The sequence below is a fragment of the Eschrichtius robustus genome, chromosome 18 (genome assembly GCF_028021215.1).
Source record: "Eschrichtius robustus isolate mEscRob2 chromosome 18, mEscRob2.pri, whole genome shotgun sequence".
Classification (NCBI taxonomy): domain Eukaryota; kingdom Metazoa; phylum Chordata; class Mammalia; order Artiodactyla; family Eschrichtiidae; genus Eschrichtius; species Eschrichtius robustus.
In genome coordinates this window covers 30,178,701-30,250,789 of record NC_090841.1, presented here as the reverse complement: position 1 = coordinate 30,250,789, position 72,089 = coordinate 30,178,701, and positions in this window count along the sequence as shown.

The following is a 72,089-nucleotide window of genomic DNA, read 5'->3' as shown; positions in this document are numbered from 1 at the left end:
GTTTAATGTCCATTGCTCTCTTGATAGCTGCCTGTTGGTTGGGATAACATGCTAAATTGCATGAGTCAAACCAAAGGTAGGCACAGATTTGCATATGAATATTCTCAGCTCCTTACAAATGAGTACACAAGAATATGTGTTGAAATCTGAGCATTTCCAAGAAATGCTCATCCAAATTCAAAGGCTCATCTAAATTCAACTGGTGTGGGTAATTCTCATGATTTTGTACAAACTCAACATGGACACATTAATGAAAATATTACAAATGTCTGCAAAACTTTAAAAAAATGTTCAAAGGCTTTTAATTTTTATTTTTTTAACCACTCTTCCTTTTCTTTCTTGATTAATTTGTTCTCATATCCTCCAAAGGTGAAGGTTTTCTAATTTCAGGTAATCAGTCTTCTCCTCGTCTGAGGTTCTCAACTCGGGGGGACAACATTCATTTTCATTTTTTTAACCTGGATGAATACAACTCTGTGATGGTGAATTTTATCTGTCAACTTGACTGTGCCATAGGGTGCCCGGATTAAACCTTATTTCCGTGTCTGTCTGTGAAAGTGTTTTTAGATGAGATTAGTAGTTGAATTGGTAGAATCAGTAAAGTAGATTTAGATTGCAGTCTTCTCCTGCCCTTAGAGTGGGATTTATACCACTGTGTCTCCTGATTTTTCAGGTCTGTAGACTCAGACTGGTAGTACACCACCAGCTTTCTTGGGTCTCCAGTTTGCAGACGGCAGATGATGGGACTTCTCAGCCTGTATAATCATGAGGGCCAGTTCCACTTACACATGTATCATTGGTTGTCTTTCTCTGGCAAAACTTGACTAATACAAACTCTTAACTGTTTGATTACTCTCTGCTACATGGTTTGAAAGGATCCTCAAACTTAACCTAACATTTGACATCATTTACACAAGAAAACATTCTTTCTGATTTCATATCAGTGTTAATACAATTTTTACAGGAGGAATACAGACCTCAAATCTTGAAACATAATATCTACATCTCTTTTCCCATAAATCCAATTAGTTATCATTTCTTCATGTATAAAGTTTTATTAATATCTCTTTTTTCTTTCCTAGTGTCAATATTCTAATGAAATATTTTTCATTTTACTACAAACCATTAAAAATCAAATTACATGATGGTTGACTGGTGGGAAATGTCTTTAAACTTACTACATCTGGAATACTACTTGGGCCTTATAAACAGTTTGTATATCTCAAAGGACAAGAGCTAAAATTAGTCTACAGGGAGAAGTATGTATTTGTATATATATGCATGCATACATTTAGGTATGTATGTATGCATGAATGTATCTATTTATTTTAAATCTTTTTGATGAGTCTTGTTATTTTGTCAAGTAAATGGATAAAAGCAATTTTTTTGTATTTTGAGAAAACTTACTGCAGCTATTAGTCAAACTGCGTTAATAAAGAGATTTAGCAATTTTTTTGCTATGTTTGTTCATTTTTCTCTAAATCTATATTTTAGATTTTCAGTGCTTCCAAATTATTTCAGTGTCTTAGAATCTTTGTGTTGTTTTCCAGAAAGTCAGGAGACTATGCAATGTAATATTTTTAATTATGAGCTAATCTCAAACTTAGCCTTGAGGGAAGAGTATGAAAATAACTGTACTCAGAAAAGTATTCTGGAGTAATTTTTTGCATATGTTATATTTTATTTAAGACTCATCAAGCCAAACTCTATAAACATTTAATATTTGAGTGTTTTAATTACCTTATCAATACTTTGGATACATTGTCCTGTGTATAGGTATTTCCCCTGGAAAAAAAATTTGTTTTCTTCAAATACTAGTATAATTACATGCCAAGAGTAACAAACAAACATATTATAGTAGATTGTTCTGTAAATTCAATGTAAAACAAAAAGAAAATAGTAGCATATGATAGGTGAATTGGTTATTATTATAATAACTACTTAGACAGAACCATAGAACTATGAAAAGTGAACCTTCTCTGGAATTTCATTTCCAGTGTTTATAATATGAATTCTTTTAGATTTATTTTGTTTGATGAACATAGTGTAAATTTGACTATATTATGTGGTATAAGGTAGTATTGATTAGTAAGAAAACAAGTAAATAAGTAGTAAGTAAGGCAGATGAGCTTTGATCCAAACCAGACATGAGTTTGAAACTCTATCTTTTATTAATTAATATTATACTGGTAATTCATTTTATATCTGTAAGCCTAATTCAATTTTTAAGCGGTGATATATATGATGAAACTAGTACAGTAGCAAAAGGTGGAGCACAAAGTGGCAGGTATTATCATTATTACAATCATATTCATTCTTTACCTATGGAGTTATGGTTTGCCAAATATAATTTTTAAAATGAGGTATATGTGCCTTTAATGGTATAAGCTGTACAAGTTGAATTGACCTTTATTTATTACTTTTAATTATAAAACAAAATATCATAGAATGCATTAAAGTGCCAAGATAAAAGCAGAAAATGCAATTAAAGGCAAATAAGATATTTTTAGATATGTGTCTAGAAAGAACCCTTTCATTAAAAATAAAGTTTCAGTGATAGATAAAAAGAGTTAAATTAACCCAAAGAGACAGGTAGAACTATTATATATGTGCAATTAGAAAGATTCCAGGATGACAGCCTTGCATCAGGCCTAGAATGATGAGGAAGATAGGAGACATTTGGAAATATGCAGGAAATGATGGGTTTGTGAAAACTCTTCAGTTATAGAAGATTTTAGTAAAATATAAATGAATAAAGTGTGCTTTTTGTATACATCTATGTGAATTTCAAATTTCAGTAAAAAAGAGTTATATCTGACTGACCAAATATGATGTGTATGAAAAAAGAAAAATGGAACTTTAATATTTTTAGATCATAGGTAAGCACATGTTAACCTATATTCCTTAAAAGTCTCCAAGAAAATACATGATAGATTATATAAATTATTCCCATGCTCAAAAATTTTAAATAAAATAAAACAAACGAACAAAGAAAATGTTTCTTGGATACAATATTATGAGAAATTCCAGATTGGAAAGTCCAGAGAGGATTGTATGGCACTATGCACATTAGACATCTCAAATATGAAAAGCATCCTAACTAGTACTGCTAAGGTGTCATATTGTTTCAGCTACAATAACACTAAACTTAAGAAATTTATGGTGGTGTATCATTAAAAGTACTGAGGGAGGGTAATAAATATGGAATCTATCTGATAGCTATATTATTATTTGAGATTTAAGTGATCTAAATATAATTTCAGACAAGCATTTTCAGAATATTTGTAACCCACAGACCTTCATTGAAAGAACAATGAAAAGATATACACCAGCCAAAAGAGAAGTGAAGTCAGAAGGGAAGGTTGGACTGTAAAAAGCAATAGTGAGCAAAAATTTCATTAAAATTTATTTTAAAAACTGAACCATTGACTATAAAAATAATAATTGTGGAAATATTCATATCCATTAGTTCTAAAATTAATGCTTCACTATACTGTTAGTTTTGAATTTTTTTAAGTCTAGAAAGAGTACACCTTTTATTTTCTTACCAGTAGGTAATGAGAAATTAATACACAGAGGATTCACAAAGTCTGTGAGTATTGACACAAAAAGATTCAGATACATATGTGCCAAATTTTCTAATAGACAAAATAAACAATGTGAGATTCAAAAAGAGGACAGATAATGGGAGCAACAAATCATACTGAACAAGAAAGAATTGAGAAAGCTTAAATTCATGGAAAAAAAAAAAAAAAAAAGATTGTTTCCTGGACATTCCTTGACTCAAACAATAGTAGAGAAAATATATATTAAAAAGTGATAGTATACACAGATTTTATAAAGTTATACAAATGTACTGTGTGTATATATTTTTAAATTAATAGCTGACCTCCAAACACACACACTCACACACACAGAGCTACATACATACACAGGGCATCCTCCCCCAACACAAAAAAATAGGGAACTAAAAACAGAATACTGAAATCACACAAAAAAGTTATGGTTAATATCCATTTTTTTAAACTAATAAACTTTAATTTTTAGAGCAGTCTTAGGTTCACAGCAAAATTGAGTACTTCCCATAAATCCCCTGCCCACACACATGCATAACCTACCTCACTATCAGCATCCTGCACCAGAGGGTACACTTGTTACAATCAGTGAACCCACACTGACACATCATTATTACCCAAAGCCCATAGTTTACATTAGGGTTCACTCTTGGTGTTGTACATTCTAAAGGTTTGGATAAATGTATAATAATGCATAATAAATGTATAATAAATATATCCATCACTATAGAATCATGCAGGATAGTTTCACTGCCCTAAGATTCCTCTCATCATATACATGGTAGCGATACATAGCCCCTTTGAAATATAGGACAAAACACAGGGAAGGTATTTTTAAAAGCTGATGTACATTGCGAGTTAGCCAAGGGGCCTTGAATGAAGAGAAATTAAGGCCTGAGACAAGATGGAGAGCCATGTAAGTGTCCATTTGGCAGATAGAATTTTTAAAAGGAGTTCCGTTGTGTCTTTCCATTAAACTAGCTGCCTGAGACCTACTGGGGAGTTGAAAGTTCTATTCAGTGCCATTTCAAAGACCCCAGCATTGTATATTCTGAGAAGTGAAATGAATGCTTTAGTTACTCTCAGTAATGTCTCGAACTCTGAAAGGAAGATCTAGTGAGGCTTTATATTGTGGCCTTATTATACGTAGAAGCATGTGCAACTTTGATATATTGGGTATGGGTGAGGCAAATAGATTCCGAGAGATATTCACCCTGGAGAGGACAACTCTTAGGCAATGCTCCAATAGTTTGTAAATGTGTAGATGGAGCACATTTTTTGCTGTGTTAGAAAGGGCATCCAGTGCTAAAATGACTGCCTGAAATTTGGACAATTGTGCTGACTCTTGTGTCCCATCCCTTATTGGGGACCTCATAGGTAAGGGGTGGAAAACAGCTACATTATAGTGAGCTCCACCATTTATGATGATAGCACTGACATTTTTATAGTCCATGAACTGCCATTGCTATTCAGGCAATTAATCCCAAGGGCCTCCCCAGCTAGCCAAGGGGTCTGGGAAAGGAATGTCTCCCCCAGGACCATGACTTCTGGCAAAGGACTGGGGATAGGGGAGGCCACTCCGTCCTCTGGTGGAATATGCCAGAGGGCCTATTTTGTACTAAGAATTTGTCTCTATTCTGTACTAAGAATGTCTTCATAGCCATGCCAAGCTTGTGGGGTATTGCTTTCATGACCCAAGATTTAATGGGAAAATGGGTACTAAAGTCTACAATCCCAGAGTTAATGAGAACCTCCATTTCCAGGAAAATCTAGTATGTGACCAGCAATTTTCATTCCAATCATGTATAGCACAGAGCAAAGAACGGCAGTTATTTACATCAGAAACCCATGGGCATGTTATGACTCTTATAGGTGGTCCAAGAGATTCCATGGTCAAGAAGGATGTTACAAAAGCGTCTACTGAAGGAGTCTGGAAGGAACTAATGGGGGTGCCTGGTGATTATAATTTGGACATATTCTAGAGTCTTTTGCCAAGGGGGCACCATTTAAGGTGGGCTGCTTTGAAAGTAGTAGCATTAGTAAAGTTAAGTAAATTGTTAGTGGGGAGTATGTTGCATACAGAATCCAAAAAGGACTAAAAGATGTTAGACTTGTGTGTCCTTAATGAATGTATTAAATGAATCTTCTCATAAAAATATATCATCAAAACAATGTCATACCTGTGTTCCTGGATAAAAGTAGATGTAGTTAAGACCGTGTGTGTAGAGATAGTGTGTTATTGCCAAGCAGCTGATGTACTCCTTGGGTAGTCTAATAAATGTGTATTGTGCCCTTTTGAAGGTTAAGGCAAACTAGTTGAAAAGCTGTTGAAATAAGCACTGAATAGAACATATTAGTCAAATCTATAATAACAAAATAATTGACCTGATGCTGATAGGATGGAGTTATTAATTTTAATAAACATCAGATATCAGTATAGGCAAATTACTTGAAGGGCAACAACGCTAAAGTTGTAGTTATTCACTGTGATGCATAATTTTTTTTCCAGACTGAAGAATGGGCAAAATTGGATTGTCAAGTGGAAAAGCAATGGGGATAATCACCTCTTTATTATTCATTTCTTATACACGAAATTTTAATCCTTATAAGACCCTGTTTTTACTTACATTGGGTCATACTAACTATTTTAATTGGGGATCAGTGGGGCCTCCTTTTATTAAGCCACTTGTAAGGGCCAAATAATTTAATTTTAATTTGGTACTCATTGTGTCAGAACACCTATGCCCACTGTGGGATATTTTAGGCCAATGGGTACTGACTATGGGAAATTTAGGCAAGGCTATAAATAAAATGAAGTATAACAATATTTCCTCTATTTTATATTTAGTTACGCTCTTAAGATTATAGGGATTTCATGTTCAAATTTAGTGAGATTCCCCAGGAATAACTGTAATTTGAACATCGCTATTTAATAAATCCATGAAAATCTGCCAATGGGTGTATTTTAGCAAATGTTAAAGTTAATTTAGAACCTGTTCTTGAAGTACAAAAGCAAATAAATACCTTATTAATGTTTTTGTTTTATAAATTATTTTAGTAAATTTTGGATTTCCAATTGGGTCAAATTATGGAACTTTGTTTTAATTTAATAATACATATATATTTTTTTTCTTTTTTACATCTCCCCCGCCATATCCAGGATTTTTCCTCCCAACCTCCCATCCTTCCTTCCTTCCTCCATTCTGTTCTTCCTTCCGTTTTTGTCTTTACTAGATATACTTTAAGGAAGTTCTCTTTACACAGATCATGTTTATATATACATTTTTTTCCTCTCCGGAGCTTCAAATCAGCCAGGGTTAGGAACACCTGCCCCCACAAGAAGCAATGATTCTATGCCATAGGAACTTCAGCTTTAACGTGGATTTGACTTAGCCCCTTCCCTATGCCGCAAGGGTGCCATAGGTGTCCTCCCCTTGTACCCAAAGGATTAAATTTCTAGAGCAACAGAGGTACAGGTTGCAGAGTGGTTCAGTGAAAGAGCTTATCAAACCACCCTCTACCACTGCCTTTTCCCTCCTCGTGGGTTTTCAGACACCTAAAGCCTCGGTTTTCAGTTTCTATCTCTGTCTAACTCAATAGTGCAAACCTTTAGGCAGTTACAGGTGTTAATATCAAACACAGAAACCAGACATGCAAATTCCCTGAGCAGATGAAACCAGTTAGTCATACACACAAAGCTTAATTTAGCTTATTTTGCTGACAAGCTAGTTTAACTTGAAATGGGTCACTTCTTGCTTATGCTTCTGAAAATCATAAGCAAAACTTAAATAGTTCCTGAAAATTGATATGAAGCAACCACTAACCAATTCCCTTTCACTTAAGAAAATTCTAATATTGTAACCAATTACTGTTAAGAATAAACACTGCCTTCACACTATATCAGCTGCTTTATAACAATATACCTCTGAGACTCATGTTTTGGTTTGAGGATGCCCAGCTTGCAAACTTTCTTTTTGGTTTGTGCACATAAAACTATTACTAATTACTACTTAAGTGATTTGTTGGTTTCATTTTTTTTTTAAATCAACTTTTGACACAGGGAAAGGTGAGAGGCAGGGTGGCCAGTCTCATAGGCAGCCATCTAGTTCCAAGGTTACCCAGTCCACCCTTGAGGGATTGATTTGCACCTAAGAAAGCAATAACAAGCTTCTTGGGGCAGCAAAGTTAATGCCCCCATTTGAAGTATCAGTCCCTCTGTATGATGATATGTGGAGGCACTTAGTTGAGGCCCAAGCATATTAACTAGGGGTCTCACATTATTTAAACAGTTGGGTAACTTGGGCAGTTGTTCTTTGTGTTGCAGGTGGGGACAGGGTGTACAGGGATGAAATATTCATCTCATTGTCCCAGACACCCCTTTGGATTAAATAATGAGCTACTGGTCTCCAAAGGTGTAACCCGCACATACTGCTGAGATCTGGGTAGCTTAAAGTTTGCTGGTGTTAGCAGCTACTTATGCAACATCAAGAAGACAGGTAGGCTGCTTTCCCCAACTGAGTAATTTGGACAATGAGAGGAGGGTATTATTTCTTTAGTGTTAGAAGTTCAACCAACACATTCCTCCACAAGTGTTGCCTAAATCACAGGGACAAACCAGAGTTCTGTCCTGAATATTAATAAAGAAACACCAACACTGAAGAAAAGATGGGGTCCTGGACTTGGCATCTACCAAATACAAGCTGTGACTGGTAACATACCTGAACACCCGACCCAGGAAATCGCACCCACATTACTCCTATTTCCCTAGGTGCACCTCCACCTCCACCTCTTAAACCCTCTCCCCACATAGGAAAGTTGAGTAAAACTTACAACCACCTGCAGACCCACCAGCAAGCAACAAAGCTAAAGCATAACTTTTCCACTTGGGTAGTTCTGACCCAAGCCACTCGCCAGGGACTCTGAAATCAATTGCTAATCCAAGAGCATTCCTTCTCCCCCCAAAACCTATCCAAGAGTCAGTGATGATAGCCATGCTATTGTGCTTTTAAAGCCAATTGTTTTATAAAATGTAAACATTCCTTTGAGGCGGAACCCAACACACAGGCACTTGGATAAATGAAAAACAAAGATTTTTTTTTGTTGTTGCAGTTCTAAACGAGAAAGGAGCCCAGGCAAGGCCACAAAGGAGTTTGCACACGGGGACAGGAAAAGAGCAAGCTGGAGTTGTAGGGGGCAGCCTAGGTATGGCAAGTAGATTTGGTATTAGGAGGTTTCTCTGGGGCTCCCTATGGATTGTCTATTATGGATAATTTCAAAGGTTTCTGGGGAAAGGGGCTGCCCCTAGTTGTTTGATACCTGGCCCTGGGACAATTAAGGTGGGTGTATAATGGCCTGGAGTGGGAGAGTCTACTAAAAGAAGTGGTTGGTGTATGGCCTTAATCATTTGCTCAAAAATAGAAACTGGCTTCTAGCCAAAGTCTCAAAACTGAATCAAGACAGAATTAAACAACAACAACAATTATATTAGAGTGGCAATAAAAAACATCAACATTCTATATATTCTAAAGAATTTATAACTACAAGTTTAACCTCACATGTGTTTTTGGGTAGAATCTGTACAGTCTGTTTGACCCATGAACTCTATGCTTAAGGATAAACATTAGATAGTCTTCCTTGAAAATATTCAAGAAGTTAGGAAGAAATTAATAAAAATTACATATCAATCAGAACCCAACCTTGGCCTTCCAGAATTCTAAACTATAAAGACCTTCAAAAACACTCTGATAATTCAAATTTATAATAAACAAAAGTAAAAAATAGAAGGAAAGCAAACTACAAAAAAGTAAAAAGAAAATGAAACAAAGAAAAGAAAGAAAGAAAGAAAGAGAAAAAGAAAGAAAGAAAGAAAGAAAGAAAGAAAGAAAGAAAAAAAGAAAGGAAGGAAGAAGAAAAGGAAGGAAGAAAAAAAAAACTATCATGAGTAAAGTAATACAAGAACTAATAAGCAACAGGATTAGATGCCAGAAAAATCTAAGAAAATGGATTGACAAGAAGAAAAATAATAAAAACATGTATATATACTAAAAATATTTCTAAATTACTTTGAGATTTTAAATATATAATAATTGAAGTGTTTAAAAATTTCCTTGCTCAATAGATTAAAATTCATATTAGACAAAATGTAAATTTGTAAACCTGAACAGAGGCATGAGAAATAAATATAATTCTGCACATTGTTTGAAAGATAAGGAAAGATTAAGAGATATGAAAAATAGAAAGAAGAGGTCTAATATCAAGTTCCAGGAATTTATCACCAACAAAACGACAGCAAAAACAACTTCAAATATATAAACCAAAATGTCACAGAGTATAAATAAAGAATTGAGTAACACTCTATAATTGGAAACTGTTCACATATTTCTCTCAGGAATTGTTATATCAGTAATAAAAGAATTTGTAAAGATTTAAAGGATTTGAACAGCATAATTAATACTTTTGATTTTTATGAACAGAATATTCGAAAGCACCCTGGTAACATATTTGAAGACTAACCATACTTTAGATCATAAAATAGGTTTTAACAAATTCCAAGGAATCTGTAGCATACAAAATACATTTTTTGGACAAAATTAGTTAACTTAAAAATTTTTTAAATGTTACTAAAAAAACCTCATAGTTATAGAAATTGAAAGCAATTCTAAGTATATAATTAAAGGAAGGAAAATAACAATAAAGGTGATATAGACATCATATGATATTTATAATTCAACAAATAAAAATATAATCTATTAAAACTTATAATTTGGAAACATGGATGGACATAGACATTGTCATACTGAGTGAAATAAGTCAGACAGAGAAAGACAAATATTATATGATATGGCTTATATGTGGAATCTAAAAAAAGGGTACAAATGAAACTTATTTAAGAAACAGAAATAGAGTCACAGATGTAGAAAACAAACTTATGGCTACCAGGCAGTAAGGGGAGAAGGGCAAACTGAGAGATTGGGATTGACATATACATACTACTATATATAAAATAGATAACTAATAAAGACCCACTGTATAGCACAGGGAACTCTACTCAATACTCTGTAATGGCCCATATGAGAAAAAAATCTAAAAAAGAATGGATATATTTATATGTATAAGTGATTCATTTTGCTGTATAGCAGAAAGTAACACAACATTGTAAATCAACTATTCTCCAAAAAAATTAAATAAAAACTTATAATATGCAAATAAGGAGATAATTGAGGGCATTTAGAGTCAATTTCTTTTAAAACAAAATGGGTTTTAAAGGGGAAAAAGTAAAATTGAATCAAAAAAATAAAATTAAAAAGTTTTAAAAAGTTAAAAGAAAAAAAGAAAGAAAAAAGAACAACAGAGTAGTGGGAAAATGCAATGAAGAAGATTAAAAAGAAACAAGACCAAATCCTTTATAAAGAAGACAAAACCTTGGCCTCACCAATGAAGACAGGAACTGGAAGAGGCAAAATATTTAATGTAAGTAAAAAGGGGTACGTAAGTGCAGAAGCAGCAGTAATTTTTAAAGAAAAACCTTATAAACAGTTATTTTTACAAACTTGAAATATTAGGGAGAACATACATTTTCACAGAAAATGTACTACCTCCAAGAGGTGTCTTAGGAAGAAAGATAAACTCAGAACAGAACTCTAAACAATAAACATTATATTAGAATTTAAATACAGAGACATAATTAACATAATATCCAATCGTTTTACCATCAAATTTACCAAATTCTAAAGGAAAAGATAATTTCAAACATATACCACTACATAGCATTTGGTCTCTTTATTTACCCTTAAACACCCTCTAATTTATTCAAATAAATCTATAAGATTATTGTAATATCCCAATCTATTTATACATACTTGAAAATTCTAAACAAAATATTGAAAACTAACTCTACATTAAAATTCAAAATTTCTTATTTGTGTATATGTATACAGGAAATTTCAGTTATAATCTAGTTTATGTTATAAAAGAAATGGAAGTTTGGGGTATTTTGTGTTTCCATACAAATTTTAAAATTATTTGTTCTAGTTCTGTAAAAAATGTCATGGGTGTTTTGATAAGGATTTCATTGAATCTGCAGATTGTCTGGGGTATTATGGTCATTTTAACAATATTAATCCTTCCAATCCAAGAACTCAGTACATCTTTCCATCTGTTTGTGCCATCTTCCGTTTCCTTCATCAGTGTCTTATAGTTTTCAAAGTACAGGTTTTCTACCTCCTTGGGTAGGTTGGTTCCTAGGTATTTTATTCTTTTTGATGTGATGGTAAATGGGATTGTTTCCTTAACTTCTCTTTCTGATAGTTTGTCATTAGTGTGTAGAAATGAAGCAGATTTCCATATATTAATTTTGTATCTTGCAACTTTATTGAATTCATTGATGAGCTCTACTACTTTTCAGGTAGTGTCTTTAGGATTTTCTATGTATAGTATTATGTCATCTGCAAACAGTGACAGTTTTACTTCTTCCTATATGATTTGGATTCCTTTGATTTCTTTTTCCTGTCTGATTGCTGTGGCTAGAACTGTCGATACTATGTTGAATAAAAGTGGTCGCAGTAGGCATCTTTGTTTTGTTACTGATCTTAGAAGAAATGTTTTCAGATTTTCACTTTGAATATGATGTTAGATGTGGGTTTGTCATATATATAGCCTTTATTATGTTGAGGTATGTTGCTTCTATGCCCACTTACTGGAGAGTTTTTATGTATGTTGAAGTTTGCAAAAGATTTTTCTGCATCTATTGAGATGATCATATGATTTTTATTTTTTTTAACATCTTTATTGAGTATAATTGCTTTACAATGTTGTGTTAGTTTCTGCTGTATAACAAAATGAATCAGCAATACATATACATATATCCCCATATACATGCCCTCTTGCGTCTCCCTCCTGTTCTCCCTATCCTACCCCTCTAGGTGGTCACAAAGCAGCGAGTTGATCTCCCTGTGCTATGCGGCTGTTTCCCATTAGCTATCTATTTTACATTTGGTAGTGTATATATGACAATGTCACTCTCTCACTTCGTCTCAGCTTAGCCTTCCTCCTCCCCATGGTCTCAAGGCCATTCTCTACGTCTGCGTCGTTATTCCTGTCCTCCTCCTAGGTTCTTCAGAACCATTTTTTTTTTTTTTAGATTCCATATATATGTGTTAGTATATGGTATTTTTTTTCACTTTCTAACTTACTTCATTCTGTATGACAGAGGCTAGGTCTATCCATCTCACCACAAATAACACGATTTCATTCCTTGTTATGGCTGAGTAATATTCCATTGAATGTATGTGTCATATCTTCTTTATCCATTCATCTGTTGGTGGACACTTAGCTTGCTTCCATGTCCTGTCTATTGTAAATAGTGCTGCAATGAACAATATGGTACATGACTCTCTTTGAATTATGGTTTTCTCAGGATATATGTGCAATAGTGGGATTGCTGGATTGTACGGTAGTTCTACTTTTAGTTTTTTGAAGGAACCTCCATACTGTTCTCCACAGTGGCTTTATCGATATACATTCCCACCAACAGTACAAGAGGGTTCCCTTTTCTCCACACCTTCTCCAGCATTTATTGTTTGTAGATATTTTGAGGATGCCCATTCTGTCCAGTGTAAAGTGACACCTCATTGCAGTTTTTTTTTTTTAATATTTATTTATTTATTTATTTTTGGCTGTGTTGGGTCTTCGTTTCTGTGCGAGGGCTTTCTCTAGCTGCGGCAAGCGGGGGCCACTCTTCATCGCGGTGCGCGGGCCTCTCACTGTCGCGGCCTCTCTTGTTGCGGAGCACAGGCTCCAGACGCGCAGGCTCAGTAATTGTGGCTCACGGGCCCAGTTGCTCCGCGGCATGTGGGATCTTCCCAGACCGGGGCTCGAACCCGTGTCCTCTGCATTGGCAGTCAGATTCTCAAGCACTGCGCCACCAGGGAAGCCCCTCATTGCAGTTTTGATTTGCCTTTCTCTAATTAGAAATGTTAGATTAGTGATTAGTGATGTTTGATCATCCATTCATGTGTTTGTTGGCAATCTGAATATCTTCTTTGGAGAAATGTTTATTTAGGTCTTCTGACCATTTTTGGATTGGGTTGTTTGTTTTTTTGATATTGAGCTGCATGTGCTGCTTGTATATTTTGGGGATTAATGCTCTGTCAGTTGCTTCATTTGCAAATATTTTCTCCCATTCTGAGGGTTGTCTTTTTGTCTTGGTTATGGTTTCCTATGCTGTACAACAGCTTTTAAGTTTCATTATTCCATTTGTTTATTTCTGGTTTTATTTCCATTTCTCTAGAAGGTGGGTCAAAAAGGATCTTGCTGTAATTTACATCATAGCTTGTTCTGCATATGTTTTCCTCTAAGAGTTTTATAGTGTCTGGCCTTACATTTAGGTCTTTAATCCATTTTGAGGTTATTTTTGTGTATGGTGATAGGGAGTGTTCTAATTTCATCCTTTCACATGTAGCTGTCCAGTTTTCCCAGCACCACTTATTGAAGAGGCTATTTTTTCTCCATTGTATATTCTTGCCTCCTTTATCAAAGATAGGTGACCATATGTGTGTGGGTTTAGCACTGGGCTTTCTATCCTGTTACATTGATCTATATTTCTGTTTTTATGCCAGTACCATACTCTCTTGATTACTGTAGTTTGTAGTATTGTCTGAAGTCCGGGAGCCTGAATCCTCCAGCTCCATTTTTCTTTCTCAAGATTTCTTTGGCTATTCGGGGTCTTTTCTCTTTCCATACAAATTGTGAAATGTTTGTTCTAGTTCTGTGAAAACTGCCAATGGTAGGTTGAAAGGGATTGTGTCAAATCTGTAGATTGCTTTGGGTAGTATAGTCATTTTCACAATGCTGATTCTTCCAATCCAAAAACATGATATATCTCTCCATCTTTTGTATCATCTTTAATTTCTTTCATCAGTGTCTTATAGTCTTCTGGATACAGGTGTTTTTTTTTCTCCTTAGGTGAGTTTATTCCTAGGTATTTTATTCTTTTTGTTGCAGTGGTAAATGGGAGTGTTTCCTTAATTTCTTTTTCAGATATTTCCTCATCAGTGTATAGGAATGCAAGAGATTTCTGTGCCTTAATTTTGTATCCTGTTACTTCCCCAAATTCTTTGATTAGCTCTGGTAGTTTTCTGGTAGCATCTTTGGGATTCTTTATGTATAGTATCATGTCAACTGCAAACAATGACAGTTTTCATTCTTCTATTCCGATTTGGATTCCTTTTATTTCTTTTTCTTCTCTGATTGCTGTGGCTAAAACTTCCAAAACTATGTTGAATAATCATGGTGAGAGAGGGCAACATTGTCTTCTTCCTGATCTTAGTGGAAATGTTTTCAATTTTTCACCATTGACAATGATATTGGCTGTGAGTTTGTCATATATGGCCATTATTATGTTGAGATAAGTTCCCTCTATGCCTACTTTCTTGAGGGTTTTTATCAGAAATCGGTGTTGAATTTTGTCAAAAGCTTTTTCTGCATCTACTGAGATGATCATATGGTTTTTATCCTTCAGTTTGTTAATATTGTGTATCACATTGAATGATTTGCATATATTGAAGAATCCTTGCATTCCTGGGATAAATCCCACTTGATTATGGTGTATGATCTTTAAATGTGCTGTTGGATTCTGTTTGCTAGTATATTGTTGAGGCTGTTGCATCTATGTTCATCAGTGATATTGGCCTGTAGTTTTCTTTTTTTGTGACATCTTTGTCTTGTTTTAGTATAAGGGTGATAGTGGCATCGTAGGATGAGTTTGGGAGTTTTCCTCCCTCTGCTATATTTTGGAAGAGTTTGAGAAGTATAGGTGTCAGCTCTTCTCCAAATGTTTGATAGAATTCACCTGTGAAGCCATCTTGTCCCAGGCTTCTGTTTATTGGAAGATTTTAAGTCACAGTTTCAATTTCAGTGTTTGCAATTGGTTTGTTTATATTTTCCATTACTTCCTGGTTCAGACTTGGAAGGTTGTGTTTTTCTAAGAATATGTCCATTTCTTCCAGGTTGTCTATTTTGTTGGCATATAGTTGCTTGTAGTTATCTCTCATGATCCTTTGTATTTCTGCAATGTCAGTTGTTACTTCTCCTTTTTCATTTCTAATTCTGTTGATTTCAGTCTTCTTCCTTTTTTTCTTGATGATTCTGGCTAAGGGTTTATCAATTTTGTTTATCTTCTCAAAGAACCAGCTTTTAGTTTTCTTGATCTTTGCTGTAGTTTTCTTCATTTCTTTCTCATTTATTTCTAATCTGATCTTTATGATTTCTTTCCTTCTGCTAACTCTGGGGCTTTTTTGTTCTTCTTTTTCTAATTGCTTTAGGTGTAAGGTTAGGTTTTTTACTTGAGATGTTTCCTGTTTCTTGAGGTAGGCTTATATTGCTATAACTTCCCTCTTAGAACTGTTTTTGCTGCATCCCATAGGTTTTGGGTTGTCGTGTTTTCATTGTCATTTACTTCTAGGTGGTTTTTTATTTCTTCTTTGATTTCTTCAGTGATCTCTTTGTTATTTAGTAGTGTATTGTTTAGCCTCCATGTGTTTGTAGTTTTTACAGTTTTTTTTTTTCCTGTAAATGATATCTAGTCTCATAGCATTGTGGCCAGAAAAGATACATGATACAATTTCAATTTTATTAAATTTACCAACACTTGATTTGTCACCCAAGTTATGATCTATCATGGAGAATGTTCCATGAGCACTTGAGAAGTAAGTGTGTTCTGTTGTGTTTTGGATGGAACGTCCTATAAATATCAATTAAATCCATCTTGTTTAATGTATCATTTAAAGCTTGTGTTTCCTTATTTATTTTCATTTTGGTTGATCTTTCCATTGGTGAAATTGGGGTATTAACGTCCTCTGATATGATTGTGTTACTGTTGATTTCCCCTTTTATGGCTGTTAGTATTTGCCTTATGTATTGAAGTGCTCTTATGTTGGGTGCATAAATATTTACAATTGTTATATCTTCTTCTTGGATTGATCCCTTGATCATTATGTAGTGTCCTTTTTGTCTCTTGTAATAGTCTTAATTTTAAGTCTATTTTGTCTGATATGAGAGTTCCTACTCCAGCTTTCTTTTGATTTCCATTTGCATGGAATATCTTTTTCCATCCTCTCCCTTTCAGTCTGTATGTGTCCCTAGGTCTGAAGTCGGTCTCTTTTAGGCAGCATATATATGGGTCTTGTTTTTGTATCCATTCAGCCAGTCTATGTCTTTTTGTTGGAGCATTATTCCATTTACATTTAAGGTAATTATCGATATGTATATTCCTATGACCATTTTCTTAATTGTTTTTGGTTTGTTTTTGTAGGTCTTTGTCTTCTCTTGTGTTTTCTGCCTAGGGAAGTTCCTTTAGCATTTGTTCTAAAGCTGGCTTGTGGTGTTGACTTCTCTTAGCTTTTGCTTGTCTGTAAAGGTTTTAATTTCTCCATCGAATCTGAATGAGTTCCTTGCTGGGTAGAGTAATATTGGTTGTAGGTTTTTCTGTTTCATCACTTTAAATATGTCCTGCCACACCCTTCTGGCTTGCAGAGTTTCTACTGAAAGATCAGCTGTTAAGCTTATAGGAATTCCCTTGTATGTTATTTGTTGCTTTTCTCTTCCTGCTTTTAACATTTTTTCATTGTATTTAATGTTTGACAGTTTGATTAATACGTGTCTTGTCGTGTTTCTCCTTAGATTTATCCTGTTTGGGACTCTCTGCATTTCCTGGACTTGATTGACTATTTCCTTTCCCATGCCAGGGAAGTTTTCAACTATAATCTCTTTAAATATTTTCCCAGTCCCTTTCTTTTTCTCTTCTTCATCTGGGACCCCTATAATTCGATTGTTGTTGCATTTCATATTGTCCCAGAGGTCTCTGAGACTGTCTCAATTCTTTTCATTCATTTTTCTTTATTCTGATCTGCAGTTGTCATTTCCACTATTTTATCTTCCAGGTCACTTATCCATTCTTCTACCTCAGTTATTCAGCTATTGTTTCCTACTAGAGAAGTTTTAATTTAATTTATTGTGTTGTTCATCATTCTTTGTTTGATCTTTAGTAATTCTAGTTCCTTGTTAAACGTTTCTTCTATTTACTCTGTTCAATTTTCAAGGTTTTGGATGATTTTTACCATCATTATTTTGAATTCTTTTTAAGGTAGACCACCTATTTCCTCTTCATTTGTTTGGTCTGGTGGGTTTTTACTTTGCTCCTTTATCTGCTGTGTCTTTCTCTGTCTTCTCATTTTGCTTAACTTACTGTGTTTGGGATCTCTTTTTCACAGGCTGCAGGTTCATAGTTCCCGTTGTATTTGGTGTCTGCACTCAGTAGGTGAGGTTGGTTCAGTGGGTTGTGTAGGCTTCCTGTTGGAGGGGACTGGTGCCTGTGTTCTGGTGGATGAGCCTGGATCTTGTCTTTCTGGTGGGCAGGACCATGTCTGGTGATGTGTTTTGGGGTGTCTGTGAACTTATGATTTTAGGCAGTCTTTCTGCTAATGGCTGGTGTTGTGTTCCTGTCTTGCTAGTTGTTTGGCATCAGGTGTCCAACACTGGAGCTTGCTGGTCTTTGAGTGGAGCTGGGTCTTAGCGTTGAGATGGAGATCTTGAGGAGTGCTCTTGCTGATTAATATTACGTGGAGCCTCTAAGTCTCTGCTGGTCCAATATCCTGAACTCGTATCTCCCACCTCAGAGGCTCAGGCCTGCCAACCGGCTGGAACACCAAGGCCCTGTCAGCCACAGCTCTAAAGAAAAGGGAGGAAAAATAATAGAGAAATAAAATAAAATAAAATGAAATAAAGTTTTTAACATAAAAAATAAAAATATTGTTAAAAAGTAATTTAAAAAATTAAAATTAAAAAAAAAGGAAGAGAGCAACCAAACCAATAAACAAATCCACCAATGATAAAAAGGAGTAAAAACTAAACTAAGATAAACATAAAAATCAGAAACTAGTCAATTGCATACATCACATCCCAAGTCTCCAGTTGCTCCCAAAGTCCATCACCTAAATTTTGGGATGATTCATTTTCTCTTCAGGTATTCCACAGATGCTGGGTACATCAAGTTGATTGTGGAGATTTAATCCACTGCTCCTGATGCTGCATGGAGAAATTTCCCTTTCTCTTTGTTCACATAGCTCCTGGAGTTCGGCTTTGGATTTGGCCCTGCCTCTGCATGTTGGTCGCCCTCTGGCATCTGTTCTTCACCCAGACAGGATGGGTTAAAGGAGTGGCTGATTAGGGGGATCTGGCTCACTCAGGATTGGGAGACAGAGAGTTATGGAAGGCAGGGCAAGCCTGTGGTGGCAGACACCAGCAAGAATTTGCAACAGCCTGAGGCATGCTGTATGTTCTACAGGGGCAGTTGTCCCTGGATCACAAGCCCCTGGCAATGATGGGCTGCACAGACTCCCAGGAGGGGAGGTGTGGTTAATGACCTGTGCTTTCACACAGTATTCTTGGTGACTGCAGCAGCAGCCTTAGTGTTTCATGTCCATCTTTGGTGTCCATACTGATAGCCACAGCTCACGCCTGTCTCTGAAGCTCATTTAGGTGGTGCTCTGAATCCCCTCTCCTTGTCCACCCTAAAACAATGGTCTCTTGACTCTTAGGCAGTTCGAAACTTTTTCCTGGACTCCCTCTTGGCTAGCTGTGGCGTACTAGCCCCCTTCAGGCTGTGTTCACACAGCCAACCTCAGTTCTCTCCCTGCAATCTGATCGCTGAAGCCTGAGCCTGAGCCTCAGCTCCCAGCCCCCACCCACCCCAGCAGGTGAGCAGACAAGCCTCTCAGGCCTGGTGAGTGCTGATTGGCACCAATCCTCTGTGTGGAAATCTCTCCACTTTGTCCTCTGCACCCCTGTTGCTGTGATCTCCTCCATGGCTCCAAAGCTTCCCACCCCCGCCCAACCCCTATTTCCACCAGTGAAGGGGCTTCCTAGTGTTTGGGAACTTTCCCTCCTTTGCAGCTCCCTCCCAGAGGTGCAGGTCCCGTCCCTATTCTTTTGTCTCTGTTTTTTCTTTTTTCTTTTGCCCTACCCAGGTACATGGGGAGTTTCTTGCTTTTTGGGAAATCTGAGGTCTTCTGCCAGCGTTCAGTAGGTGTTCTGTAGGAGTTGTTCCACATGTAGATGTATTTTTGATGTATTTGTGGGGAGGAAGGTGATCTCCACATCTTACTCCTTTGCCATCTTGAAGGCCCTCTCTCGATTTTTATTCTTCAGTTTTTTAATGTGGTGTGTCACATTGGTTGAGGGGGAAAAAAATAAGTGGAGGAATCACATTCCCTGACTTCAGGCTATACTAAAAAGCTACAGTTATCAAAACAGTATGGTAGTGACACCAAAACAGACACATAAATCAATGGAATAGAATAAACAGTCTAGAATTAAAGCCATGTACTTATTGTCAAATTTGTCTATGACAAAGGAGGCAAGAATATACAAGGAAGATAAGACAGTCCTTCAGTTAGTGGGACTGGGAAAACTGGTGAGCTGCTGGTAAAATATGAAATTAGAACACTCTCTAACACCATACACAAAAATAAACTCAAAATGGATTAAAGACCAAATGTCAGACTGGATACTATAAAACCTTTAGAGGAAAACATAGGCAGAATACTTCTTGAAAGAAATTGTAGCAATATTTATTTGCATCTGTCTCCTAAAGAAAATGAAATAAATGTAAAAATAAATGAATAAGACCTAATTAAACTTAAAAGCTTTTACAGAGCAAAGGTAAACATCAGCAGCATGAAAGGATGGCTATTGAATGTGAAAAAAAAAAAAAAAAATTGCAAATGATATGACTGATAAAGGGTTAATATGCAAAATACATAAACAACTCATACAATGTAATATCAAAACACAAACAACCTAACTAAAACATGGGAAGAAGGCCTGAATGGACATTTTTTCCAAAGAGGACATGCAGACAGCCAATAGGCACATGAAAAGATGCTCAACATCACTAAGTATCAAGGAAATGCAAATCAAAACCACAGTGAGATATCACCTCACACCTGTCAGAATGGCTATCATCAAAAAGACCCCAAATAACAAATATTGGTGAGGATGTGGAGAAAAGGGAACCCTTGTACTCTGTTGGTAGGAATGCCACTGTGGAAAACAGTATAGATGTTTCCCAAAAAACTAAAAATAAAACTACCTTATGATCCAGCAATTTCATTTCTGGGTATATATCCAAAAAAACATACAAAAACAAAAACACTAATTCCAAAAGATACACACATCCCAATGTTCATAACAACATTATTTAAAATTGCCAATATATGGAAAGAACCTAAGTGCTCATCAACAGAAGAATGGTTGAAGAAGAAGTTGTATATATATATGCAATGGAATACTACTCAGCCATAAAAAAGAATGAAATTTTGCCACACCATGTAAGTCAGACAGAGAAAAACAAATACTGTAAGTTATCACTTATTTGTGGAATCTAAAAAATGAAACAGAAAAATATAACAAAAAAAGAAACAGACTCACAGATATAGGGAACAAACTAGTGGTTACCAGTGGAGAGAAGGAAGAGGAGAGTGGCAATGCAGGGGTAGGGAATTAAGAGGTACAAATTATTATGTATAAAATAAACTACAAGGATATATTGTACAACACAGAGAATGTAGTAAATATTTTATAATAAGTATAAATGGAGTATAACCTTTAAAATTTTTGAGTTACTATATTGTACACCTCTAACTTATATAATATTGTACATCGACTTTACTTCAATAAAAAAATGTTAAAAATATTAAAAATAAAAATAAAGTGGAGCTGGTAGCTACCCAGCTGTTTAGACCCACAGGAGCTCCAGATTTCTGGTCCAAATATATATCCCTCAGGAAAAAAAAAAGGAAAAGAAAAAAAGAAATGACATGATGATATTTGTTTAGGAAATCTACTGATATAGTTTTTCTTAGTGAGAACTTAATAGTAAGATAGAGTTTAATAATGTTCCAAAATTATATATGATATATTCTTTTCACAACCTAGGAATAGGAAAAATAAAAGAGAAATTCTCAATCTTACAAATGATATACAACAAGTTTCCTTAGATATCATATGACTAATGTTGATTTTTATTTAAAAATATATAAATCAAAAAAATCAACTGAAGTAGTAAAAGAAAAATGAAGGTAAAGTTTTAAGGATTGGAAAATCAGAACTCTTGTTTACTTATGTATCTGTATTACTCTATTGCTTTATTCAAGGTCATTGTGTCTCTTTCTTTCTTCCTCCTTTTCTTTTTTTTTTCTTTCATCTCTTCACATTTTATTATTTTATAATTTGTTTTTCTTATTTTTATTTTTGCTGTTTCTCTCTATTTATTTTAGAAATTTTGTTTTGCTTTGTTTTTACCTTTTTTAAATCTTTATTTTATATTGGAGTAGAGTTGATTAACAATGTTGTGTTTGTTTCAGGTGTACAGCAAAATGATTCAGTTATACAAATATATGTATCCATTCTTTTTCAAATTCTTTTCCCATTTAGGTTACTACAGAGTATTGAGCAGAGTTCCCTGTACCATGCAGTAAGTCCTTGTTGGTTATCTATTTTAAATAAAACACATAGAGTCTAAACAATATGCTACTGAACAACCAATAGATCACTGAAGAAATCAAAGAGGAAATCAAAAATACCTAGAGACAAATAAAAATGAAAGCATGGCAATACAAAATCTATGGGACACAGCAAAAGCAGTTCTAAGAGGGAAGTTTTTAGCAATACCTTCTTACCTTAGGAAACAATAAAAATCTCAAATAAACAACCTAAACTTACACCTAAAGCAACTAGAGAAAGAACAAACAAAACCCAAGTTAGTGGAAGGAAATAAATCATAAAGATCAGAGCAGAAATAAATGACATAGAGACAAAGAAAACAATAGAAAAGATCAATGAAACTAAAAGCTGTTTTTTGAAAAGATAAACAAAATTGATAAGCCTTTAGCCAGATCATCAAGAAAAAGAGGAAGAGGACTCAATACAATAAGAAATTAAAAAGAAGTTACAACAGACACCACAGAAATACAAAGATTCATAAGAGGCTACTACAAGCAACTTTATGCCAATAAAATGGACAACCTAGAAGAAATGGACAAATTCCTAGAAAAGTACAATCTCCCAAGACTGAACCAGGAAAAAATAGAAAATATGAACAGTCAATCACAAGTACTGAAATTGAAACAGTGATTTAAAAACTTCCAACCAACAAAAGTCCAGGACCAGGTGGCTTCAGAGGCAAATTCTATCAAACATTTAGAGAAGAGTTAACATCTACCCTTCTGAAACTATTCCAAAAAATCTCAGAGGAAGGAATACTACCAAACTCATTCTATGAGGCCACCATCACCCTGATACCTGTTTGTTTATTTTTAATTTGAATTATAAGAACATTTTTGAAGGTCTTTATACTTTAGAATCCTGAAAGGCCAATGTTGGGATTTCTGATTGGTAGGTAATTTGTATTAATTTTTTCCAAACTTCTTTGGTATTTTCAACATAAGACCATTTTATGTTTATTCTTAAGCATAGAGCTCACTGATCATACAAACTGTACAAATTCAATATTTGTAGATTTGACATTGGTATGGTGTTGTCTTTCTATATCTAAAAAGATGTCATTATCCTTTTATTATAAAGGTTTTAACACATTCTCTTCCCTTAATTCTCTTCTATGCTTTAGTATAGACTGATCTTTTGAATTAACAACAAAGAAAAATAATTAAATATAAAAAGATTTTTCTTATTATGTACACAACTAAAAAGTGGACCTTCATAGAATAAATAATTATAATATTTTAGTATGCCTGGGCTGCTGAACGAGACCATTACAACTGTCAGTCTTTTCCTTGACACTCCATTCCCTGGTGTTGTCTCTCCATAAACATGAAAGTTTCCCTCCCTACATCTGGGATATTCTTTAACATCTCTCAATAATGTTTTATAGTTCTCTGTGTACAGATCTTGGGCATCTTCTATAAAAATGTATAAGTAGTTATATGAAACATTTCGGTGCTACTTATAATTAAGCCATAATTTAAATTTCAGTTTCTAAGTTATCATGTTGGCTATATAAAAATAAATTCTTTTGATGTTGACACTTTATCCACTCATTTTGTTAATTATTTTTAAATTATTTGGATTAATCTTCTGACATACTGCAATATTATGTAATTCTTTATAAACTTTTAAAATGAAATAATAACAGAATATTTTAGATATAGAAACACATAATACCATGGCAATGTCAATTCTACACAAATTAATATACAGCTTAAATTCAACTCCAAACAAAATACTAACAGATTTTTTTTAAACTTGACAAAGTCGTGTCTTTTATTAAAGGTTGTTTATGTAACCATGGAGGTCACCATATAGATTTTCTCCTTAGACCACTTTATATGATGAAATATCAATAAGTTTGAAATATTAAACCATCCTTTGTTCTTCATATAAACCACATTTGATCCTGATGTGTTATTTTCTTGATGTGGTGATAGATTCTGTTTCCTAATGCTTTATTCAAAAATGTAGTATCAATATTCGTTACAGTTATTTCTCTCTACTATTTCTGTATAATCTTCATCAGGTTTATATACTGATATTGTATTTGCATTATAAAATTCAATTCATTGTAACTTTATAAAAGTTTAATGTTCCAAATACCTAAACCAAAAGACATGATAAAGAGAATACTGGGTTTTAAAGCCAAATAAAAGGTTGAATCCTCAATTCTTCCCTGAGACTTTTTTCTGATTGTCTGCTGTAATTCATAGGTAAAATAAATAAATAAATAAATAAATCAACAGATATGGAAGAGAAGGGGTATCTGCCCCTATCATTTTCTCCTTTTCAAGGATAAATGAAGTTTTGTGTTTATATTAACAATCAGTCTGCCAGTTTCCACAAAATTATTTCTATTTTAGAATCCAAGTGCTAGTAAAAATTATCTTCATGGCTTTTGATTTTTCAGTAAATATTTTAAGTATTCTTTCATTCATCCATAATTTAATACTTCCAGCCAGCAATGTGTTCATTTCAAAATTTTGAAAATGTACCATACACTAGACTCTGATATAAAATAATGAACAAACGTTTTTTTAGAAATAAAGAGACTGAAATCCAGAAGGTAGATTGACTTAGTCAGAGTTACATGAGCAGGGGGCAATATATGTTTATCCTGGTCACTAGTCTGCTATGAGTTCTATAAGATATTGCAGTCTTTTAACTTCTATCTCATTAATGTTTGTTTTATTATATTTTGTTTATCTTTTAGGTATTATTTGGTTCGTTTAATGGAACTGAAAGCTGTTCATTTTGGTCAATAATTTGAACACACAAAAGCAACTGTTAAATGGTGGATTGGTGGATCATTTTCAACCATTAAAATTTATGAGAAAGCAAACATCAACATGGTAAATTAGGAGGCAGTATGTATAACCTAAGATACTCATATAAATGCATTAGGTGGATTTGGACTGACAAATAATTTCAGATCTAATTAGGTTTTAGAAAACATTAATTATGAATGGTGATTTGCACAATCCCTCTTTTAATTATTTTATTTACATGGTCAAGGCTTGCTGATTCATGAAACAGTAAATTTGCCAATCTCTTTGGATTATGAAAAATAGTTTTAGTGGAAGGGCACTTTACAAGACATTTTAGTGCTGTAGAGAACGTAGAGAATGCTATAGAGAATTTAGTCTGTTAATAGTGTTTAGCAAAACAAAATCAACCTTATGGTACTTTACTAATAAATGAAGATTAAAATGTTATATACCATTACTCCAGTGTTTCAAATGTAGCCTAGAATTAGAAATATTGTTCTTGTGTTATCTTTGAAATTTAAAAAAAGACAATATTCTCAAGAAAAACATGGTTATAATATGTTTATGATTTTCTAAAATAAGTTGTAATACTTTGGTAAACATAGAAAATGCAATGTACATGACTTACTAAGTTTCTATTGTCCTTGTTAAACTTTTCTTAAAATGCTTATAAAAGAACGTTTATAAGAATCATTGAATACAATGACGGGGGATCAGAAAAAATGACAATAACTGAGAGAGGTTGAATAAATTCTTGAAGCTGCAAAGCAGGTGGATGAGGACAACTAATTACCATAGCAGAAGTAGGTGAAAACCATGCCTATAGTAAAAAAACAATGTTAAGCAATTTATGGCCTAGAACCCAGAATATGCTCAGAAATGAAAGGAACAAAGGGTTTAGTACAACATTGAAAATGGAAATATTCGTATAAAATCTGCACAGGGAAAAATCCTAGATCCTATCCACCAAAATGTCATAAAATTACCCATCTGTAGTGGGTGGAATAGTGACTCCACCAAAGATATATACACATCCTAACTATTGGAACTTGTGACTGTGACCTTACATTATATATATTAATTAAAATATATATTAAAATTAATATATTAATTTTTCCCCTTTTCCTTTTTTTGTGAGTGTATATGTATATGCTTCTGGGTGAGATTTTGTCTGTATAGCTTTGCTTTATAATAGCTTTATTTTACTTCACTATATTATAGCCTCTTTCTTTCTTTCTTTCTATTTTTTCTCCCTTTTACTCTGAGCCGTGTGGACGAAAGGCTCTTGGTGCTCCAGCCAGGCATCAGGGCCGTACCTCTGAGGTGGGAGAGCCAACTTCAGGACACTGGTCCACAAGAGACCTCCCAGCTCCACGTAATACCAAACGGCGAAAATCTCTCAGAGATCTCCATCTCAACATAAAGACCTAGCATCACTCAATGACCAGCAAGCTACAGTGCTGAACACACTATGCCAAACAACTAGCAAGACAGGAACACAGCCCCATCCATTAGCAGAGAGGCTGCCTAAAATCATAATAAGGCCACAGACACCCCACAATACACCACCAGACGTGGACGTGCCCACCAGAAAGACAAGATCCAGACTCATCCACCAGAACTCAGGCACTAGTTCCCTCCACCAGGAAGCCTACACAACCCACTGAACCAACCTTAGCCACTGGGGACAGATACCAAAAACAACGGGAACTACGAACCTGCAGCCTGTGAAAAGGAGACCCCAAACACAGTAAGATAAGCAAAATGAGATGACAGAAAAACACACAGCAGATGAAGGAGCAGGGTCAAAACACACGAGACTTAACAAATGAAGAGGAAATAGGTAGTCTACCTGAAAAAGAATTCAGAATAATGATAGTAAGGATGATCCAAAATCTGGGAAATAGAATAGACAAAATGCAAGAAACATTTAACAAGGACGTAGAAGAACTAAAGAGGAACCAAGCAATGATGAAAAACACAATAAATGAAATTAAAAATACTCTAGATGGGATCAATAGCAGAATAACTGAGGCAGAAGAAAGGATAAGTGACCTGGAAGATAAAATGGTGGAAATAACTACTGCAGAGCAGGATAAAGAAAAAAGAATGAAAAGAACTGAGGACAGTCTCAGAGACCTCTGGGACAACATTAAACACACCAACATTCGAATTATAGGGGTCCCAGAAGAAGAGAAAAACAAAGGGATTGAGAAAATATTTGAAGAGATTATAGTTGAAAACTTCCCTAATATGGGAAAGGAAATAGTTAATCAAGTCCTGGAAGCACAGAGAGTCCCATACAGGATAAACCCAAGGAGAAACACGCCAAGACACATATTAATCAAACTGTCAAAAATTAAATTTAAGGAAAACATATTAAAGGCAGCAAGGGAAAAACAGCAAATAACACACAAGGGAATCCCCATAAGGTTAACATCTGATCTTTCAGCAGAAACTCTGCAAGCCAGAAGGGAGTGGCAGGATATACTTAAAGTGATGAAGGAGAAAAACCTACAACCAAGATTACTCTACCCAGCAAGGATCTCATTCAGATGTGATGGAGAAATTAAAACCTTTACAGACAAGCAAAAGCTGAGAGAGTTCAGCACCACCAAACCAGCTTTACAACAAATGCTAAGGGAACTTCTGTAGGCAAGAAACACAAGAGAAGGAAAACACCTACAATAACAAACTCAAAACATTTAAGAAAATGGGAATAGGAACATACATATCGATAATTACCTTGAATGTAAATGGATTAAATGCTCCCACCAAAAGACACAGACTGGCTGAATGGATACAAAAACAAGACCCATATATATGCTGTCTACAAGAGACCCACTTCAGACCTAGAGACACATACAAACTGAAAGTGAGGGGATGGAAAAAGATATTCCATGCAAATGGAAATCAAAAGAAAGCTGGAGTAGCAATTCTCATATCAGACAAAATAGACTTTAAAATAAAGACTATTACAAGAGACAAAGAAGGACACTATATAATGATCAAGGGATCGATCCAAGAGGAAGCTATAACAATTGTAAATATTTATGCACCCAACATAGGAGCACCTCAATACATAAGGCAAATACTAACAGCCATAAAAGCGGAAATCGACAGCAACACAATCATAGTAGGGGACTTTAACACCCCACTTTCACCAATGGACAGATCATCCAAAATGAAAATAAATAAGGAAACACAAGCTTTAAATGATACATTAAACAAGATGGACTTAATTGATATTTATAGGACATTCCACCCAAAAACAACAGAATACACATTTTTCTCAAGTGCTCATGGAACATTTTCCAGGATAGATCATATCTTGGGTCACAAATCAAGCCTTGGTAAATTTAAGAAAATTGATATCGTATAAAGTATCTTTTCCGACTACAACACTATGAGACTAGATATCAATTACAGGAAGAGATCTGTAAAAAATACAAACACATGGAGGCTACACAATACACTACTTAATAATGAAGTGATCACTGAAGAAATCAAAGGGGAAATCAAAAAATACCTAGAAACAAATGACAATGGAGATACGACGACCCAAAACCTATGGGAGGCAGCAAAAGAAGTTCTAAGAAGGAAGTTTATAGAAATATAAGCCTACCTCAAAAAACAGGAAACATCTCGAATAAACAACCTAACTTTGCACCTAAAGCAATTAGAGAAAGAAGAACAAAAAAAACCCCCAAGCCAGCAGAAGGAAAGAAATCATAAAGATTAGGTGAGAAATAAATGAAAAAGAAATGAAGGAAACAATAGCAAAAATCAATGAAACTAAAAGCTGGTTCTTTGAGAAGATAAACAATATTGATAAACCATTAGCCAGACTCATCAAGAGAAAAAGGGAGAAGACTCAAATCAATAGAATTAGAAATGAAAAAGGAGAAGTAACCACTGATACTGCAGAAATACAAAAGATCATGAGAGATTACTACAAGCAACTCTATGCCAATAAAATGGACAACCTGGAAGAAATGGACAGATTCTTAGAAATGCATAAACTGCCGAGACTGAACCAGGAAGAAATAGAAAATATGAACAGACCAATCACAAGGACTGAAATTGAAACTGTGATTAAAAACCTTCTAACAAACAAAAGCCCAGGACCAGAAGGCTTCACAGCCGATTTCTTTCAAACATTTAGAGAAGAGCTAACACCTATCCTTCTCAAACTCTTCCAAAATATTGCAGAGGGAGGAACACTCCCCAACTCATTCTACGAGGCCACCATCACCCTGATACCAAAACCAGACAAAGATGTCACAAAGAAAGAAAACTACAGGCCAATATCACTGATGAACATAGATGCAAAAATCCTCAACAAAATACTAGCAAACAGAATCCAACAGCACATTAAAAGGATCATACACCATGATCAAGTGGGGTTTATCCCAGGAATGCAAGGATTCTTCAATATACGCAAATCAATCAATGTGATACACCATATTAACAAATTGAAGGAGAAAAACCATATGATCATCTCAATAGATGCAGAGAAAGCTTTCGACAAAATTCAACACCCATTTATGATAAAAGCCCTGCAGAAAGTAGGCATAGAGGGAACTTTCCTCAACATAATAAAGGCCATATATGACAAACCCACAGCCAACATTGTCCTCAATGGTGAAAAACTGAAACCATTTCCACTAAGATCAGGAACAAGACAAGGTTGCCCACTCTCACCACTATTATTCAACATAGTTTTGGAAGTGTTAGCCACAGCAATCAGAGAAGACAAAGAAATAAAAGGAATCCAAATCGGAAAAGAAGAAGTAAAGCTGTCACTATTTGCAGATGATATGATATTATACCTAGAGAATCCTAAAGATGCTACCAGAAAACTCCTAGAGCTAATCAATGAATTTGGTAAAGTAGCAGGATACAAAATAAATGCACAGAAATCTCTTGCATTTCTATACACTAATGACGAAAAATCTGAAAGTGAAATTAAGAAAACACTCCCGTTTACCATTGCAACAAAAAGAATAAAATATCTAGGAATAAACCTACTTAAGGAGACAAAAGACCTGTATGCAGAAAACTATAAGACACTGATGAAAGAAATTAAAGATGATACCAATAGATGGAGAGATATACCATGTTCCTGGATTGGAAGAATCAACATTGTGAAAATGACTCTACTACCCAAAGCACTCTACAGATTCAATGCAATCCCTATCAAACTACCACTGGCATTTTTCACAGAACTAGAACAAAAAATTTCACAATTTGTATGGAAACACAAAAGACCCCGAATAGCCAAAGCAATCTTGAGAACGAAAAATGGAGCTGGGGGAATCAGGCTTCTTGACTTCAGACTATATTACAAAGCTTCAGTAATCAAGACAGTTTGGTACTGGCACAAACACAGAAATATAGTTCAATGGAACAGGTTAGAAAGCCCAGAGATAAACCCACACACATATGGTCACCTTATCTTTGATAAAGGAGGCAAGCATATACAGTGGAGAAAAGACAGCCTCTTCAATAAGTGGTGCTGGGAAAATTGGACAGGTACATGTAAAAGTATGAAATTAGAACACTCCCTGACACCATACACAAAAATAAACTCAAAATGGATTAAAGACCTAAGTGTAAGGCCAGACACTATCAAACTCTTAGAGGAAAACATAGGCAGAACACTCTATGACATACATCACAGCAATATTCTTTTTGACCCAGCTCCCAGAGAAATGGAAATAAGAACACAAATAAACAAATGGGACCTAATGAAACTTAAAAGCTTTTGCACAGCAAAGGAAACCATAAACAAGACCAAAAGACAACCATCAGAATGGGAGAAAATATTTGCAAATGAAGCAACTGACAAAGGATTAATCTCCAAGATTTACAAGCAGCTCATGCAGCTCATTAACAAAAAAACAAACAACCCAATTCCAAAATGGGCAGAAGACCTAAATAGACATTTCTCCAAAGAAGATATACAGATGGCCTACAGACACATGAAAGAATGCTCAACATCATTAATCACTAGACAAATGCAAATCAAAACTACAATGAGATATCATCTCACACCGGTCAGAATGGCCATCATCAAAAAATTTAGAAACAATAAATGCTGGAGAGGGTGTGGAGGAAAGGGAACACTCTTGCACTGTTGGTGAGAATGTAAATTCATACAGTCACTATGGAGAACAGTATGGAAGTTCCTTAAAAAACTACAAATAGAACTACCATATGACCCAGCAATCCCACTACTGGGCATACACCCTGAGAAAACCATAGGTCAAAAAGAGTCATGTACCAAAATGTTCATTGCAGCTCTATTTACAATAGCCAGGACATGGAAGCAACCTAAATGTCCATCAACAGATGAATGGATAAAGAAGATGTGGCACATATATACAATGGAATATTACTCAGCCATAAAAAGAAATGAAATTGAGGTATTTGTAATGAGGTGGATGGAGTTAGAGTCTGTCATACAGAGTGAAGTAAGTCAGAAAGAGAAAAACAAGTACAGTATGCTAACACATATATACGGAATCTAAGGAAAAAAAAAAAAAAAAGGCCATGAAGAACCTAGTGGCAAGACGGGAATAAAGACACAGACCTACTACAGAATGGACTTGAGGATATGGGGAGGGGGTGGGGTGAGATGTGACAGGGTGAGAGAGTGTCATGGACATATATACACTACCAAATGTAAAACAGATAGCTAGTGGGAAGCAGCCGCATAGCACAGGGATATCAGCTCGGTGCTTTGTGACCACCTAGAGGGGTGGGATGGGGAGGGTCGGAAGGAGGGAGATGCAGGAGGGAAGAGATATGGGAACATGTTGTATATGTATAACTGATTCACTTTGTTATAAAGCAGAAGCTAACACACCATTGTAAGGCAATTATACTTCAATAAAGATGTTTAAAAAAAAAAAAAAAGAAGAAGTGGCACATATATACAGTGGAATATTACTCAGCCATAAAAAGAAATGAAATGGAGGTATTTGTAATGAGGTGGATGGAGTTAGAGTCTGTCATACAGAGTGAAGTAAGTCAGAAAGAGAAAAACAAATACAGTATGCTAACACATATATACGGAATCTAAGGAAAAAAAAAAAAAAAAAAAGGCCATGAAGAACCTAGTTGATGAAGAACCTAGTGGCAAGACGGGAATAAAGACACAGACCTACTAGAGAATGGACTTGAGGATATGGGGAGGGGGTGGGGTGAGATGTGACAGGGTAAGAGAGTGTCATGGACATATATACACTACCAAATGTAAAATAGATAGGTAGTGGGAAGCAGCCGCATAGCACAGGGAGATCAGCTCGGTGTTTTGTGACCACCTAGAGGGGTGGGATGGGGAGGGTGGGAGGGAGGGAGATGCAAGAGGGAAGAGATATGGGAACATATTGTATATGTATAACTGATTCACTTTGTTATAAAGCAGAAGCTAACACACCATTGTAAGGCAATTATACTTCAATAAAGATGTTTAAAAAAAATTAAAAAAATAAAAATAAAACCATAACTTGTACCTGTGCAGCTAAAGCAATACAAGTTTCCATCTGTTTTTTGTATGTTTGTTTTTCTGCTTTCTCTCATCAGTGGTGGCCTCCACTCCACTTTATTGTTGAAAGTTAACATCAGTTTTAATTTAGTTTATTTAATACATCTTACTACTACTTCTGAAGTAAATACTGGCAAATTTATGCATCTTATTTGCCATGTGTAACTGTAAATTTACAATATTTTTCCGAAACTCTATGACCTTATATTTTCTGGCACAATAAACATATACTGAGTTTTCCTTTTGGTTTTCATCATATTACTTGTCAACAAAACACAAATGGATTTGAATTACTAGTTGTCATCTTACTAATCACAAGCACAGATTTTTTTCGTTATGAATAAAAACAAAGCATGTATGGATTGTTATAACCATAATTCCTTAACACCTGCTTTCTGTAGTTTCAGGTAACAATTTATTGCAATATGTTTTCAAACATTTTTCCTTTAACAACATTTTTCCTTTAACACATTTTTCCTTTAACGTATTCAATAAGACGAGTGAAATCAAGACTTATGAAACCCCCAGTTGCTATCTCCTCTCAGTTTGATGTATATTGAGAAGCACTATTGTTTTTTTCCTGAGTGAAGTTTAGCAGGGTAGATGACAGAACATGAAAATGACAGCAAACACAGCAACAACAATTCTGATTTTTTTTTTTTAGACAGCTCATCTGAATAGAATAAAAATTGTGCAATGCTCAAATACATATGAAAATTGGACATATGTTAAAATTTTCCAGATTTATTGAGTTGTTTTCACTTGTTTGCTTGCTTGCTTGAGCTGAAATCAGTATGTATTTTTGTGGTAAAATAGCAACATTCAAAAAGTTAAAGGATTTTATGTTCTAATAAACAAAAAATATCAAATATTCTGTAGTATGTTACCACAAAAGAAATCACATAATTTGAACTAATTTTTATCTACTACTTTTATGTTACATAGGAGAACTTAGCAAAGAAGGGACATATATTGTCCAGCATTTTATTGAAAGAAATAAACTGAATAATTTTCAACTACATTGAAAATTATATTTATCTGTGAGTGTGTGTGGGTGTGTGTAAAATTTGAGACCACTCAGCCTCTCAATATTAAGCATTGCATTGGTTCCATTGGAGATTTTTTAAAATTTCACCATATTGTTTTAGATATCTTTAAGTAGCAACTTATTTATAGTTATTCCTAACTCCTACTTGAGGGAACTGAAAGCAAACATGCTTATATATGTCTTTGTTTATTTTGTTTCTTTGTTATTAAAATGAGAGAATTTGTGTAGTTTGGAACATTTAAGTAATAATGGAAAACTATTTCTATTGGTGAGCCAAGATAAAACATTTAATGCTGATATCTAATATTTTTATTTAGCATTACTACTTAAGGCAATTTTAGAGACACTTCATTGTATACAGATGGAAAATAGTTTTACTTAAACATAACCAAAACTTTTAAAAATTATATAAATATAATAATAATCATGGACAGTAATTGAAATGAGTATTCTTTTTTATCATTGAAATATTTTTTGCAAAACTGGAGATAAAATAATAAAATAATACTTGACTTTATGTTTTCAAAGTTGTTCTATGAGTATCGTCTTAATATACTCCTAAAAATAACCCAGTTAGGAGAATATAGGTAGTTTTATAATAAAACATCTAATTCCAGGATACTCTAGAAAAAATTAAGAACAGAATATGTGGCTGTTTTTCAACTATTTCTTTTCTGTGGGAATTAATCAACATCAAATTATGAAATTTATATATAAACTTGAGATAATAAAACAAAGCTAGAAAGGAGGAGTCAAATTGCTTTATTTATTATCTATAATACCAACAAATTTTAAATAGTACAGTTGGAGTACACAAATAAGGACTGGCTGAATCTGATTGAAGATGGTGACATAGGAGGCTCCTAAACCCACCTTCTCCTTGGGACACACCAAAACTACAGATAAACATGAAGCAATTATCTCTAACAGAAATCCAGAAACTAGCTGAATGACTCTCACACATCAGATGAACAAGAAAATATCCATATAGGAATGGGTAGGGAATACTGAGACACATTCTCACCATAACTTCAACTCCCAACACAGCTACATACCGAAACAAAGGGTAGGGGCATAAAAAGAGAAACAAGAACAATGGAACAGAATAGAGCACCCAGAAATAAACCTATGTATATATGGCCAATTAATTTATGACAAGGAAGGTAAGAATACACAATGTGGAAATAATTGTCTCTTCAGGAAATGATGTTGGGAAAATTGGACAGACACATGCAAAAGAATGAAACTGGACTCCTGTCTTACTCCATACACAATAATCTACTCAAAAAATGGATTAAAATACTTTAATGTAAGATGCGAAACTCTAAAACTCCTAGAAGAAAACATAAGGGGGAGGCATCAGGCTTTGCCATAGTTTTTTGAATATGACACACACAAAAAAGATAACAAAAGCAAAAACAAACAAGTGAACAATATCAAACTAAACAGTTTCTTCCCAGCAAAGGAAACTATTAACAAAATAAAAAGGCAACCTATGAAATGGGAGAAAATATTTGCAAATCATATATCTAAAAAGGGTGAATATCTAAAATATATTTTAAAAAATTTATACAACTTAATAGCAAAAAATAAACAATCCAATTAAAAATGAAGAGAGGAACTGAATAGATATTTCTGAAGAAGACATGCAAATAACCAACAGGTGCATGAAAATGTGTTCAACATTAATCAGGGAAATGTAAATCAAAATCACAATGAGAGCACTTCACAATTTTTAAAATGTCTATCATCAAAGAGATAAGTGTTGGGAGGATTCAGAGAAAAGGGAACCTCTTGCACTGTTGGTGGAAATGTATATGGAGGTTCCTCAAAAAGTTAAAAATAGAACAACCATATGATCCAGCAATCCCACTTTCAAAGGATATGAAAACAGGATATCAAGAGATATCTGCACTTTCATGCTTATTGTAGCATTTTTCACGATAGCCAAGATATGGAAACAACCTAAGTTTCTGTCAAATGAATGAATGGATAAAGAAGGTGTTGTATACAACGGAATATTATTCATCAACAAGAAAGAAGGAAAACCTGCCATTTGTAACAATATTGATGAAACTTGAGGACATTATGTTAAGTGAAATAAGCCGGACAGGGAAATACAAATACTGCATGATATCTCTTAGATGTGGAAACTTTAAAAAAAAAAAAGAACAGTCACATTCATAAGAACAGAGAGTAGAAATGTGGCTGCCAGGGGCTAGGGGACACAGGAAATAAGGAGACATTGATAAAAATGTTACTACTTACAAACTTTCAGCTATAAGAAGAATAAGGCTTGAGGATCTAATGTAAATTGTTGTGACTATAGTTGATAATACTATATTGTATAACTGAATTTGCTAATAGAATAGAGCTTAAAAGTTATCTCTCTCTCACAAACACACACAAAGATAAATATGTGAGGTGATGCATGTGTTAATTAACTAGATGGGGAAATATTTGCACAATGTATACATATATCAAATCACCACAATGCATACTTTAAAAATGCTAAGATTTTATGTTTCAATTATACCTCAATAAAACTAAAAAAAAAAATAAAAATAAAAATAATGTAGACTTTGTAAACTTATGTTTTAACAAAAAAAAAAAAATTTGGTCAAATAATTAAAAAAAAAAAAAAAGAGTAGTTACCTTGCAGAATTGCTGGCCAGAATGAAAAGACAATAGAACCTATGAAAAGAAGCATATATTGAATACACATATAGAAAGAAGAAAATAAAATATGTATATATACAAAAGTGTCAAATATTTTAATTGATGGGAAATGGGTAGACATAATAAACTATGGGAATAATTATTGATTTATAGATTTAGTATAGAACAAGTTTAGTGACAATATTAATATTCAGAAAATTGTGAAAAGGAATAGCTAAATGAGGAAGACAATAGAAAGAAATACTCATAGAAAAGAGCAATTACCAATAAAAAATTAACTCAAAGGACCTGGATTGCTCAAATCCTGCGTATTCCTAAGAAAGACCTATTTTAAGAAATGGCCCTTGACCAGATACTGGGAGAAAATCCTTAAATCCTTGGAATATTTTCCCTAAGAGTATTTTACATGCCTGAGTCCTTGGGTCACACTGAATTTATGACAAGTGCCTTTCCTGTGAGTGCCTGAATCCTTGGGTCTTGTGTGCCTTGAAACCATACCAGTTTGACCAGATAAGTTTATCCTAGTCATGTGTTTTTGCTCTGTGGGGGGAGGTGATGAAGGCTGAGTAACAGAGATCAGTCACATGGCCACTGCATGACTGACTCCCATTAAACACTGGACACTAAGGCTTAAGTGAGCTTCCTTGTTCAGCAATGCTTGGCATTCATTGTTACACATTGCTGCTGGCAGAATTAAGTTCATCTCTGTGTGACTCACTGTGTGTGGACACCTAGATGGTTTATCTTGGGCTTTACTCCATGCACCATTTCCCTTGGCTGGTTTCAATCTGTGTCCTTTCACTGTAATAAACCATAATTGAGTATAACAGCTTTTCTGAGTCTTATGAGTACTTCTAGCAAACCACTGAGGCTCAGTGGTCTTGGGAATTCCTGACACAGTAAGTTAAATAGTAAATAATTCAATTGATATTTCTGAGATTTTAATATGCTCTAGGTGTTCAATATAAAATGCAAAACATATCTAACATTTACAATTTATTGTAGAGATTAATCTTTATGATAATGATAATATTAAATATATCCTCTTTATTGAACATTAGCCCATGTTCCAATTTAAAAATACTATTTGCATTAAGAAATTCAGTAAAATTTCATGGCTACAAATCTTGTGCAATCTAAAATAAGGCTAAGCCACATATTACTAATAAATAAAATAATTATAAGTGAGTGTTTATTATCTTTCAGACATTTTTCTGAGCATCACACATGTACAAATTTATTCAATTCTCACCAGTCCATATTATATGGATTACTACTATTATTCCCATTTTATAGATAATGTCTGAGATAAAAAGATGTTAAGAAAATCATCCAGAATTATTGATACAAAACATCCAATTGATAATGATCAGATTAGAATATAAGATGTTTGGCTTCAGAATCCCTAATCTTAGCCACCTTGATATGCCACCTCTGTGCTCTGCTTCTATGGCATAGAAAGCAAAAGCAAGTCCAATATTATGCATCTCTTGTACAGAAAACATGGGACTCCGTGTTTTGAATGGATTATTTAATTTATTTACCCACACAATCACATAGGATAATTTTTCCATTTTACAAAGATATAGGCTCAGAATTGAGTGATTTACTCAAGGTCACAGGACTAGCAAAGGACTGAGCTGTAAATCACAGCTATTGGTTTTTAGTTACTTTTCATTGATCAAATTGATTAGGGATACCTTAAAATAGATCCAAGATGGAAGAGATGACTCCAACAATCTTAAGCCAACAAAAAACTGAAACAGGGGCTTCCCTGGTGACACAGTGGTTGAGAATCTGCCTGCCAATGCAGGGGGCATGGGTTCGAGCCGTGGTCTGGGAAGATTCCACAAGCCGCGGAGCAGCTAGGCCCGTGAGCCACAATTACTGAGCCTGTGCGTCTGGAGCCTGTGCTCCGCAACAAGAGAGACTGCGATACTGAGAGGCCCGCGCACCACGATGAAGAGTGGCCCCCACTTGCTGCAACTAGAGAAAGCCCTCACACAGAAATGAAGACCCAACACAGCCATAAATAAATAAATAAATAAATAAAAAACTGAAACAGTAGTAAGTTGAGTAAAGAAAAATACAATTTATTTAATTGTAAGAACAATATATGTCAATATGTAAGAAAGAAAGAAGTATAGAAATCTTGCTCTAAAGTCCTCCTTTAGAACAAGAACAAATGTAATAAAGCAAAATAAAAAATCAATATATGACTTCAAAGAAATTTATGTAGCAAAGAGTAAAACCATTTTTCTGATGTGAACCAAAAACTGTATGTTGAATTAAATTAAATAATGTATTATATTGGTGTCCTTTGAGACCCCCTCATGTTAATTATTTCAAGGCTGTTACCCAGAAAAGGAAAACAAATTCATCAGCAACTAAGATACAGGCACACCTTGGAGATACGTGGGTTCAGTTCCAGACCACCACAATAAAGCAAATATTACAATAAAGCAAGTCATGTAAAATTTTTTGTTTCCCAGTGCATATAAAAGTTATGTTTATACTATATGGTAGTTTATTAAGAGTGCAATAGCATTCTGTCTAAAATATGTGCATACTTTAATTTAAAAAACTTTATTGTTAAAAAATGATGACCATTAACTGAGCCTTCATAATATTTTTGCTGTTGGAGGATTTTGCCTTGATGATTATGGCTGCTGACTGATCAGGGTATTGGTTGCTGAATACTGGGATAGCTGTGGCCATTTCTTAGAGTAAGACAATGATAAAGTTGACTCTTTCTATCATGAACAATCCTCTGTAGCCTGCAATGCTGTTTGATAGCATTTTACCCACAGTAGAACTTCTTTCAAAATTAGAGTCAGTCCTCTCAAAACCTGCCAGTGTTTTATCAACTAGGTTGATTTAATATTCTATATCCTTTATTGACATTTCAACAGTCTTCACAGCATCTTCACCAGGAGTAGATTCCATCTCAAGAAATCACTTTCCTTGCTCACCCATAAGAAACAACACTTCGTCTTTGAAAGTTTTATCATGAGATTGCATCAATTCAGTTACATCTTTAGGATCCATTTCTAATTCTAGTTATTTTGCCATTTTCATCATATCTGCAGTTACTTCCTCCACTAAAGTCTTGAGCCCCTCAAAGTTATCCATGTGGGTTCAAATTAACTTGTTCCAAACTTCTGCTAATGTTGATATTTTGACCTCTTCCCACGAATCACAAATGTTCTCAATGGCATCTAAAATGGTGAACACTTGCCAGAAGGTTTTCACTTTACTTTGCTCAGATCCATTAGTGGAATCAATGTTTAGTACAGCTAAAGCCTTACAAAATGTATTTCTTAAATAAAAAGTCTTGAAAGTCAAATTTACTCTTTGATCCATGGGCTGCAGAATACATGTTGTGTTAGCAGGCATAAAAACAACATTAATCTCATTGTCTATTTCCATCAGAACTCTTGGGTAACCAGGTGCATTTTCAGCATGCAGTAATCTTTTGAAAGAAATCTTTTTTTCTGAACAGCAGATCTCAACAGTGGGCTAAAATATTCAATAAGCCACGTTGTAAACAGATGTGCTGTCATCCAGGTATTTTTGTTCTGCAGGCAGAGTGGATTTAGCATAATTCTTAAGGGCCTTAGGATTTTCAGAATGGTAAATGAGCATTGGCTTCAACTTCAATTCACCAGCTGTATTCCCTAACGAGAGTCAGCTTATTCTTTGAAGCTTTAGAGTCAGGCATTGACTTCTCCTCTCTAGCTATGAAAGTCCTAGATGGCATCTCCCTCCAATATTGGGCTGCTTCTTCTACCTTGAAAAACTATTGTTTTGTGTAGCTGCCTTCATTAATTATCTTAGCTACATCTTCTGGATCCCTTGCTGCAGCTTCTACATCAGCACTTGCTGCTTCATCTTACACATTTATGTTAAAGAGATGGCTTCTTTCCTTCAACCTCATGAACCAACATCTGCAAGCTTCAAGCTTTTCTTCTGCAGCTTCCTCACCTCTCTCAGCCTTAATAAAATTGAAGAAAGTTAAGGCCTTGCTCTGGATTAAGGTTTGTCTTAAGAGAATGTTGTGGCTGTTTTGATCTTCTATCCAGACCAGAAAAAAGGCTGTTTCACTTTCTCATCATTCGTGTGTTCACTGGAGTAGCATTTTTAATTTCCTTCAATAACCTTTCCTTTTCATTCACAACTTGGCTAACTGGTGCAAGAAGCCTAGTTTTTGGCTTATCTTGGCTTTTGACATGCCTTTCTCACTAAGTTTAATCATTTATACCTTTTGATTTAAAGTGAGAGACATGTGACTCCTCCTTTCACTTGAACACTTAAGGCCATTGTACTATTATTAATTGGCCTGATTTCAATATTGTTATGTCTCAGGGAATCTGGAAGCCTGAGGAGAGTGAGAGAGACAGGAAAAATGTTAGCTGGTAGAGCAGTCAGAACACACTCACATTTATCAGTTAATTTTGCTGTCTTATATGGGCGGGATTTGTGGCACAATTATAATAGTATCATCAAAGATCACAGGTCACCATAACAAATATAATAATAATTTAAAAGTTTTAAAAATTGTAAGAATTATCAAAACATAACAGAAACATAAGCTGAGCAAATGCTGTTGAAAAAAAAAGACACCAAAGAACTTGCTAGATGCATGGTTGCTAGAAACCTTCAATTTGTAAAAATGAAATATTTGCTAAATAAAATAAAATGAGGTATGCTTGTATATAAATTTTTAACATGTATCTACTCTGGAGTTGAGTTTAACCTTCCCAATTCAGCAAAATACACTTGTTGCAATTGCCCATTTTCTTATTTTTCTGCTGGGGCCATAGGCTTTGACTGACTAAACCGTTAATTCAAATTCAAAACTATGATGATTTAATAAAGATAAACTATTCATTATGAGAAATTTAAGATCACAAAAGGGAGGAGTAAGGATGATTTTTTGATTAAAAACTATCAAAAATATGGTCTTATACTTCTTAAAAAAATATGTTTGTGTGTTTCTTTTTTGCAATCTCATGGCATGAATAATAAGAATTTTAAAAAGGGAAAACATAGGTACTTTCTCTATAACACTTACCCACAGAAGTTGACATTTTAACTGATGAATTTATATAATAATGCATTTGATATTCAGCAAATATTGATCTGCTACTATTTACCAGTTTCTGGTGTTAAGTGAACAATATACAGTCCCTTTACTCAAATAACTTATTAAACAAAGTCATTGAGTAATTTTAGGAGTGTGTGAAATGCTGAAATGCAGGGGCCTATGAAAGAACAAAAGAGAGATTCAAATAACTCTGGGAATTAGGAAACATTTCCTCTATGAAAAGATTTGACAAATATTCAGGGCAAAGGGATGATTTGGGCCAAAACTAAATTAATTTCTGTATAAAGGAAGTACCTATTACTCTTCCAGTGTTTTTTTAAAACAATAACCAAAATTTAATTAATGAGTTTCCGCCTTAATGTTGCATAACTTGATTTCTATTTATGCAGTCTGATATAATTACAATCCAAAGAATTTCTGTCATAATCATAAGGAATCAGGGAAAATGCAACTGATTTATATTATCTTTAGCCAGTTCTAGAATGCTGTCATCAAACTAGTGATCATGTTTGTTCTGTTTATTTATAATCCAAATTTAATGAGTTAAAACCCAATAAAAGTATTTCCAAGAAGTAGTCAACAGACTTGGAGTGGAATTTCTAAAGAAAGTTGGAATTATTAAATAAATAAAATTCTATGTCAGTTAACTTTTGCATGCCAAATCACCACAGAATTTTGTGGCTTAAAACAACAATAATTATTTAACATCTCTCATGTTTTAGGGAGTGTTAGAGTTTTGGAAGCAGCTTGACTGAATGGTTCTCTCAGGGTCTCATGGGGATTCTCTCAGTTGATTGCAAGGACTGGGGTCATCTCAAACACCTCTTCGCTCAGATGTCTGAAGTCTGAGCTGGGAAGATTCAAACAGCTGGGGGTTGCAACTGCTTGGGAAGCCAACTCACTGTCTTCTCTATACATGATCTCCATTCAGTATGGAAGCTTCAGATAAACTAGAATCCGTACATGAAGGCCTAAGGCTCTGAAGGCAAATAATCAAGAAATCAACAAAGGGAGAAAATATCTTTTATTCTAACTCATCACATAGTATCATTTTCTCCACACTTCATCGAACCATACTGTTGAAGCAAGACCTTCCAAATGCCGTGTAAATTAGTTTTTGGTTTTTTTTTTTTTTTTCATTCTAGCTCATGGGAATAGGCACTGTGTCCACCCCTGTGCGAGTGTCAAAGATGCTACTTATATGGAGCTTTTCTTTAGCTCTGTGTAATGTAAAGCTGTTATTTGTTGCCTCAAAGCTTCCTGAGTGTCAAAGCTTCCTGAGTGGGTGGTTTCCTCATATGCATGCTGAAATTAATTGAAAACTCAACTGAGATCCCGTGTATATATTTAGTGTTCTTGCTGTCCTGCTGTCTCCTCTCTGTAACACCCTTCTATGGACTTTTACTGTTTTACTCTCCCTGGAGTCTCAGTTTAGACGCCTCATTTCATTGAGTCTTCCAAGTTCATCTCTATTGCCTCTCCATGCCCAATAGGCTGAAAATTCTCTCAAGTCAATAAACTGGGGTAATTGTAGCCTTCAACATTTTTGTTTACAATCTTTTTTTTTTTTTTTTCAGGGATCACTGTCCCACTGTCCCTTGATATCCTGTTTGAAAACTGTTTTTTCAATATTTTGTCTTTTTTTGCTTTGTTTTATCATTTTTAGGAAGGAGGACAACTTCTGTCCTTGTTAGTCCATCTTGGCTAGAATTGGAAGCCCATGGTCGTTAAATTTAATGTATTCTTTAGAACATGATTCAAATATTTCATTAAAATTGAGTTAGAGAATAAACGGCACACAAATATGGATACAGAGTCTGATGACACCTTAGTTCCTAATTATGAGTGCATTTAGTTCTTTGATGCTGCCAAACAAGACTGTTGATATTTGGAGATTTTTTTTTTTTTTTTTTTTTTGTAATAGTGGTGTAGTGACATCACTTTAAAGGTCAGTGGTAGTAATGGTAGTAGTGGTGTCTGTGCCTTTCTGATTGCTGCTTTCTTATTTCTGAATATCATCTAAGGAGATATATTCTTGAACTGAATTGAGTGGAAGTTTATGGATTTTATGGATTTTCCACCACCATTTTTGTTGGAGGATTAAAAGATCCTCAGAGTTCATGAGTTCTGTAGTATGTTCTAGCCATTCCAAAGTTTTTCTATGTAGTTAAGACCTTGCATTAATTTTTTTTTCTATCTAAAATACATAGATTTTTTTTTTTTTGTTCTCTGTGTTAAACTTTGATTTGATAGAATTTAAAAGGTATATCACCAGTCAATATGTCATATTCAGTTCTTTTTTGGATATCTGGTTTTCAAACAAATGTGTGAAAACAGATGATATTGGGGTAGGAACATTTGGCTAATATTCTCAAACAAGTGCACTCCTGTGGTACACCAATGTTTGTAATGCAGAATTATAAAGTAAGGTTAAATGGAATTCCTATCTAACTTGAGGTAGGTAATTTAATTCTGTTTCTGTGACCATATCTTACTAAAGTGATTTTACAATGTGCATTACTACTTTACCTTTGGATAAGATCCTTCCTACATTCTGGGAGAAAATGTGGGCAGTCTTAATTTTTATTGGCAATAATTGCTTTTATCTTTTCATGTATCTTCATAGATATTTTTGAAGGAGTCTAGAAATACCTCCACCAGTAACTGAGAGACAGATGACATTTTAAACCAGAAAGTATTGTTAGGAATAATTTCTCCTAGATATGCTTAATTTAACATTTTTGAAGGACATAAAATGATTGTTATCTCATTTTGTAAAGGTAGCTTGTTTTCTGACAGTTAAAATTGTGCAAGACCTTCGAGTGGCTTTCATAACATTGGTTGATTTTCTTTGTTCATTCATATTTATTTTATACTCTACTTCTTACTTAGCAATTTCACATCTTTTTTTATAGACTTTTTACTCTTTTTTTTTTAAGTATTTGTTTATTTATTTATTTATGGCTGTGTTGGGTCTTCGTTTCTGTGCGAGGTCTTTCTCTAGTTGTGGCAAGTGGGGACCACTCTTCATCGCGGTGCGCGGGCCTCTCACTATCGCAGCCTCTCTTGTTGCGGAGCACAGGCTCCAGACGCGCAGGCTCAGTAATTGTGGCTCACGGGCCCAGCTGCTCCGTGGCACGTGGGATCTTCCCAGGCCAGGGCTCGAACTCTTGTCCCCTGCATTGGCAGGCAGACTCTCAACCACTGCACCACCAGGGAAGCCCAATTTCACATCTTTTTGTTTGGTTTGTTTTAGTTTGATGCAATGGATTTAGAGCATGGTGCATCTATTTTGACTTGTTATTGACGCTGTAATTATGTAGTCAGTTCCCAGAATAAGTTCTTGAATGAACCAGTTTCTAATTTTAAAATCTCAATTTGAACATTTTCAATATTTCATTTTCTCCTTTTTTTTTGCTTGCTTGCTAATTCAGCAAACTTTTTGAATACTTAAAGTTTTTAATTAAAAATAACCATTGCTTTTCTTTTTTATCTTCACTAATGATGATAATTTTTACTTTATCTATTTTACTTACAGTTTTCTTATTTTAATAATTTTGAATTTTTTCATAAAGCTTATTTTACATTATTTCCCACTCTAAAATTGACTAATCTCTATCATTTTATTTCTATAGCTACATATAATATGTATTATTATATTTACCCACAAGACTTCATAAGATACAAACTTGTCATCTCTAAAAATGATGGTAATTAATTGGGAAAAGAAAATACATACTATTATTTTCAAGCTCCCCTAATACACTTTTAATAGGATTTTTTGTTATAAACAGATTTTTTTTTTAAGTATCAATTTTACACAAACACAAAAATTATCCTGCAAGACTTCATTGTTTGATAATATTGAAAGGCTTGTCAGATAGCCAAATACGGTTGTGCAGGTTGCATGTTTTGTAGTCTCGGAGGTCCCTCTTCATATTTCTTACAAAGTGAAGGCATGCCCTGATACTGTGCCATGTATCTGATTAGATACTTTGATTAACATTCTAATTTTTTAAAAAGTGAAAAATTCTGAATGAACTTTTATTGTATTTATTTTTTATTTATTTATTTTATTTACTGAGTTTTAGTGGATGTACAATATTATATGTTACAGGTATACAATACAGTAATTCACAATTTTTAGAGGTTATACTCCATATATAGTCATTATAAAATATTGCATATATTCCCTGTATTGTACAAATATATACTTATAGCCTATTTTATGCATAATAGTTTGTATCTTATAATCCCCTAAACCTAAATGGCACTTCCCTCTTCCCTCTCTCAACTGGTAACTACTAGTGGGTTCTCTATATCTGTGAGTCTGTTTTTATTTTGTTATATTCACGAGGTTGTTGTATTTTTTAGGTTCCATATGTAAGTGGTATCATACAGTATCTGTCTTTGTCTGACATTTCACGTAGTGTGATACTCTCCATGTCAATCCATGTTGCTGCAAATGACACAATTTATTTCTTTTCTATGGTTGATTATTAAAATTCCCATACCACCCAAGGCAATCTGCAGATTCAGTGCAATCCTTATAAAAATACCAATTTCTCCTAGTTAAATTTATCACTGAACAAGAACAAGTATTTCTAATATTAGTATGGGAGGACCTTCAAGATGGTGGAGGAGTAAGACGTGGAGATCACCTTCCTCCCCACAAATACATCAAAAATACATCTAACGTGGAACAACTCCTACAGAACACCTACTGAATGCTGGCAGAAGACCTCAGACCTCCCAAAAGGCAAGAAACTCCCCACGTACCTGGGTAGGACACAAGAAAAAAGGAAAAACAGAGACAAAACAATAGGGATGGGACCTGCACCTCTGAGGGGAGCTGTGAAGGATGAAAAGTTTCCACACACTAGGAAGCCCCTTCACTGGCAGAGATAGGGGGTGAGTGGGGGGAGGAAGCTTAGGAACCATAGAGGAGAGCTCAGCAACAGGGGTGCAGAGGGCAAAGCTGAGAGATTCCCACACAGAGGAACAGTGCCAACCAGCACTCACCAGGCTTGTCTGCTCACCCAATGGGATGGGTGGGGGCTGAAAGTTCAGGGTCAGGCATCAGAAATCAGATTCCAGGGAGAGAACTGGTGTTGGCTGCGTTAACACAGACTGAAGGGTGCTAGTGCACCACAGCTAGCCAGAAGGGAGTCTGGGAAAAAGTCTGGAACTGCCTAAGAGTCAAGAGACCATTGTTTCGGGGTGCACAAGGAGAGGAGATTCAGAGCACCACCTAAATGAGCTCCAGAGATGGACACAAGCCATGCTATCAGCGTGGACATCAGAGACGGCCATGAAACACTAACACTGCTGCTGCAGCCAACAAGAAACATGTGCAAGCACAGGTCACTCTCCACACCTCCCCTCATGGGAGCCTGTGCAGCCTGCCACTGCCAGGGTCCCGTGATCCAGGGACACTTCCCCAAGAGAGTACACTGCACACCACAGGCTGTTGCAATGTCACACAGGTCTCTGCTATTGCAGGCTCACCCCACATTCTGTACCCCACCATCCCCTCAGCCTCGGTGAGTCGGAGCCCCTTAACCAGCACTCCTTTAAACCCTCCTGTCTTGGCACAGGACAGACGCCAGAGGGTGACCTACATGCAGGGGCGGGGCCAAATAAAAAGCTAAACCCTAGGAGGTGTGCGAACAAAGAAGAGAAGGAAATTTCTCCATGCAGCCTCAGAATCAGAGGATTAAATCTTCACAATCAACTTGATGTACCCTGCATCTGTGGAATACCTGAACAGAAAATGAATCATCCCAAAATTGAGGAGGTAGACTTTGGGAGGGAACGTAGACTTGGGGAATGCTGTATGCGAATGACTAGTTTCTGATTTTTATGTTTATCTTAGTTTAGTTTTTAGCATTTGTTATCATTGATGGATTTGTTTATTGGTTTGGTTGATTCCTTTTTTAGTTTTTATTTTTATTTAATTACATTTTTATTACTATTTTATTTTCAAAATATTTTTTAATTTTTTATTTTAAGAAATTTTTCATTTTATTTTATTTATTTATTTATTTATTTATTTATTTATTTATTTTTTCTCCCTTTTATTCTGAGCCAGGTGGCTGACAGGATGTTGGTGCTCCGGCTGAGTGTCAGACCTGAGGCTCTGAGGTGGGAGAGGAAATTCAGGACATTGGACCACCAGAGAACTTCTGGCCCCATGTAATATTGTTCGGCGAGAGCTCTCCCAGAGACCTCCATCTCAATGCTAAGGCTCAGCTCCACTCAAAAACCAGCAAGCTCCAGTTCTGGACATCCCACGTCAAACAACTACAAAGTCAGGAAAACAACCCCAGCCATTAGCCGAGAGGCTGCTTAAAATCATAATAAGTTCACAGACCCCAAAACACACCACTGGAAATGGTCTTGCCCACCAGATAGACAAGATGCAGCCTCATCCACCAGAACACATGCACCAGTCCCCTCCACCAGGAAACCTACACAACCCACTGAACCAACATTACCCACTGGGGGTAGACACCAAAAACAATGGGAACTAGAAACCTGCAGGCTGAAAAAAGAAGACCACAAACACAGAAAGTTAAGCAAAATGAGAAGACAGAGAAACATGCATCAGATGAAGAAGCAAGGTAAAAACCCACCAGAACAAACAAATTACTAGGAAATAGGCAACATACCTGTAAAAGAATTCAGAGTGATGATAGTAAAGATGATCCAAAATCTTGGAAATAGGATGGAGAAAATACAAGAAACGTCTATCAAGGACCTAGAAGAACCAAAGAGCAAACAAACAATGATGAACAACACAATAACTGAAATTTAAAATTCTCTAGAATGAATCAATAGCAGAATAACTGATGCAGAAGAACTGATAAGTGACCTGGAAGATAAAATAGTGGAAATGACTACCAGAGAACAGAATAAAGAAATATGAATGAAGAGAATTGAGGAGAGTCTCAGAGACCTCTGGGACAACACTAAACACAGCAGCATTCGAATTATAGGGGTCCCAGAAGAAGAAGAGAAAACGAAAGGGAGTGAGAAAATATTTGAAGAGATTATAGTTGAAAACTTCCCTAATATGGGAAAGGAAATAGTCAATCAAGTCCAGGAAGTGCAGAGAGGCCCATCCATGATAACTCCAAGGAGAAACATTCCAAGACACATATTAACCAAACTATCAAAAATAAATACAAAGAAAAAATATTAAAAGCAGCAAGGGAAAAACAACAAATAACATACAAAGGAATTCCCATAAAGTTAAAAGCTGATCTTTCAGCCAGAACACTGCAAGCCAGAAAGGAGTGGCAGGACATATTTAAAGTGGTGAAAGGGAAAAACCTACAACCCAGATTACTCTTCCCAGGAAGGATCTCATTCAGATTCAATGGAGAAATTAAAACCTTTATGGATAAACAAAAGTTAAGAGAATTTAGCACCACCAAACCAGCTTTACAACAAATGCTAAAAGAACTTTTCTAGGCAGGAAACACAAGATAAGGAAAAGACCTATAAAAACAAACCAAAAACAATTAAGAAAATGGTAATAGGAACATAAATATCAATAATTACCTTAAATGTAAATAGGTTAAATGCTCCAACAGAAAGACATAGACAGGCTGAATGGATACAAAAACAACAGCCATGTATATGCTGCCTACAAGAGACACACTTCAGACCTAGAGACACATACAGACTGAAAGTGAGGGAATGTAAAAAGATCAATGAAAATGGAAATCAAAAGAATCCTGGAGTAGTAAATCTCATACCAGACAAAATAGACCTTAAAATAAAGACTATTAAGAGAGACAAAGAAGTACACTAAATAATGATCAAGGGATCAATCTAAGCAGAAGATATAACAAAGGTAAATATTTATACACCCAACATAGAAACACCTCAATATATAAGGCAAATGCTAACAACCATAAAAGGGGAAATCGACAATAACACAATAATAGTAGGGGACTTTAACACCCTTCTTTCACCAATGGACAGATCAACCAAAATGAAAATAAATAAGGAAACACAAGCTTTAAATGATGCATTAAACAAGATGGACTTAATTGATATTTACAGGATATTCCATTCAAGAACAACAGAATACAATTTCTTCTCAAGTGCTCATGGAATATTCTCCAGAATAGATCATATCTTGGGCCACAATTCAAGCCTTTGTAAATCTGAGAAAATTGAAATTGTATCAAGTATCTCTTCTGACCACAATGCTATGAGACTAATTGTCAATTACAGCAAAAAAAAAAAAAAGTAAAAATATCAACACATGGAGGTTACACAATACACTACTAAATAACCAAGAGATGACTGAAGAAACAAAAGAGGAAATCAAAAAGTACCTAGAAATGAATGACAATGAAAACATGACGACCCAAAACCTATGGGATGCAGCAAAAGCAGTTCTAAGAGGGAAATGTATAGCAATACAATCCTACCACAAGAAATAAGAAAAATCTCAAATAAACAACCTAAATTTACACCTAAAGCAATTAGAGAAGGAAGAACTACAACAACAACAAAAAAACCCAAAGTTAGCAGAAGGAAAGAAATCATAAAGATCAGATCAGAAATAAATATAAAAGAAATGAAGGAAATGATAGCAAAGATCAAGAAAACTAAAAGCTTGTTCTTTGAGAAGATAAACAAAATTGATAATCCCTTAGCCAAACTCATCAAAAAAAAAAAAAAAAAAAAAAACAGGGAGAATACTGAAATCAATAGAATTAGAAATAAAAAAAGAGAAGTAACAACTGACACTGAAAAAATACAAAGGATCACGAGAGATTACTACAAGCAACTATATGCGAATAAAATGGACAATCTGGAAGAAATGGACAAATTCTTAGAAATGCACAAAATTTTGAGACTGAACCAGGTAGAAGTAGAAAATATGAACAGAACAATCACAAGCACTGAAATTGAAACTGTGATTAAAAATCTTCCAACAAACAAAAGCCCAGGACCAGATGACTTCACAGGCGAATTCTACCAAACATTTAGAGAAGAGCTAAAACCTATCTTTCTCAAACTCTTCCAAAATATAGCAGAGTGAGGAACACTCCCAAACTCATTCTACAAGGCCAACTTCAGCCTGATACCAAAACCAGACAAAGATGTTCACAAAGAAAGAACACTACAGGCCAATATCACTGATGAATATAGATGCAAAAATTCTCAATAGAATACTATCAAACAGAATCCAACAACACATTAAAAGGATCATAAACCATTATCAATTGGGGTTTATCCCAGGAATGCAAGGATTCTTCAATATACACAAATCAATCAATGTGATAAACCATATTAACAAATTGAAGGAGAAAAATCATACGATCATCTCAATAGATGCAGAAAAATCTTTCAACAAATTTCAACACCATTTTATGATAAAAACTCTCCAGAAATTAGGCATAGAGGGAAAATACCTCAACATAATAAAGCCATATATGACAAACCCACAGTTAACATCATTCTCAATGGTGAAAAACTGAAACCATCTCTACTAAGATCAGGAACAAGACAAGGTTGCCCACTCTCACCACTATTGTTCATCATAATTTTGGAAGTTTTAACCACCGCAATCAGAAACAAAAAAGAAATAAAAGGAATCCAAATTGGAAAACAAGAAGTAAAACTGTCAGTTTGCAGATGACATGGTACTATACATAGAGAATCCTAAAGATGCTACCAGAAATCTACTAGAGCCAATCAATGAATTTGTAAAGTATCAGGATACAAAGTAAATGCACAGAAATCTCTTGCATTCCTATACAGTAATGATGAAAAATCTGAAAGAGAAATTAAGGAAACACTCCCATTTACCATTGCAAAAAAAGAATAAAACACCTAGGAAGAAACCTACCTAAGGAGACAAAAGACCTGTATTCAGAAAATTAAAAGACACTGAAGAAAGAAATTAAAGATGATACAAACCAATGGAGATGTATACCATGCTCTTGGATTGGAAGACTCAACATGTAAAAATGACTATACTACACAAAGCAATCTACAGATTCAATGCAATTCCTATCAAACTACCAATGGCATTTTTCACAGAACTAGAAAAAAAATTACACAATTTGTATGGAAACACAAAAGACCCCAAATAGCCAAAGCAATCTTGAGAAAGAAAAACGGAGCTGGACGAATCAGGCTCTCTGACTTCAGACTACACGACAAAGCTACAATTATCAAGACAGTATGTTACTGGCACAAAAACAGAATTATAGATCAATGTAACAGGATAGAAAGATCAGAGATAAACCCACATACATATGGTCACCTTACCTTTTATAAAGGAAGTAAGAATATACAACGGAGAAAAGACAGCCTCCTCAATCATGGTGCTGGGAAAACTGGACAGCTACATGTAAAAGAATGGAATAAGAACATTCCCTAATAACATACACAAAAATAAACTCAAAATGGATTAAAGACCTCAATGTAAGACCAGACACTATAAAACTCTTAGAGGAAAACATAGGAAGAACACTCTTTGACATAAATCACAGCAAGATTATTTTTTACCCACCTCCTAGAAAAATTGAAATTAAAAGAAAAATAAACAAATGGGACCTAATGAAACTTAAAACCTGTTGCACAGCAAAGGAAAACATAAACAAGACAAAAAGACAACCCTCAGAATGGGAGAAAATATTTGCAAATGAAGCAACTGACAAAGGATTAATCTCCAAAATATACAAACAGCTCATGCAGCACAATATCAAAGAAACAAACTACCCAATCAAAACATGGGTGGAAAGCCTAAATAGACATTTCTCCAAAGAAGACATACAGGTGGCCAACAAACACATGAAAAGATCCTCAGCATCATTAATTATTACAGCAATGCTAATCAAAACTACAATGAGGTATCACCTCACACCAGTCAGAATAGCCATCATCAAAAAGTCTACATACAATATGCTGAAGAGGATGTGGAGAAATGGGAATCTCTCTTACACTGTCAGTGGGAAAGTAAATTGATACAGCCACTATGGAGAACAGTATGGAGGTTCCTTAAAAAATTAAAAATAGAACTACCAAATGACCCAGAAATCCCACTCCTGGGCATATACCCAGAGAAAACCGTAATTCAAAAAGATACATGCACCCCAATGTTCATTGCAGCACTATTTACAACAACCAGGACATGGAAGCAACCTAAGTTCCCATCGACAGATGAATGGATAAAGAAGATGTGGCACATGTATACAATGGGATATTACTCAGCCATAAAAATAAATGAAATTGAGTTAATTGTAGTGAGGTGGATGGACCTAGAGTCTGGCATACAGAGTGAAGTAAATCAGAAAGAAAAAAACAAATACCATATGCTAACACATATATATGGAATCTAAAAGAAAAACAAAATTGTTCTGAAGAACCTAGGGTTAGGACAGGAATAAAGACACAGACCTAGAGAATGGACTTGAGGACACAGGGAGGGGGATGGGTAAGCTGGGACGAAATGAGAGAGTGGCATGTACATATATATACTACCAAATGTAAAATAGATATCTAGTGAGAAGCAGCCACATAGCACAGGGAGATCAGCTCGGTGTTTTGTGACCACCTAGTGGGGTGGGATAGGGATTATGGGTGAGACACTCAATAGGGAGTGGTTATGGAACTATATGTATATGTATAGCTGATTCACTTTATTATACAACAGCAACTAACACAAAAATAAAGTAATTATGCCCCAATAAAGATGTTAACATATAAAAATAAGTAAATAAATAAATAAAATAAAATTAGTATGGAAACACAAAAGACACAGAATAGCCCAAAGTATCTTGAGAAAGAAGAACAGAGCTGGAGGAATCATACTCCGTGATTTCAGACTGTATTACAAATCTACATCAGAACAATATGGCTGTGGCATAAAAACAGACACATAGATTAGTGGAACACAATAGACAGCTTTGAAATAAACCCACACAGTTATGGTCAATTAATCTATGTCTTAAATGTACCAATGAACTAGCTATTAGTTTTAATCCTCATGAAATGAAAGAAATAATAAAAATAAAGTAACAAAACCAAGAGACACATCAGCTAGATAATCTAATTGGATATCTTTTTCCCATATAGCTGGGTCATAAACGTCTGCAAATTTAGAATATGGTTGACCAAGAAATAGCTACCTATACCTGGAGAGCACTTTCACTATTTTGAACCTTAGTATAGATTTAAGCTATTGGATTTCAATCACTCTTCAGTCTTTGGGAACTCAAGCCTGCAGTCATATAAATTTGGGCAAGAAACTCACACTAAGTTGGTCCCACAAATATACCTCAAGGAAGATGTTAAAATAGAGTGATTCCAGACTGGTAGTGACTTAGATAGATGGTGAATGTAAGCTCATGGTACAAAAACTATATGTTCAAAGAAATCTTTTAAAAGATTAAAACTAATAGAAAGAAAAATTATATCTGTAGAGATATCAATAACAGAATTATTAGATACAAAATGTAAAATGATTATATGTATATTTAATTAATATCCATGAAAGAAAGAACAAACTGAAATAGAAAACTAAATTAAAAAGTGAAAAGTAATACAACTCAGAAACAAGTAATAGATTTTTAAAAGTTAATACATTTTATAACACAACAGTTATAGACATAAGAATACTATATTGAAGAATTTTCCTAAATTACACTAAATTTCAGAGTGTACTAGAATTTGAAGGAAAAAAAATGAAAAATAACCATGATATAATAACATGCAACTATAATATTTTAAAAAATTAAGCTTTTTTCTATCATTTCTCAGTGTAATTCACAAGGTTAACAAACTTAAAGGAGCAATATCAACAAATTATGATCATCTCTGTAGTTCAGATGAATTATTTAATAATATCCAACATTCAATCATGACAAGAAAAAGTTCTTAGCAATAAAAGAAACAGTAGGAAACTTTGTTAATTTGAAAAAGAGTAATTTTAATAAATATAGAAACATAGTTAATGGAGCAATGAAAAACCTACCCTTTGAAATAAGGAATAATTGAGAATGCTTTCTATCATTAAAATTGATCATTTTTTGTTTGTTTTTGTTTTTGGAGTGGTTGCACCTTTTTTTATTGAAGTGTAGTTGATTTACTGTATTCCCTTAGTTTCAGATATATAACAGTGATTCAAAAATTTTCTAGATAATACTCCATTTATTCTTATTATGAAGTATTGCCTATATTCTCTGGGCTGTACAACATATCCTTATAGCTTATTTATTTTAAACATAGTACTTCTTGCCTCTTAATCCCATATATCTGTCTTGGCCCTCCACCCTTACATCTCCCTGTAGGTAACCACTCTTCTGTTCTCTATATCTGTGAGTCTGTTTCTATCTGATTCTTTACATTCCTTGGTTTTATTCTTTAGATTCTACATATAAGTGAAAACGGAGTATTTACCTTTCTCTGTTTGACTTATTCCAGAAAGTGTAGTTCCCTCAAGGTCTATCCATGTTGTTGCAAATGGCAAAATTTCATTATATTTTTAAAGCTGAGTAGCATTCCTTTAGATAGATAGATAGATAGATAGATAGATAGATGATAGATAGATAGATAGATAGATAGATAGATAGATAGATAGATAGATAGATAGAGATAGAGATATATAAAACATCTTATTCATTTATCTTTTGATGGACACTTATGTAGCTTCCATATCTTGGTTACTGTAAATAATACTGCAATGACCATTGGAGTGAATGTATCATTCTGAATAAGTATTTTTGTTTTCTTCAGATATATACCTGTAATTGCTGGATCACTTGGTAGTTCTACTTTAGTTTTTTTGAGGAACTTCCATACTGTATCCCATGGCGGCTACAACAATGTACATTCCCACCAACCTTGTACAAGGGTACCTTTTTCTCCACATCCTCAACAACATTTGCTATCTGTGGTCTTTTTGATGGTAGCCATTCTGACACTTGTGAGGTGATATCTCATTGTGGTTTTGATTTTCTTTTTTCTGATGATTAGCTATGTTGAGCATTTTTCATGTGCCTGCTAGTCATCTGTATTTCTCCTTTGGAAAATGTCTGTTCATGTCTTCTTCACATTTAATTTTTTTTTTTTTTTGATATTGAGCTGTATGAGCTGTTTATATATTTTGGATATTAATCCCTTGTCAGTCAAATTATTTGCAAATATTTTCTTGCATTCAGTGGTAGTCTTATAGTTTTGTCAATGGTTTCTTTTTCTGTGCAAAAAACTTTTAAGTTTAGTTAGGTCTTACTTGTTTATTTTTGCTTTTGTTTCCTTTATCTTAGGAGACAGATTCCCCCCAAAAATTGCTGCAATTTATGCCAAATAGTGTTCTGCCTATACTCTCTTCTAGGATTTTTACAGTTTCTATTCCTACGTTTAGGTCTTTAATCCATTTCGAGTTTATTTTTGTATATGGTATGATAAGACATTTTAATCTCATTCTTTGACATGTAGCTGTCCAGTTTTCCCAGCACCACTTATTGAAGAGACTGTCTTTTCTCCATTTTATATTCTTGCCTCCTTTTTCATAGATTAGTTGACCATAAGTGCATGGGTTTATTTCTGGGCTCTCTATCCTATTCCATTGATCTATACATATGTTTTTGTGTCAATACCATTCTGTTTTGATTACTGTACTTATGTAGTGTCATCTAAAGTCAGGGAGCATAATACCTCCAATTCTGTTCTTCTTTCTTAAGGTAGTTTTGTCTATTCTGGATCTTTTATATTTCCATACAAATTTTAGAATTATTTGTTCTAGTTCTGTGAAAACTGCCGCTGGTATTTTGATAAGGATTGCATTGAGTCTTTAGATTTCCTTGGTTAGTACGGTCATTTTAACAATAGTCATAATCCATGAACACAGTATATGTTTCCATCTGTTTGTGCTGTTTACAATTCCTTTTATCTCTGTATTATAGTTTTCTGAGTGCAGGTCTTTTAACACCTCAGGCAGGTTTATTCCTAGGTATTTTATTATTTTTGATGTGACTCTAAATGGAATTGCTTCCTTAATTTATCATTTTGATGGTTAATTATCAGTTTATAGAAATGCAACAGATTTCTATAAATTAATTTTTTATCTTACAATCTTACAAAATTATTTGATGACTTCTGGTACTTTTTTGGTGGTGTCTTTAGAATTTTATTTTTGTAGTACAATGTCATTTGCAAACAGTCACAGTTTTACCTCTTCCTTTCTGATTTGGATTTCTTTATTTCTTTTTCTTGTCTGATTACTGTTGCTAGGACTTCCAATACTATGTTGAATAGAGATGGCCTGATCTTAGAGGAAATGCTTTCCACTTGAATGTGAAGTTATCTGTGGGCTTATCATATATGGCATTAGTTGTGTTCATGCATGTTTACTCTGAATCCATTTTTTGAAGTTTTTGTCATAAAAGGAAGTTTAGTTTTGTCAAATGCTTTTTCTGCATCTATTGCAATGATCATTTGTTTTTTATTCTTCGGTTTGTTACTATAGTGTATCACCTTGATTGATTTGCAGATATTAAAACGTTTTTGCATCTCTGGGATAGGGCCCATTTGATCATGGTGTATTATCCTTTTACTGTATTGTTGGATTTGGTTTGCTAATATTTTATTGTGGATTTTTGCATGTTTGTTCATTGGTGATATTGTCCTGTAGTTTTCTTTTATTGTGATATCTTTTCCTGGTTTTGGCATCAAGGTAACACTAGCCTTACAGAATGAGTTTGGAAACATTCCCTCCTTTGCAATATTTTGGAATAGTTTGAGAAGAATTGGTGCTAACTTTTCTCTAAATGTTTGAAGAATTCAATTGTTAAGTCATCTGGGCCTGGACTTTTGTTTGTTGGGAGCTTTTTTTTTAATTATTGATTCAATTTTATTATTCGTAATTGTTTTATTCATTTTTTCTATTTCTTCCTGGTTGAGTCTTGGAAAACTGTACACTTCTAGTTTGTTGTATAATTGTTCATAGTAATCTCTTATGATCCTTTGTATTTCTGTGGTGTTGATAGTAACTTCTTTTTCATTTCTGATTTTATTTATTTGGGCCCTCTTTCTTTTTTATTAATAAATCTGACAAAAGTTTTATCAATTTGGTTTAATTTTTCATAGACCAGCTTCATTGATCTTTTCTAAATTTTTTAAATCTCTGTTTCATTTATTTCTGCTCTGATCATTATGATTTCTTTCCTTTTACTAAATTCATGCTTTGTTTGTTCTTCATTTTCTAGTTCTGTTAGGTGTAAAGTTAAGTTTTTTATTTGAGTTTTTTTTTTTTTAATTTCATCAGGTAAGCTTGTTTTACTATAAACTTTCCTCTTAGAGCTGCTTTTGCTGCATCCCATAGATTTTGGACCACTGTGTTTTCATTTTTATTTATCTCTCGGTATTTCTTAAAATTTCTTCTTTGATTTATCAGTGATTCACTTTTAGTTTAGTACTACGGTGTTTAGCCTTCATGTGTTTGTGTTTTTTTGCAGTTTGTTTCTGTAGTTGATTTCTAGATTTATGGTATAGTGATCAGAAAAGATGCTTGATATGATTTCAATTTTTAAAAATTTACCAAGTCTTGTTTTGTGGACTAGCATGTGATCTATCTTGATGAATGTTCCATGTGCACTTGAAAAGAATGTGTATTCTGCTTTTGGATGGAATGTTCTATATATATCTATTAAGTCCATCTGTTATGATGTGTCATTTAAAGCCAGTGTTTCTGTATTAATTTTCTGTCTGTATGATCTGTCCATTGATGTAAGCAGGATGTGAAAATATCCTACTATTATGTTGTTACCTTCAATTTCTCCCTTTACATCTGTTAATATCCTTCAAGTGTTTAGATAGACCTAGTTTGGATGCATATATGTTTACAATTTTATCTTCTTTTTGAATTGTTCCCTTGATCATTATATAATGAATGTTTTGTCTCTTTTATCAGTCTTTTTCTAAAGTCTATTTTGTCTCATATAAGTATTTCTATCCCAGATTTCTTTTGATTTACATTTGCATGGAATATCTTTTTCCATACCCTCACCTTCAATCTCTATGTGTTTTTTATGTGAAGTGAGGCTCTTGCAGGCAGCATATATATAGGTTGTGTTTCTGTATCCATTCAGCCACTCTATGCTTTTTGATTGGAGCATTTATTCCATTTATATTTAAAGTAATTATTGATATGTATGTACTTATTACCATTTTGTTAATTGTCTGGGTGTAGTTTTTGAGTTCTTTTTGTTCCTTTCTTCTTCTTTTATTCTGTTTCCTTGTGAATGATGACTACCTTTAGTGTTATGGTTGTATTTCTTTCCCTTTTTTTTTGTATCTATTATAGAGTTTTGATTTGTGTTTACCATGAGGTTTATATATAGTTATATATAATTATTTTAAGTTGCTGATCCCTTACTTTCAAATGCATTGTAAAAACCTTTTGATTTTACTCTCCTCCTCTCACAATTACTGATTTTGACATCATACTTTTCTATTTGTTCTGTGTATCCCTTAACCGCTTATTGTGGATAGAGATGATTTTACTACTTTTGTCTTTTAACCTTCCTACTATCTTTATATATGGTTGATTTACTTCTTTTACTGCATATTTGTCTTTTCTGATAAGCTTTTCTTTTGTAATTGTCGTGTTTCTAGTTGTGGCCTTTTCTATTTCACTTAGAGAAGATCCTTTAACATTTCTTGTAAAGCTGGTTTTGTGGTGCTGAACTCTTTTAGCTTTTGCTTGTCTGTAAAAAATTTTGATCTCTCCATCATATCTGAATGACAACTTGCCAGGAAGAGTATTCTTGGTATTAGGTTTTTCCCTTTCATCACTTGAAATATGTTGTGCCACTCCCTTCTTGTCTAAAGAGTTTCTGCTGAAAAGTTAGCTCATAGCCTTATGGGAGTTCCCTTGTATGTAACTTGTGCTTTTAGTATTCTCTCTTTATATTTAATTTTTGCCATTTTCATTACAAAGTGTCTTTGTGTGATCCTCTTTGGATTGATCCTGTATGGAACTCTCTGTACTCCCTGGACTTGGATATCTGTTTCCTTTCCAGGTTCAGGAAGTCTTCAGCTATTATGGCTTTAAATATGTTCTCAGCCCATTTATTTCTCTCTTCTTCTTCTGGGACCCCTATAATGTGAATGTTAGTTTGCTTGTTGTTGTCTCAGAGGTCTCATAAACTGTCCTCTTTTTTTTTTTTTCTTTTTTCTTTTTTCTAATTATCTATAATGATTTCCACTTTTCTGTCTTCTATCTCACTAATCTATCCCTCTGTATCATTTATTCTACTCTTGATTCCTTCTAGTGTATTTTTAACTTCAGTTATTGTATTCTTCATCTCTGTTTTATTCTTTATATTTTTAAAATTTTATCAATAATTACGCACTTTTTACTCTGTTTATCCAAGTTCTTTGATCATCTTCAAGATCATTACCCTGAACTCTTTTTCTGGTACATTGCATGTCTCCATTTCACTTTGTTATTCTTCTGAGGTGTTATCTGGTTCTTTCATTTGGAACACATTCCTCTGTCTTCCCATGTTGCCTAAATTTCCACTTTTATTTCTATGTATCTGATAGGTTGGTTACATATTCCAAACTTGGAGAAGTGATTCTTGTAGGAGATGTCCTACGAATCTCAGCAGCACACTCCCCTTGGTCACCAGAGGTATATGTTCTAAGGATGCCCCTTATGTTGGTTGCATGGCCCTTTATTTTGTGGTGGGTTGACTACTTTGGGTTGTCTGGTAGGCATGGCTGGTCCCTGGTCCAATTGATTGCCAGGCCCTGCCTTGTGTAGAGGCTGCCATCTGTTGGTTGGTCGGACCAGGTAACAAGGCACCTGGCTGTGGAAACCTTGGGAGCTCTGAGCCCAGTGCTGGGTGACTGGTGGTTAGAGTCTGGGACCAGGAGGTCCTGAGGCAGGTTCCCACCCACTGGTGGGTGAAGCGAAGTTCTGGAGTTAGCACTGGCCCACTGACAGGCAGAACTGGACCCTGGAGTATGGCTGCAGAGTCCAGGTTTCCCAGAGCTGGTGTCAGATCAGTGGTGCTTGGGGCCAGTTCTTGACTCAGCTGGCTGCAGGGTTCTGATTGTCCCTAAGCTGTGTTGGCCTGCTAACGGGCAGGGCTGGGTCCTGCCAAGGAAGGCTGAAGGGCTGTAGTTTTCCCAGAGCTGGTGTCTACCTGCTGGTGGGTATGAATATTCCAGAGCCTAAGTAGGGGAGCCAAGTGATTCTGGGGCTTCTGCCTGCCCACTGATAGGCAGATCTTGGTCCCAAGTTCTCTGTGAGGCTGTTGGGATCCTGGGCCTAGAGCCCACCCACTGGTGTACTGTTGTATGGAACCAGGTCCCAGACCCTCTGTTGGGCAGGGCTATGTTCAGGGCCAGCTGTGGGCTCTGGGTTTTTTAGGGCAGCCTGTCTGCTGATGGGTGGGGCTGTGTCCCTGCCCAGTTAGTTGCATGGCCTGAGACATCAGACTACTGGTGACAACAGAGTGGTGGGCAGGGGTAGGGCTGAATCCTGAGGCTAATAATTTAAAGGTTGGATTCCACAATGGCACTTGCCAGCACCAGTGTCCACATGGTAGAAGGTGCTCCTGGAAATGGCTGCTGCCAGTCTGTGTCCGCAGGGTGAGCTCCAGTTGCCTCCTGCCTCTTTGAGAGACTCTCCACAATCCAGGCTCCTTTCAAATTACTGCTTCTTCCCTGGGTCCTGGAGCTTGTGAGATTTTATGTGCACTCTTTAAGAATGAAGTCTGTTTCTCACAGCCCTTTGGGTCAAATGAATATAAGCCCCACTGGTCTTCAAAGCCAAAGATTCTCAACGCTCATCTTTCTGGTGCAGAACCTGGAGTTGAGGAGCACAATGTGGAGCTCAGACCCCTTGCTCCTTGGGGAAAACTTCTGCAATTGTAATTATTTTCCTCTGTGGGTCATCCACACAGGGTATGGGTCTTAACTGGGCCATGACTCCATCCTTCCTACCTATGTCATGGGGTTCGTTCTTATATCTTTAGATGTAAAAGATCTTATCTGTTAGGTGCCTATACGTTTCTTTTTAAAATTTTTTTATCTATTTATTTATTTTTATACAGCAGGATCTTATCAGTTATCTATTTTATTCCTATTAGTGTATATATGTCAATACCAATCTCCCAATTCATCCCACCAACTCCCCCACTTGCCCCCTTTGTGGCCATACATTTGTTCTCTACATCTGTGTCTCTATTTCTGCCTCACAAACCAGTTCATCTCTACCATTTTTCTAGATTTCACATACATGCATTAATATACAATATTTGTTTTTCTCTTTCTGACTTACTTCATGCTGTATGACAGTCTCTAGCTCCATCCACATCTCTGCAAATGACCCAATTTCTTTCCTTTTTATGGCTGGGTAATATTCCGTTGCATATATGTACAGCATCTTCTTTATCCATTCATCTGTTGATGAGCATTTAAGTTGCTTCCATGACCTGGCTATTGTAAATAGTGCTGCAATAAACATTGTGGTACATGACTCTTTTTGAATTATGGTTTTCTCTGGGTATATGCCCAGTAATGGGGTTGTTGGGTCATGTGTTAATTCTATTTTTAGATTTTGAGGAACCTCCATACAGTTCTCCATAGTGGCTGAATCAATTTATATTCCCACCAACAGTGCAAGAGTGTTCCTTTTTATTCACACCCTCTCCAGAATTTCTTGTTTGTAGATTTTCTGATAATGCCCACTCTAACTGGTGTGAGGTGATACCTTATTGAAGTATTTATTTGCATTTCTCTAATAATTAGTGGTGTTGAGCAGCTTTTCGTGTGCCTCTTAGCCATCTGTATGTCTTCTTTGAAGAAATGTCTATTTAGGTTTTCAGCCCATTTTTTGATTGGGTTGTTTGTTTTTTTTTTTAACATTAAGCTGCATGAACTATTTATATATTTTGGAGATTAATCCTTTGCCCATTTATTCATTTGCAAATATTTTCTCCCATTTGAAGGTTGTCTTTTCATGTTGTTTATAGTTTCCTTTGCTGTGTAAAAGCTTTTAAGTTTCATTAGGTTCCATTTGTTTATTTTTGTTTTTAATTTCCATTACTCTAAGAGGTGGGTCAAAAAGATCTTGCCATGATTTCTGTCAAAAAGTTTTTGTTTTCCTCCAAGAGTTTTAGAGTGTCCAGTCTTACATTTAGGTCTTTAATCCATTTTATTTTTGTGTATGGTGTTAAGGAGTGTTCTAATTTCATTCTTTTACATGTAGCTGTCCACTTTTCCCAGCACCACTTATTGAAGAGGCTGTCTTTTCTCCACTGTATGTTCTTGCCTCATTTGTCATAAATTAGGTGTCCATATGTGTGTGTTTATCTCTGGGATTTCTATCTTATTCCATTGATCTATATTTCTGTTCTTGGGCCAGTACCGTATGGTATTGATTACTGCAGATTTGTAGTATAGACTGAAGTCAGGGATCTGATTCCTCCAGATGCGATATTTTCCCTCAAGATTGCTTTGTCTATTTGGGGTTTTTGTGTCTCCATACAAATTTTAAGATTTTTTGTGCTACTTCTGTAAAAAGTTCCATTGGTAATTGGATAGGGATTGCATTGAATCTGTACACTGCTTTGGGTAGTATAGGCATTTTCACAATATTGATTTTTCCAATGCAAGAACATGTTATATCTTTCCATCTGTTTGTGTCATCTTTGATTTCTTTCATCATTGTCTTATAGTTTTCTGAGTATGGGCCTTTGTCTCTTTAGGTGGGTTTATTCCTAGGTATTTTATTCTTTTTGTTGCAATGGTGAGTGGGATTGTTTCCTTAATTTCTCTTTCTGATCTTTCATTGTTAGTATACAGGAATGCAAGTGATTTATGTGCATTAATCTTGTACCCTGCAACTTTATCAAATTCATTGATTAGCTCTAGTAGTCTTCTGGTGCCATCTTTAGGATTATCTATGTATAGTATCATGTCATCTGCAAAGTGAGTTTCACTTGCTCTTTTCCAATTTCTATTCATTTTATTTATTTTCCTTCCCTGATTGCTGTGTCTAGGACTTCCAAATCTATGTTGAATAATAGTGGTGAGAGTGGGTATCCTTGTCTTGTTCCTGATGTTAGAGAAAATGCTTTCAGTTTTTCACCATTGAGATTGATATTTGCTGTGGGTTTGTCATATATGGCCTTTATTATGTTGAGGTATGCTCTCTCTATGCCCACTCTCAGGACAGTTTTTATCATAAATCAGTGATGAATTTGTCAAAAGCTTTTTCTGCATCTATTGAGATGATCATATGGTTTTTATTCTTCAGTTTGTTAATATGGTGTATCCCATTGATTGATTTGCATATATTGAAGAATCCTTGCATCCCTGGGATAAATCCCACTTGATCATGTTGTATGATCCTTTTAACATGTTGTTAGATTCTGTTTGCTAGTATTTTGTTGAGGATTTTTGCATCTATATTCATCAGTGATATTGGTCTGTAATTTTCTTTTTTTTGTAGTATCTTTGCCTGGTTTTGGTATTAGGGTGATTTTGGCCTCGTAGAATGAGTTTGGGAGTGTTCCTTCCTCTGCAGGTATTTGGAGGAGTTTGAGAAGGATGGGTGTTAACTCTTCTCTAAATGTTTGGTAGAATTCACCTGTGACTGGTCTTGGACTTTTGTTTGTTGGAAGATTTTTAATCACAGTTCCAATTTCATTACTTGTGATTGGTCTGTTCATATTTTCTATTTCTTCCTGGTTCAGTCTTGCAAGGTTATACCTTTCTAAGAATTTGTCCTTTTCTTCTGGGTTGTCCATTTTATTGGCATAGAGTTGCTTGTAGTAGTCTCTTACGATGCTTTCCATTTCTGCGTTGTCCGTTGTAACTTCTCCTTTTCCATTTCTAATTTTATTGATTTGAGTCCTCTCCCTCCTTTTCTTGATGAGTCTGGATAAAGGTTTCTCAATTTTGTTTATATTCTCAAAGAACCAGCTTTTAGTTTTATTGATCTTTGCTATTGTTTTCTTTGTTTCTATTTCATTTATTTCTGCTCTGATTTTATGATTTCTTTCCTTCTACTAACTTTGGGTTTTGTTTGTTCTTCTTTCTTTAGTTCCTTCAGGTGTAAGGTTAAATTATTTATTTGAGATTTTTCTTGTTTCTTGAGGTAGGATTGTATTGCTATTAACCTCCCTCTTAGAACTGCTTTTGCTGCATCCCATAGGTTTTGGGTTCTCATGTTTTTGTTGTCATTTGTCTCTAGGTATTTTTTAATTTCCTGTTTGATTTCTTCAGTGATCTCTGGGTTATTTAGTAACGTACTGTTTAGCCTCCATGTGTTTGTGTATTTTACGTTTTTATCCCTGTAATTGCTTTCTAATCTCATAGCGTTGTGGTCAGACAAGATGCTTAATATGATTTCAATTTTCTTAAATCTACCGAAAGTTGAATTGTGACCCAAGATATGATGTATCATGGAAGCTATTCCAGGTACATTGGGGAAGAAAGTGTTATCTGATGTTTTTGGATGGAATATCCTATAAATATCCATTAAATCTATCTGGTCTATGGTCTCATTTAAGCTTTTGTTTCCTTACTAATTTTCTATCTGGATGTCCATAGGTGTAAGTGAGATGTTAAAAATCCCCCACTATTATAGTGTTACTGTTGATTTCCTCTTTTATAGCTGTTAGCATTTGTCTTATGTATTGAGGTGCTCCTATTTTGGGTGCATATATATTTATAATTGTTATATCTTGGATTGATCCTTTGATTATTATGTAGTGTCTTTCCTTGTCTCCTGTAATATTCTTTACTTTAAAGTCTATTTTGTCTGATAGGAGAATTGTTACTCTAGCTTTCTTTTGATTTTCATTTGCATGGAATATCTTTTTCCATCCCCTCACTTTCAGTCTGTGTGTGTCCCTAGGTCTGAAGTGGGTCTCTTGTAGACAACATATATATGGGTCATGTTTTTGTATCCATTCAGCCAGCCTCTGTGTTTTGGTTGGAGCATTTAATCCATTTGGTTTTAAGGTAATTCTCGATATGTATGTCCCTATTACCTTTTTCTTTATTGTTTTGGGGTTTTTTATTGTAGGTCCTTTTCTTCTCTTGTTTTTCCAACTTAAAGAAGGTCCTTTAGCATATTTTGTAGAGCTGGCTTGGTGGTGCTGAATTCTCTTAGCTTTTGCTTGTCTCTAAAGCTTTTGATTTCTCCATTGAATTTGAATGAGTTCTTTGCTGGGTAGAGTAATCTTGGTTGTAGGTTCTTCCCTTTCATCACTGTAAATATAGCGTGCCACTCTCTTCTGTCTTGTAGAGTTTCTGCTGAGAAATCAGCTGTTAATCTTTTGGGAGTTCCTTTGTATGTTATTTGTCATTTTTCCCTTGTTGCTTTTAATAATTTTTCTGTGTCTTTAATTTTTGCCAGTTTGATTAGTATGTGTCTCAGCATGTTTCTTCTTGGGTTTATCCTGCCTGGGACTCTCTGCACTTCCTGGACTTGGGTGGCTATTTCCTTTCCCATGTTAGGGAAGTTTTTGACTCTAATCTCTTCAAATATTTTCTCGGGTCTTTTTGCTCTTTCTTCTCCTTCTGGGACCTCTATAATACGAATGTTAGTGCATTTAATGTTGTCCCAGAGGTCTCTTAGGCTTTCTTCATTTCTTTTCATTCTTTTTCTTTATTCTGTTCTGTGGCAATGAATTCCACCACTCTGTCTTTCAGGTCACTTATCCGTTCTTCTGCTTCACTTTTTGATTGATTATTGATTATTGATTAATATTGATTAATCAATATTAATTGATTATTGATTATTTCTAGTGTATTTTTCACTTAGTTATTTTATTGTTTGTCTGTGTTTGTTTGTTCTTCAGTTCTTCTATATCTTTGTTACACATTTCTTGCATCTTCTCAATTTTTGCTTCCATTATTTTTCCGAGGTCCTGGATCATGTTCACTATCATTAATCTGAATTCGTTTTCTGGAAGGTTGCCTATCTCCACTTCATTTAGTTGATTTTCTGGGGTTTTATCTTGTTCTTTCATCTGAGACATAGTCCTCTGCCTTTTCTTTTTTTCTATCTTTCTGTGAATGTGGTTTTGGTTCCACGGGATGCAGTATTGTGGTTCTTCTTCTGCTGTCTGCCCTCTGGTGGATGAAGATATCTAAGAGGCTTGTGCATGCTTCCTGATGAGAGGGACTCATAGTGAGTAGAGCTGGATGTTGCTCTGGTGGGCAGAGGTCAGTAAAACTTTAATCTGCTTGCCTGCTAATGGGTGGGGCTGAGTTCCCTCCCTGTTGGTTTTTTGGCTGGAGGTGACCCAGCACTGGAGCCTACAGGCTCTTTGGTGGAGCTAATGGCAGACTCCGGGAGGGTTCATGCCAAGGTGTATTTCCCAGAACTTCTGCTGCCAGTGTCCTTGTCCCCACAGTGATCCACAGCCAACCCCACCTCTGCAGGAGACCCTCCAACACTAGCAGGTTGGTCTGGTTCAGTCTCCTATTGGGTCCCTCCTCCTTCCCCCGGGTCTTGATGTGCACACTAGTTTGTGTGTGTCCTCCAATAGTGGAGTCTCTATTTCTCCCAGTCCTGTCGAAGTCATGCAATCTGATTCTCTGGAAATTCTCCTCCTGTTGCTGGACCCCCAGGTTGGGAAATCTCATGTGGGGCTCAGAACCTTCACGCCAGTGGGTGGACTTCTGTGGTATAATTGTTCTCTTGTTTGTGACTCACCCACCCAGCAGTTTTGGGATTTGATTTTATTGTGATTGCACCCCCCTACTGTCTCATTGCAGTTTCTTCTTTGTCTTTGGATGTGGGGTATCATCTTTTGTGAGTTCCAGTGTTTTCCTGTGGATGATTGTTCAGCAGTTAGTTGTGATTCCGGTGTTCTCGCAAGAGGGAGTGAGCACATATCCTACTCCACTTTCTTGAACCAATCTCCCAATCTTTTTCACTGATAGTTGTTCTATTAATAGTTGTAATTTTGGTGTGTCTGTGAGAGTAGGTGGGCTCAGGGTCTTCCCATCTGCCATCTTGGGTCTCCCCTTCTAAAGTTTATCTTTACAATGTTATATTGGAGGTTCTGTTCAATACAGTGAGGGAAAAAATAAATAAATAAAAAGAAAGGACCAAGAATTTATAGGAAAAAAGTAAATGCAATTGTTATAGACAGTATTAGAGCATATATACAAATAAACAAAATACTCCATCTAAAATATTATAATTTAATGTTATACAATTGAATTTAATTGAAATTTAATTGAGTTATGTATAAAATGTTTTGGTTTTAAAATCAATATGTAAAAATCTGTACCTTTCTATATTCCAAAATGAGGTAATCTGGACATTTTAAGTTACAATAATTTTAAATGCAAAAAGTATGCATTAAGTGTAAATAAAAGAAAACATGTCCAAGACCTTTACAGAGAAAACAAATACAATTTAATAAGATTTTAAAGAGTGTAAATAAATAGAAAGATATAGAATATTTATGGATCAGAAGAAAAAATACTGTAAATATAGTAAATCTCCCCAAATTGATCTATAGATTCAAAGTAATCACAGTTACAATGTCAGTAAATTTTGGGAACATGGGGATTTAGAAAGCTTATTTTAAACTCTGTATGCATCAGCAAATACTCAAGAGTAGCATGGAGCACTATGCCCTATTATATACCTTGTTTTTAATAATTGTCTTGTTTTTAATAATTAAGAAGCTATGTAGTAGTATGTGGGTAACCATATTGACAAATGGGATTTAAAGTGTTACAGTTACACAGGATCTACTAATTCAAAAGATTAATGAAACTCCAAAGTGTATATTCACATAAGACCCTAAAGGGCATGGTACAGCAGAAAAAAGAGTGCCTAGGCAAATCTTAGAGAGGACCAAATCTAACAAGAGCTGTCTCAGAGTTGTTTCTCATTAGTGCAGTTGTGATTTGTCTATGGGCTCTGAACAACAGCAGCTATGTACAAGATCCCTAAGTCTCCAGAAACTGCCAGACTTGTCCCAGGAAGGATCTTTCTTGCACTGCTAGTCACAGAGACAAAATTAGGCTGCATGACCAGGAACCAAGATAATGTAACAGACACAGGTCAATACATCCCTCAGTTTATTTCTATAAACATAGCTGATGGGCTGGTATAGGTTTTGCCCTGCTCTGTTTCAGATAATATACATAATTATATTAAGCAGTAGTTCATGAATTTCATTCAAATTTAGAAAACTTTGTGTGTGTTTACCTCCCAGGCATCCAAAACATTTTTTGACATAAAGTTGGTATACAGTAAAAACTTGTTGAAAAAATACATAGATGTCATTTACAGAGAATCTATTGTGTTTTGAGCACTGAGCAACTTGCTCTATGTATGGTATCTTATCCAGTCTCATCAACTTAATATATTGAGAAACCACACCCACAATTTTAAAGTTGTGTTATAAGTTGTCTGTTTGTATTATTACAGAACTCATTGTTAAGTCTGTTTATATTATTAAGTCTGTTTATATTAAGTCTGTTTATATTATTACAGAACTTATTGTTCTGTAAGTCTGTTTATATTATTACAGAACTCATTGTTAAATAATATAAAAAAGGAGAACGAATTTCCACATTTTTTTTTTCTTTTTACAGTGAGAATAGACCTTTTTATTCATATATTGAGATAAACTGCAGAAACTGGAAGATTAAAAATTCATCATAAATCATTCAGCAGAACATTTATTAAAAATCAAATACATTTTCTTTAACAAAATTTTATTTTATATGTCTGATATATCATTAAATATTTTACAAATCAGACGTTTCATTTTAAAATCTATTATAATTGTATAATCTTGAATGCACTATAGACAAATAAAGTAAGATGTCCACAGGAATTTCAGTATTTTGATAAGTTTTTATTGTGGTACAAATTGATATTTAACCCGTAAAAAGGGCGGAGCATAAAGATATTATCCATATTAATTTTTTCCCCTTTATTTATTAAATGTAATGGTAGACAATTCAAAATAGAATGATAGAGATTATTTTTTCATTTTGTCTTTTTAAACACATACTATAGGACTTTTAATTTAGTTTTCTTTTTATTATTATTTACATATTAATATCATTATATATGACTGTAGTATTTCTACATCTCAACTATAATCACTTCCAATGAATGTTTTATTTCTATTGGTGTTTTCCTATATTTTAAAATATTTTTACATCCTGTAATTATTATCAAATTTATCTGGAGAGACATCTCTCTCACATTAAACATATACATATATATCACATAAATATATATATATATATGAATAAAAAGTAATGGATGAATAGCAAGTGGTTATTGCAGTAATTTTCTTTTGCACAAATAATAATTTAATTGAGGTTTTCCATACATGTTACAAAGGAAATAAATGGTACAAAATAATGTAAGTTACACAGAGATGTCATCCAGTGTGGGATTTCAGGATGGATTCTCTAAGGGAGCACAGAGAGAGTTTTGCAGCCCTCAAATGTACAGGTCCGAAACATTCCTATGGGAAATCATAGCCCAGTTAGGTTGGAAAAGGTCACACAGGCCAACCCACAGAGCAGCCTCTGATCTAACACAGTGTCATATGGATGCTCTCTTTGGGATTATGACTCAGTAGGTCTAGAGACAGCTGGAGAGTTTGTATTTCCAACCAGGTGATTCTATTGCTGCTTCTCTGTGAACCACATCAGGTAGCACTACTTCATTAGTCATTTTAAAAGACCTAAATAAATGGAGGGCTATAACTATTTTCTTTTTATGTAGATATGTAGTCAAATTTATTGATTTAATATTTTTTCTCTATACATTTATAGAGCAAAGGTTATTAAGATATATCATGGCATTTTGAAGACAGTATTTGGTGTAGTAATTAGCATAATTACTCTATCAGCTGCTATTATATGCATGTATTTAGGAATAGATGTGTACATTTGATCATTGAATTTCATCATTGGGTTTGTTTTGTGTTGTTTTCAATTAGCCTTAAATTATACGATTTTACAGAATATTGTGATTCTTCTACTACTAAAATTACTTTCTAATAAGTTCAGTAAGCTAATAATTGTAATCAACATTTACACTTATTACTTTATAAATCCTCTGAGATTCAGACACACACGCCTCTGAGGAGATGGTGTGTCTGAATTAATCTCTTATATGACAGTTCAAATGTATAATTTTCTAGGGTTTCTTAAAGCTGGTGCAATATAGAAGAATCATTAATATATTCAGAATTAACACAATTTTAATACTAGTTTTGAAATATCTGTCATCTATTTGTCTATCTATCTTGAAAAGAGTGATCTTTCTCTTTCTACTCTCAATGAAGAAAATGTCTGCCTTTGCATATAGCCATAATATTTTCTGTCAGTAAGATAAAATTAAGAAAACAGCTTTATTCAAAGCCATAGGTCTTGCTTCAGTAGATAATATGCACTAAAAAGGAGTAGTAACTTAGAGAAAGAGGTGTGGTTCTAAGTCTTACCAGCGACCCTATGTATGAATTTTCCCGAGTCATTTACCATCAGAAAGTCTCAACTTCCTCACCAGAAATATAAATTGGAATATATAACTTCTTATTTTTCTAGTTTCCATCCCATGCCTTTTTTATTCTCATAAAATTAAATTTCATTTTGAAAGGTGCATAAATTTATGAACTAAAGCAGGCATATAACAATAAGTATGTTTTCTATTTCAATATTTTTAACTTTAAATAAATGAGTGACTCTTAAGCTATATCAGGAAAAAAGGAAATATATTTAACAAATTTTAAATAATATCTAAGAGTGTTAATAAAAATATTTATCAAAAATCATTATATCAAGAATGGAAATGTCAAAAATCAAACTCTAAAATATTAAGAGAAAAGAAAAATGAATATATTTCTAGTTTTGTGGTACAAATTATGTTATAAATAGTACACAAAATCTGTTAACTAAAAAAACATTGACAATTTGGCAAATTGAACATAGTAGTATATTAAAATTATTATTAAAATGATATAGTACATTATGCTATATTATTTACCATATATCAATATATTATTCCAAATATTGGTATATAATTTTATAAACTAATATTATTCCATACATGAATATTTTAGAGTTAAGGAATTTTTAAATCAAGAGTAATTTTATGCTTATATTTCCAGTTAAGTTAAAGTAACAGGCACCAAATTTAATCTTCTGTCTGACACAACAAAAACAGACAGATGAGAAAATGGTTTGTAAGACAATGAATATCAGGCACGTAGTGGCAATAATTCTGAGAGACAGGAAACAATCAAGGTTGTACCCATGAACTGACTTGAAGGAGGTTCCAAGCTGTGGCACAATTCATGGTGGAGCTACAAGCTAACTGGTATGATTCATTAATACAAATGTAAATCTCTTTATTCAGAGATGAATATTGTTCAGTCTAAATTTAGAAAATTTATTCCTGAAAGGAAGAAAAATAAGCAACATTTCACAAACCAGAATATTTATAATTAAAACCCACAGCAAGTAACCAATAAACAAATATGAGTACAGTATTTGTGGATGAAGGACTAATAATAAGTTGTCATTTAAATTGATCTGTGGGTTTTTATCTCTTCTTCCATTTTCCCTGAGACATAGATCCATAATATTCTACTCTCTTTTAGAAACACATTTCTGACATTATAATCAATAGAGAACACATTTATCCTATCTTTCACTGAGGCCATACAACAACTAGAACTTGGACTTTTTAGTTCACTCAGTGATATTGGTAGGAGTTACTAAATGCCAATATATAAATCTAGTGGGG